The sequence below is a fragment of the Zonotrichia leucophrys genome, chromosome 1 (genome assembly GCF_028769735.1).
Source record: "Zonotrichia leucophrys gambelii isolate GWCS_2022_RI chromosome 1, RI_Zleu_2.0, whole genome shotgun sequence".
Lineage (NCBI taxonomy): Eukaryota > Metazoa > Chordata > Aves > Passeriformes > Passerellidae > Zonotrichia > Zonotrichia leucophrys.
Window position 1 is genome coordinate 35,713,180 of NC_088169.1, and position 60,919 is coordinate 35,774,098.

Consider the following 60,919-nt stretch of genomic DNA (forward strand, 5'->3'; position numbering starts at 1 on the left):
ATACAGTGACTGGGGTTGGGAAGTAAGGTGTGGTGGGTTTTTGTTTGGAGAAAGCATCTTTCCATGGAAAAAGAACAGCAACCTTTCCTGCACAGTTTGGAGGAGATCAGGTATCAGTTCATGGCTACTCCTCTTGACTTTTCCAGCAAGAGTGGGCATTTCTCAGACATTCCCCAAACAGTGTTTGAGGATGACAGCATAAATGAATGATATTTTCTCCTTGAAAACAAGCTCAAAACCACAATCAGTAAAGCACTCATGGCAACATAAAACTGCATCCCCTTCTCAGCAAAAAGAAAAAAAAAAAGTTCAACTTAAGCTTCTGAAAGAGCATACTTCTGAGGATGCATAGTTAATTATTTTCTTTCATTCTTCCATTCTCTACTAAGGAATGTTTCTGAGCTCTAAAATAGCTCCACACAAAATTAATATTGTTGAAATAATGAAGGGTCTGCAAGCCAGATGCCTGAGAATTTGATCAAGTGATCAAGTGTTGATTTTCACCTTCCCATATGATAGATTAGAACAGTTGAAAGAGGATGTAAAAACTTAAGTGATGTAAACTTAATCTAGTTAAACAATATTATATTTTGTTTATATAGCAAATTAGTTGTGTGTATCAACCTCATCTTTCATGCTTTAAAATCCTTTATATCGCTGTACAAATGATTCACTGAAGACATACTGAGAACGGAGCAGAAGACAATATATATTATACTGTAGATTCCACTGATAATTAAACATACTTGTAAATTCACAGAAAACTTAAAGAGTAGTATAAAAAAAATAAAGTTGTATAAATTATTATTTGTAAATAAAGGCTAACAGGCATGTGCAAGAACAGCATAAACTTGACATTCAACTGTTGCCAAAACTGATGTGCTGAGCTGATGTTTTTCTGAAATCCCATTGTGTTGAGTTTAAAAAGTTCACTGCAAAAGGGCTGGGTCAGAACAGAACTTGTTGGGTCAGATGCATGTTTGTCCATTGCTTCACCCTCTTAATGCATCCTCTCCTGCCCAGCATTACTTTTGAAGCAGAAAATTCACTACTCTAAGACAAACAAGCAAATCTTAATTTTCCTTCTCATTAGCCAATCTTAATATGTGAAGACTAAGGCCAATGAGTAGAGGTAATGCAGCAGAGAAAAATGCTGTGAAACCTGAAGGTGTTTCAAAATATTCTCAGATGTGCATAAGACAGTAAAGAAGAGATTCTTCTACCTCTGTCTCAGTGTTGTCTTCAGAAAGTGGGCTGGGAAGGTAATGTAGAAGATGGCAGGCAGAGCAGGGAGGAGACCTTGTACTAAGTTAAGCCTCTGGAAATCAATGGGTTGTTGCTGCTATGTCAAAGACTGTAAACATCTGCTTTTTCTGGCAGTGTCGGTTTCGTGATGCCAAGTTCCCCCACTACCAGAACGTAACACAGCTGAGGCTCAGTGTGCTGCATGCTCCTACTCACACAGCCTCTGCAGAAATGTTGCAATAAAGCTTTGGTCAGTTTTTCAGCTGTGCTAATTTCAACTGTGCAGCCTGAAACATATCCTTCCTGGTTCTGTATCCAGGAAGACATAAATTATGTTTATGCTACCTGTGGTTTGTTCAAGTCATCCAATGAATCTGCATTAGCTGTATCCAAGGTCAGCACCAGGCACATTTTTATCTTGTTAAAAAAATCTGAGCTAAATTTTGGATGTTTTAAGGGTGTCAGTCCACAAGTAGAGATATGGAAAGAAATTAGAAACAGAGATTCTGGGGTTTCAAGATCACAAACCAGGAATAGAAACCTCAGTTTGTAACCTCCCTATTTGCATCACTAAACAATCACTGCCTTTGCTCAAAATATGGAAAGTCCTCTTTGAACCTTTACACAAACCAAAAATAATTTTGTACATTCTGTACCCTAATGTAGCAGTGGAGGTCTGTAGGACTGGGCTACTTTAATTATAAAGAGGCAATTAATTACCCATAATCACATTGCCCCACAGAATACTCACCAAAAGAGGCTAAGGGCACCTTTCTGCAATGTTCATCTAAACCACAGGCTGCAGCTGTCCCCAGTGTGCCATCACATAGCAGTCTCCTATAGGAACCCATGCTAACAGGATGCATATGGAGGGGAAGGTAAAATATATATATTTAGCATACAAAGCACAGATGTGAACACACAATTAGTTCTTACTAATAAGCAGGAAGAAAGTAATTACAGACTTCTGTAGTGTTTTTTACCTTTAAAAAGATTCTCACTAACACATATATCAGCAAATACTAACTAGAACTGGGGACCACCTATAATAAAATATATAATTAAGGTAGAAATGCCCTTTGCAGATCTATAAACATTACTGCCCTTCTGAGATGTAAGATATGATCAACTGATGTGTTCCACTTTCTTATCTGGTTTTGAAGTACTGAAGTCTGTCACTGCATTTAACACAGTGCAGGCAGAAGCATAACAAACCATCCCAGTCATTAGGGCTTGGCAACAAATGAGATGCAACGTAGTCAGTAGCAATGCAAGAACTCATCAATACACATTTGTGCTTTTGATCCCTACTCAACATCTGATATCACTATGTAGTTTTAGCTTCTTTTAAATCTTGGCAAGCAGATTTTACACCAGAAGGCTGCAGGGGAAGGGTCTGCAGTTAATCTCTCTCTCAACATGTTCTCCTCTCTGACTTCATAGCACCGGACATAGCTGGGGGTGCTTAACATTAAAGCTGTGGTGAATTCCTTTGCTGGCTCCTGTCTAGTGCTTTCTGCTGACAGCAAGGGCAAGTCTAATTGACTTTTCCTATTACCCAGATGCAGAAGAAGGAGACAAGGCAACAAAAAGAAACCGCATCTGGGGAAAATAAGGCAAAGCAATGATAAGAATAGCAAAGAATAATAATTGAGATTTTTAAACCTGGCAATAACAAGCCCCATAAGTGAAAATCCCGCTCTCTAAGGACAAATAAGACATCACTCCAATTCCCCACTCCACTCCTGAAAAAAAAAGGCAAGAGGATTTGCTGTCATTTGTTTAAGCTTTCTGATAGCACTCCAGGCACTTAGGAAAACAGCAGCATAAAAATAAATGAGTCACAAAAATGGATGTGGGAATGACAAATGCATGAGCTATTTTTCTCAAGTGACGCTTGCTTTCCACATTTCCTACATTCTGTGGAGAAGTTATTCACAGCTAGTGTTCCCAAGGCAGGAAGAGTTATGCTAGCTTGTTTTACGAACTCAAATTTTATGAGTTCAAATGGAAAATGCTGTATTGTTTGACTGAATGGCTTTTCATAAATTACACAGGCAGGAAAAGGGGGTGTTCTAGCTGGGTGGTTTGTATTTCACATACATAATGGTTTGCCATTTTGCCTTGTATTTATCATTTGTTTTGTTTTTGTTTTTTTTTTTTAATTTTGCAATGTATTAAAATTTAGACTATCAAGAACATTATAATTTTACTTTAGAAAGCTGCACTTTCTTTTTTGCTTTAGATAATAAGAGGAGAATATTCTAAAAATACAGTTGTGAATGTTCTTGATAAGAATTAAGTGCAGATCTGCCTCCCCAGATCCCAGCATTAGCAACAAAACCACATATAAATATGTATATTTTTATTCATAAGATATCCTTTAAGGGAAAAAATAAAAGAGAACTTGAATTATTTAGTCATACTAAGTGCCTTTCTGTTGTATATGCTTTTATTTTGCATGCAAACGGAGAAAGGCAGAAGTGAAAAGGAAGCAAATAATTAGTAGAGAATAGGAGGAAAAACTATTGTCGTCGTAGTATGGAGAAAACTCCCAACCTGCAGTTTTACTCTTGACCTTCAACTAAATTTAAATCACTAGTTTAAAAAAAATTTAGAAAAAAAGTCCAAATATGAATCAACTGATTAATTTGTGAAACAAATTATCACTCCTTGCAAGTTGAATCATGTAATAATTTTAACTGCTTTTGTTTTCTTTTCAGCTGGACCACAATGTCAAAATCAGCAACTCCTCAACTCTCTGTTTTCTCCACCCAGAGAAATATCTAAACTTCCCTATCATTACACTGTTCTTTCCACCACTGCAGTACACACTGCAAGGGAAATGATACTAACAGCCCTCCTCTGGGAGCCAAACTCAGGAAACCAACTTCTTTTCACCAATGAAATGCACAAGAACAGCCATGTATTTCTGTGTCATGATCTGAAAAAAAGCTCTCTGGGCTGGGGAGGGAACCTCGTGAGCTGGCTCATCAGTATCATGGAGCACAAAGATATAGAGTGTCATGCGCTCCTAAACAGATGAAGTGATGAACCACAAGAAAGATGCTAAAGCAGAAAATACAGTGCAATGCTGAAAACTATTTTTTAAAGAAGAATGTTAAAGTTTTCAAAGGGAAATAAGAACTATGGCTTCCTACACATCTTTTCAAACACCACCCCCACTGAGGGGACATTTGAGTGGATTCTTTTGTTCCTCAGACCATCCATGACTAGCAATGTGTTCAGTTCTCTTGTTCATGACAACAGATATAGTCTGGGTATTCCCATATTTAAAGCACTGTAAGTTTCTCACAGCCATGATTTTGCATTCATGTTAATAACTATGTTTTTTTTCTAGATCAGTGTCTTCCTGTCTTCATGAACAGGCACCAAATTGAGCATCTTTCCCAACACATACATGACTTGAGTTTATTTTGGTCTCTTAGTCCATAGCCAGGCTACGCTCTGACAAAGACCATTTTCTTTCAAACTGTGCTAGGGCTTGCAGCATAAATTTAAAAGCTTTAATCACAAAATGGTTTAGATGGGAAGGAATCTTAAAGATCATCCAGTTTTAACCTCTTGCAATGGCCAGGGACACCTCCTGCTACATCAGGTTCTCCTAGGCTACCCCTTGTCATCTCACTACACTCCCTGAGGAAGAGTTCCTCCCCCTCTTTCCCATAGCCCCTTTAAGGCCAAGGGCAACAACAGTACACTTCATAACATACTGGAGCAGCTGCAACACAGGACTAAAATAGTTTATTCCTGTCAGACTGTAGATGGCTGAAGTTGCCAACAGCATTTGCCACAGCATCTTAATGAAGGAGATCTAAGCAAGGAATACAGAGATGGTTTTGTTTCAGCAGTGGAGCTCAAAAGATTTTGCCCTGATGCGATGCATCTTGTGTGCATGTACAAAAATGATTATGAATAAAATGCCTTCACAGATGGCTGCTAAATTCTTGCCATGTTTGTCAGATCTGCTGGCCTCTTTCAAGAATCCAGCTACACCCTCACCGTGTTTACGAAACTGAGCAGTCACATAACTCATTCTACATAACAGAGGTGGAGATACAGAAGAACAAACCATAGAAGAATAATTAGCATTCATTAAACTTTAGTTTTCTTCCTTGTTCTAAATCAGGTTTTTTTAACCCAAGCCATCAACAGAGCACATAACCTGGGATTATCGCATTGGAAATTCCTAAATCCTGGTCATCTTAGAGTTCACGCAGTTGGTATCAAACTAAAAGCTCCTCAAAGGCCACTGATGCAGCTCATGTCCCTGGGCCAGGTGGCCTTGTGGCCCACTGCAGGAGGCTTTAGGTCCTTGGATCAGAGGCCATGCAGGAAAGAAAGCCCTGGTTACACAGAGCTGCATCCCATGCAGTGACATGTGTGACTGCTTCCTTCCATTCCTATGGGAAAGATGTTTTAGGCAACTTGATTCTGAAACAATGACACATGCAGACTTGAGCTTGAAAGGAAGATTTTCAAGAATAAGGGAACGTTTTTTACTGTCTAGACAATGTCAGTACAGGGAATACCACAAACATTGCTCTGTTACTGAATATGAAGGCATTCCAGCTCTGTTTTACTTCTTGTGAATATAACAGTTTATGACAATGAGCTATTTTTCCTTTGAGGAGAAAATGCAAATGGGGACAAAAGCCTTAAATAGGAAATGTTTAGATAATTTGACAAATGGCAGCAGTACTTGAACAACTAAAACATACTCACATGCTCCTGGTTTATCAAATAAAAGACCTCTAATATATGTCAGGAGTGCCAAAATCACATTCACTTAGACTTGGAAGGATGCAGCTCAATCAAACTGTATAAACTGAGTGTGACACCTGTTTAAGAACAGCTTCAGTCAGTTTTCTCTTTCCTTTCTCTCTGAAGAGCAGAGACAAACGGAACTTAGTATCAGGAGAGAAAACATACAAAACCTGCAATAAGTTATAATCTTAAAATTTGATTATTTTCTCCTTGAAACAAAGAGAAAGAAAAAAATGGACATCAGATGTTTCTCAAAAGGAACAAACATTTCATTACTAAAAATCTCATTTTGCCAAAAAGAGAGGAAAGGTATTCCAGATTTTTTTTCAGCAAGTCAAACATTTATAATAAATAAAAATGACTTTAAATACTTAAAACAAAATTTTCATGGTAAAATGAAGAGATAGAAGAAACAGGTTTGAAAAAGTATGTAGTAAGCCACTAAACCTGAATGTCAGCAGTTAAATACAAAGACAAGTTTATACAATTAGCATAATTTGAAATATTATTAGAAGAATCAAGAGCTCCTGTCAGCAAAAGGAAAAATTTTTCCTTGGAAAAATTTATACCATAGCCTGCTTTAAAAGGCTTTATCTTAAAAAAAAAGAAAACCCAAAATAATTTTTTCACTATAATTTATAGGCCTGTGTAGAGGTCTATACCATCTACTGCTACAACCAGACTACTTACAGCATTTATACTAAACTAGATATTTCTAGCTCACATCTTATGAAGAAAAACTGCCATAACTGTCTCTCTAGACACCAAAAAGCTTAACTTTCTAGAATTCAGTGAAGATACTGTAGTCTAATAAAACAAGAGTTAAAGAGAAAATATGTTAAGGGTTGTTTTTGAAAGGAGTGCATAAAAGACAATATCTGTTTTAGATAAAATACAACATTACTAAGAAAATTATTTTAAGAGATACAAATTATTTCATTAATCAATAAATTGCATTTTCTCTTATGGAACTAATCTTTGATGGCATCCATGTCATAAAATAACAGTTACTTTATAAACAACGTTTTTGCCTGATATCTCTTCCAATGCAGATCAGTATGCAGAAAGCTGATCTAAAAATCATATTTCCTTTTATGAACTGTTATGAAAAAAAGGTGTAATAGACTTTGGACATAGAAAGGTATTTGGATAATTACTGAAAGATAAAAACCAACAAAACAAAGTACAAAAATGCGTGTGGAAAAATCTGAAAAGGAAGTAATAGCCAGCTGGTATTTATAGTGGGAGAAGTGGGCTGAGCTTTAAAGGAGATGGGCTTTCAGTTGCCATAGATCTTGGTACTACAGCACAAAAGCCAGTGCTGAAAGCCATGTAAGCACACTGCAATTATTGCTGCTACTGGAGGGAGCAAGAGGTACCAACAGAAAGAGGACATTTACTGCAGGAAAAGCTCAGGGTGGCAAAGATCAGGTAATTTGCAGAAGTTGTTCAGAACCACCTGCAGAAACTCCTTTCTGAAGCACTATTTGTTATCAACCAGCTCGTTTTAGAGGAATATAGTTTGCTTCCTTGGGAAGAAACACTTAGGCTACAACTCCCTGAAAGGTGGCTGTAGTCCGGTCGAGTTGGTCTCTTTCTCCAGGCAACAGCTGACAGAACCAGAGGACACAGTCTTAAGCTGCACCAAGGGAAATACAGGCTGGATATTAGGAAAACATTTTTTACGGAAAGAGTGATAAGTACTGAATGGTCTGCCCAGGGAGGTAGTGTAGCATCCCTGGATGTGTTTCAAAAAAGACTGGATGTGGCACTTGGGTGCTGTGGTTTAGTTGAAGTGTTAGGGCTGGGTTGGACTCGATGATCTTGAAGATCTCTTCCAACCTAGTCATTCTGTATCTTAATGTCTGCTCTCTTGCAAGACAGACAGCATCAGAAAATAGCATCCAAGGGGGAGTCAGCAGAGATTCTGGAGCCTCTTTGGACTCTTGCTTATTCTGAATATATTTTTAGAATTGGGAATCATACCGTCACTTTAAAAAAAAAAAAAAAAAAAAAAAAACCAAACAAAACCCAAACAGAACTGATAAAGTTTTTATCATTTCTGACCAAAGATTAAATAGGGCTTAACAAATTCTTTAAAAAAAGTCATTATTGTACTGACTGACTGCCCAATTGTTTGTGGCCCTAAAACTTCCCTTACTGATAAAATATTACAGGAAACTTTGCTGGTGGAACTACCCTCTTGTCACAGCTCAAGATGAAAACACTGGGAGAAAATAAGGTGCTACATGTCTGACTTTAAGTTAAAAATACATACAAATCTAAACACTTTTATCCTCACAGTGAGAAGAAACCTAAAGATCAGAGAACATACTTTAGAAAATGCCATGACAGAACCCAGAGAGGAAACCCTGCCCTTCAGTTTGATCTCCAAATGAGTAAAAAACATGAGACACTTATGGCAAGTATTCTTCTAATACATGCTGTTAGATGGAGCCAGAGCATCAACACACCCAAATCCACTCCTTAAATGTGTGGTTTTAGCCTCAGAAGAATTGTATCTGAAATATAGTCTGTACAGAGTATTGCCAGATTTTGGTGAATTGTGAAAGCAAAAAAGACAACATAATTTCTAGGGTTATTTTCGTGCTCATACCAATTTTATAGCATGTAACAGAACACAAGGGTGAATCAAAGCTTAGTTTGCCAATCCTGCCCATCTCCTTTATTTTTTCCTTAGTGCTGTCTTTGTCCATCTGCTTCACCATCCAGGGACAGTGACCCTCTGATTGCAAAGGGTGTTCCTGGGGGACAGAGCAGTAAGGTTTTAACTGCGCCATGAAGATCTGGTTTTTAGCAAATAAAAACCTATGTGTCTTTGCTTCTTTGGAAAAGAAGGAGAGCTGGAGAGCTATGATGTTTCCGGCAAGGTTGAAAACTCATAAGTAAAAGCAGAAAAAATTAGAGTGAGACAGTAAAAGAGCTACAAGGATCTTATTTCAGAAGAGAAACTGGGGGAATCTGAGAAGAAAGAACATTTACCTTCATAGCTCAGAGACAGCTCTTCAGTTGTGCACACCACAGATTTTATTCAAGCTTGAACAGTTTCAGCTAGGTTTACAACTTCCAGCCTTCATTGTGATGCTCTAGAAGTCACATTTTTATTCAGGTCAAACCACAGACCACGCATGCCTTTTAAAGTTCCTGTTCATTAGAAATAAGCCATAAGGCAACCTCTTCTCCTACTACAGCTTCTTCAGAGCAGAACAATGCCCACGCTTTCTCCAGAGACTTCCTGTCAGAGGCTATGGACAGTACAGAGAGAGTAAAAGACCTGCTAGGACAACCATTGCAGGCTGGGCAAGACAGACGTGGGTGCTACTGGAAGAAGTGGGTCTCAGATTATAACTATTACTCACACAATAGGAAAAACAGCCTTATTACTAAATGATTTTGATTTTTTACAGATAAGTTTGCTTTATGTGTGAAACAACAAAGCCTGGATTTTTTTAAAATCAAGTCCACACATAGAAGACCTGGTAACAACAAATCAGGAACCCCATTTTCACAAAATATCAGTGAAAACTTCAGATCATGAGATTATCATATATCATTATATATAATAAAATTGAAAAAAATTACCAGATATCTATAAATTTGGAAAATGTATTAGCCACAAAGTGGCTAGTGCCAGCTAACTGTGCTCCTGCCTCAAGGACTGAACCAAGTGGAAAACACAAGCTGTGGTACAAAGTCTAGTTATCTCATGTCTGTTCAACAGGAAGTTGCTTTTACTTCATCTGAAGAAGGTAGCTTAGATGAAGAGTAATTTTGGCTACAGGAAGCTACAGGAAGCTACAGGAAGCTACCGTTCTGATACGGTAATATCCGAGAGATAACTAGGTTTTCTCTGTTAGCTCTGCAGCTCTTAAGCAGGAGGTATGTTTTGGTATGATGTGATTAAAGAAGTGTGCAGTAGTCTAAGGAGTCAGGTTCTTTTTGGCAAGGCACCAACTTCTTAGGCAATTCTTAACAACCACCATAAACACTCTGTTAAAGGATATCCTTTGAGCAACACTAATAATTTCCTGTATATAAGCACATAGCATTAATGGCAAGATACACACTGATGGATTACACAATGCATATATTCAATCTTACCTTCTAGGCTTGGAGTCTGGCAAAAATGGGAGCTGCTAACCACTACATAATGTTGACTTCAATACTACTCCTGCAAAACTCAGATATTTAATGAAAAAGCTTATCCTTAAATTAAAACACAGCATAATTTTAAGTGTTTTTATTAGTACAGTTAAACTCTTTTCTGCCTTAATCTAGGCACTGTCAAAAAAGAAAAAAATAAACATTCATCAATTTATGAACTGGTGACAATGATTTGACATTCCACCTTTCCAGCTGGCAAGATCCTACAAATGTTAAATAACAGATATGGACCTCTCTGAGGAAAGTATAGGTCTGTGACTATGAATCCAAGTCAGCTACCTTCTAAATCACACTGTGTCACTATATTGTTTATTATCCAGTCAATAAACAGTGCATACCTGGGAACTGAAGAACCACATTTGGTGGCAGTGTATTTTTGATACACGCCCCTCAACACAGCTCAGCACAAGTGTCAAGTACAAAACTCAAAACTATTTTCTTCTGACTAAAGTAAAAGCAAGCCTGCCATGGGCAGCATTATTAGGTGTCCTGGTGTGTTTTGCGATGGGTGACTTTTCCTGAGGAAAAACAATGAACGGGAGTGCCTGGTTTAAGAAAGGGCAGCGGTACTTGAGCACCTGAGCATTCATCTCTGCTATTAAAACCTGAGACCAGAATTAAGCCCCGTAGCCTCCTTTCGGAGCTCCCTTCGGTTCGCAGGCAGGCTGCAAGGACAGCGGTCCGGGCTGAGCAGCACGGCAAAATTCCACTCCTTTATCTCTGCCGGCAGTGAAAACCCGAAGTTCCACTCCTTTATCTCAGCCGGCAGTGAAAACCCGGTTCCCGCCCCAGCCAGCGGCTCCCGGAGCTATCGCCCTCCCAGCTGGAAGGAGGGCCCTGGGGCGCGGCGGCCCGAGCGCGCTGGGGCGGTGGCCCGGCCCCGGGGCGGTGCCGCCCTCGCCGCCACTGGAGCGGCTGAGGCGGTGCGAGGAGCGGCGGGGTGGGCAGCGCCTGGTGTGCGTCTGTCTGTCTGTCTGCGAGTTTGTGAGGCGGGCAGCCATGTGGCGCTGGAGGCTCCTTCTCTTGCCGGTGCTTCTCGCCGTCTTGGTCTCCGTCAGAGGTGAGGAGGGGTGGGAGGTGCGGAGGGCCCTGCCGCGGCTCCGGGAGGCAGCGCTGCCCTGCCCTGAGCCCCTGGGGCGGGCGCGGAGCGCTGCCGCTCGCAGCAGTGCGGCTCGGCCAGGCAGTCCCGGGAGCGAGCCGGGCGGGTCCCTGGCTGGCCGTGACACATAGACTGGGGAAACAGCGCTCTCCCCCTCCAGGCTTTTATTTTTCCTTCTTTTTTTCCCATTTTACTGGCTGGAAAAGTATTCCTGAGCTTTCTGCCCGCCTTCCGCACTGGAAACTGACTAGTTTATCATGAATACATGGTCCTCGCCCCACAAGGGCCCTTGGGTGCAGGGTGGTCCTGAAGGGGGGTTCGGCTCCTGGGGAGCTCGGCCGGAGCGCAGCTTCCATTTTAGGAGAGAAAGCGGAGTCACGGCAGTCCCAGGGCATCGGATGGTTACTCACCAGAAAGTCTGCCGTCACACGACCGCCTTTAAAAAATAATTATGGCAAAACGGCACGGTGAAACACACTGGTATGTTTTCTGAGAAGCTTCTCGTTGCTTCAGTATGTATCAGGGAGAATTTTCCTGAACCCTGATCAAAAAAGTCTGTATGTAATAGCACGTTGGTATTTGGTAAAAAGAAACATTTGGGGGTGGAGAAAGTAGTAAAGTCCCCAGCAGGAAGGCGTTTTTTCCAGGCAGAGGACTGCTGAACTGGAATATGCAGTCCAAACTGTCATTTCCCATTCATATGACTTGTTTTTAAGACATTTCTTTCATCTTTTTACTATGTCAATAAGCCTACTTGTTGCTATACCTGGGTTGTTGGTTTTTTTTTCAGGTACTTCATAAAAGCAACACCTCAAATCTTAAATATCTACCTCTTCATTGTGAAAGAGGAGAAATGCATGCTCTTAATGTTGATTGGAAGCCGTAGGTAGAGCACACGTGATGCCAGATAAGCAGTTTGACAGCAAGGCTGCCTGAATTCAGTTCTGCTGGGGCCCTATTGTGGTCTTGATTTGCAGGTTGAAAAAGCTGAACTCTTGGAAAAAACAGTACAATTTTATAGAAGCCAGCTTTAAAACTGACAGATGACTCAGGCTGCTTACATTTATTATCTTACTACTTGTGTGGAAAATTTCCTCCTCTACTTCTGCAAGCAGTTCCTCATGGTTGTAAACAGCAAGATCTTTGCTGTGATGCTCTTAACACGTGGAAGTACTTGAGGCCACTAAGAAACAGTGTCTTCCTATACTTTTTGCCAAGAAGTGTGGAGATGAAAAGAGATGTCAGGATTGTGTTTTACTGGAGGCAAGGTGCACAACAACTGCCTCTAAGGTTTTTGTTTTGAATTCTGAGGAAAATTATACTACCACTAAAAGCAATCACAAAAGATTGCTTTTAGAAAGCTAATTAATTTATATGAGTGCTGGTTAATGCCAATAATGCAAACTGAGTAGGTAGGTTATAATTAGTTTGGACACTTTTTCTTTAAACAAAATGTGTAAGAATTTGAGAACTGCAGAGAATGTCAGCCTGGAGAGGGTGGGGCTCTCCAGGGGAATTTCAGATTTGTGCTCATGCTGTCTTAAATGACAAAAGCAAAACCTGAATTACATGCATTTGAAAAACTTAATTTCACTGTTGGTGGACTGTCTGTAGTCTGAATTTACAGAACTACTATAGAAAGTTAAGGCTCTTGCTTTATCAGCAGTTCAGCTGTTTTGAAACTGTGTGGAGTTGACTATTTTCACTGGGGGACTGCCTGCTTTCCTGATTCAAGCAGAAGAATCTGTGCTCTGGACTGATAGCTTCTTACAGGATCATTCATTGTAGGCATAGCAAAGTTGTTAATGTTAAATCAATGTTCAACATATCAACAAGGGTTTGAATGTATTATTAAGCAAGGTTTTACTGTGTTATTTGAGCTTGCTTAGAGAAAGAGCTCTCAGTTTTAACCTTAAAGCTGCGATTTAAGTTTTGTCTCATCTGCCAAGTATGAACTCTGCCAGTCTGGCAGAACTGGAATTTAGATACCGTTGGGGCTGTATCCATAGGAAGGTAAAATGTGAGTTTTTGTATCACGTTTCTATAGGCAGTCTGACAACTTGCCCCTCCTGAGGAGCGGGATCTCTGTTTCTCTTCCTTTTTTTTTTTTTTTGGTTTGGTGCCCATCGAGGCGTGCACTGAGATGATTCAGCAGATGACTAATGTGCACTGAGTTAGCTCTGCGGAGTGTTTGATGGGTGTTCCTGCCGGCGCAAGGGAGTGGCAGGGCCGTGCACGGGAGAGTGGAAATGAGCAGGGGACAGGGAAGAAAGGGCAAGAGGTTTCGTGCTGTGGCTGGCTGCGAGGTGTGAGACCAACTCAGCCACCTTATGCCTGCAAAATCATCAGGTTAGATCTGTATCTAATTTGAGGCATGTGGTTTTCAAAATACAATGCAAAAAAAAAAAGGATTAGGCAGCATGACTTCTGTACAATGTGTATGAAGACCACAGCAGATGAAGAGTCAAACAAAAAAAAAGCCTTGCATGATACTCTACACGTGAACTTCATGATCTTAGAGGTCCAAACCAAGCTCAGTGATTCTCTGATTCTCTGATGAGCAGCAAGAAACCGCTATATTCAGACACAAGGCTCAAAAAAAGTCTCCCTTATCTACTGCAGAAAGATCAAAGCATGAAAAGCTGTCTGCTTACTGTGGGCCTGGAGTTTGGACTGGGATATATGGTTTATGTATCTGTTGCAAGTACTGGGGAGACCTTGTTGATTGAAACTCAACTGCCAAAAGGAGGTGAGCAAAATACAGGCTGTAAAATGAGGTACCCATGTTGTAAGATCAGTAGCCTGGGGTGAAGTGTGGGTGGAGATCCCTTCTTTCTAAGACCTCTGTCATTACAGGGCCTTGAATAAGGGAAGGAAGCACTTGAGCTCCTGAATTCTTGCTGAGGCAGTTCAGTGTTGAGAGAGATGACTAGTTGGGTGGAAGATGGTGAAATGATCCTGCCTATAATCCAGTAGATGGAGCTTTCAGCTGGGACAGGGAGGTGCTGTAGGGACTCCTGGAGACTGAGCTCTGTTTTCTGGGCTCTGGAGTTGTTTGCCTTTTAAATCTGATTTTAAAAACCTCAACAAAACCGATAATAAGCCAACAAGCCACCCCGTAGTTTTCATTGGAAACATTTCAGTAGCAGTGCTAGAATGCATACATGGCAGCATCAAACATGAAAAACAAAGTGCGTGTTTCTCCATCTTTCTGTTTTCTCTAATGTGAAACAGCTAATAATTTTTTCATGTGGTGTTATATAAAATGGCCACTGCACTGTTATATCAAAGTGATGTCACTGCAACAATCCATAAGCTTTCCTTAAGCCATAACTGTTAGTTACCGTCATTTAACTTGGCAAGAGCTCAGTGTGACTCAGCCTACTGCCATCTAGCCAAGACCAATTTCAATATTTTCCTGACGTTACTCTGGTTCATATGATTGGTTCGTCTGTGCTTGAGACTCTTGCCTACTTTAACTCTTGCTGTCTTGAATTTTCCACTGAAATGACTTTGTTTTTCATCAGGTGTCAGCTGTGTCAGAAAATGCAATGATAGTAGTATTCATTGGTTAAGATCATTTTGACAGGAGCTTTCCACTTTCTTCTAGCCTTCTGCAAACTGCTTTTGACACAGGAACCTGCTCTTTGGAGTCTAGTAAAAATGTTTTGAGAGAATATTATGAGCAAAACAGTCTCAACTCATAGGACTTAACTTACTGTCAGTTAATGCAAACTTCTAATCATGGGTTTGAGAATTAAGAGAAAAAAGTTGATCCGTCAAACCCTAAAGGTTTTAATTTTAAACCCAAACAGCCCTATCTACTCTATATCAGCTTCCCTGGTTTTCAGTGCAGGTTGTGCGCAGCCCATCTTCTGCTCCTTTGCTGGGGTAACGTGCAGAGCAAGGAGGTTGTAATGGGCTTAGTGGTGTCTTTCTGCTTCTCCTTCATGCTTCATGCTGATCTTCTTTTGCACCCCTTTGCTTTTTAGTGTTCCAGCCACTATGAGGGTCACTTATGGTCCCTCAGGGCTGTCGCTGTTCCATTGTGGGTGGTCCTGGTGTGAGTGGCCACACTCCCTCAGGGGTGCCTTTGCCATAGTACCTCCAGGAGGTCTCCTGTTGGCATGGACCCTCTACTATCCAGAGCACATTTACAGCCACTCGTTCCCTCTCCAGTCTCCCTCTGTGAGTCTTTCAAACCATGTCTTCCCGTGTCTCCTGTCCCTGCTGGCTGATTCTGTGTGTGCTCCAGCAGGAATACTCTGTGCTTCTGAGACCAATGAAGGCTTGGTGTTGTTGGAGTTAAGGATCTTTTCTATTGCTTCTTTCTCTCATGGAATTTTGTCCCATCTGTCACTTAGAAACCATGACTAATACTTAGGAGATAGGAAAAAAGTTTCCACAGGAAGGGTGTAGCTGGCCACTCTCTTAGCTGGGGGATTTCTCTTGGGGGGGCAGAGATACCACAAAACTGGGCTGGGGAAAAATGGGGCTAGGGCAGCTCCTAGCTTTCTTGCTCTCTTGACTTTGGAGGAGGATGGTTGAGCTGCTGCTTGGTGGGGGAATTCGCTGCCAGAGCCCAGCCCTGCTCTATTTTCTCCTGCCATTGCTCATGAGAGCAGCCATTGAACTGGGACCTTACTGGCACCCTGCCTCACTGGAATGGACCCTTGCCATCTGCTTGGGTGCCTCAGGGGAAAAAACCGATGGCCCAGCCGTGTCCTCTTTCCTGGAGGGTGTGTCTGCCTGCCTGCATGCAGCAGCTGCTGAGGAGGAGCCCGGCATCTGCCCAGCCCTGCTGCTTTCTGCTGCTGCCCCGGGCTTTTTCACTGCACTCTAACCCACGCCCCTGCTGCTGGGACACCCCATGGCCCTTGCACCAGCTGTGGAGTTTCTGCTACCTCTCCTGCTCCCCGGGCTGAGCCCACCTTGGTGTCCCAGCCACCTCTCAAAGGTTCCTGCTGCAGCCCATTTTTGCCAACCCCTCCATCCACCATTACTGAGGGTGACATGGCTGAGCTTTCACACATCGCCCCCTGCAGGCGCGGGGAGATCATGGCACTGCCCTGCCCGGCCCGGAGCCAGCAGCGCCCCCGCTGGTTGCGACCAGAACTGCAGCGAAGGGGAAAGTGCCTGTGGCCAAGATCCCGGGATTGGATTCCTCCTGGTGCTGTCTGCTGTGGCTGCCGCTGTGCTTGTGTCCTTGTCTTCTTATCCACACACATACAGTAAAGAACTGTTATTCCTTTTCCCATATCTTCGCCTGAAATCCCTGCAATTTCCAAGATGTAATAATTCAGCGGGAAGGGGGTCATGGTCTCTTTTCCAAGGGAGTTTCCTCCTTTTCAGACCAAGACAGGTGGCATAGCAGTGTCAGTGACACTGTGACATTTAACTATAAGTGACACTGGGCAGTTCATGGCCTCTTCCCAGACAGGCTGCTGAAGCCCTGCCAAGTTCATGTCCTGTACCTTCACTGAACAATGGAATAGAATCGTAGGATGGTTTGGGTTGGAAGAAACCTTAAAGATGATTTGGTTCAAATCACCTGGACACTTTTCATGAGACCAGGTTGCTCAAAGCCCCATGCAACCTGAACGTTTCCAGGAATGGATCATCCATGCAGCACATTCTTGAGCAGCCTGTACCCAGGAATTGTTTGGACATAAATCTTCCGATACCTACATCTTCTGTCTCCAAAACACATGGTATGCTTTTGAAGTAAATTAAGACTATTTATGGTACGTAACAACACATATCTAATTTCCTTATCATTTTTCCAAAGGCCTCTTAATAGGTAATTCCTGGTCCTCAAGTGATAAGGACTTCTTCCTTTGGGATTTCAATTGCTGCAGGAGGATAAGTTGTGTTCTAATTCTGGCACCCCAGGGGCTGGCTGGTACTTTTTCACCCAGTTGAAATTGGGATAAATGGCTGTCTGTGAGACTGCTATGATGTATTCCTACATTTGTGTTAACTGGCTCCCCCCTGCTTCAAAGAGTTGAGGTTTGCTCTTCCTGGAGTGCAGTTTGACTGAGACATTGTAGAGTTCTACCTTTCTAGATGCCAGGGGATTAGAAGGAATATGATACACCATCTCTGCTCCATGATCTTCCCCTCATTCTTCAATAGCTGTGGTTTTGATTACTGTTAAGCCTAGCCAAGGCTGCATTCCATCATGCCAACATACACATGTGTTCGTTGTATCTAGGGTGCCACCTGCATTATCTTGCCATGTAGAAAATCTTCTGTCAACTCCTGTCTGACTTTGCTGCTGCATGGATTGGTGTTGTGAACATAAAGGGGGCTGCTCTACTTGCCAGGCTTCTTCAAACTTCCCTTTCTCCCATCACATTTACTGTTTCAACAACTTTCCATGCATGTCCTGTTATTCCACTGATTTCACACCGCCTGATGCTTGCACTGTGGCTTCTGAGACTAGTCTAAGCTGTGTTTTTTCCCTCAGTACATAAGCAGAAATTTCATGGACCTACCTGGCTAAAAATAGCTTTCTTTTGTGCCCACACCATAATCCTGTACTGGCAAGTCTGGTTAACTGATCAGCCTGGTTACTATGTTTCTTAAACTGCCTCTGAATTTCAGATGTTCTTATTTACAACATATATTCAAGTTATTTCTCTGATTAGCTGTTGTATTACTTTGCATTCTTGTGATGTTGGAAATGGTTTTCCTCATTGCTGATGATTAACATGACTCCAGTCTTTGAGCTGTTTCTGGACTGCATTAGTGATCACTCAGGAGGCTGTGTATCTGTATTCTCAGGGCCACTGGGGCTCCCAAGTGTGTTCTAAGGCTAACAGGGGCCATTACTTCTGCAAATTCATGGCAGCCTCTTCAGCAAATAACTTGTCATATTTTACAGCCTTCATGTTCATTTGCTGGCCTCAGATTAATCAGTTCAGGCTGGGGAAAGGCAAAGATTACATGGTGCCCATTCCTTAGTACTGTTTTGAAGGTTTTTCCTTCAATCAATATAGCATCAACACCATGGAAAAATTCTCCAGAGATGTTGAACCTTTGTGGATGGTGCCATGGAAGATGGTAAGGTTGCATTCCTACCCCTTGTAACAGCCAGTTACAGATATATTGCACACCATTCCAGGTGAAGGCAGACCCAAAGCTAGTGTTTGGAAGGTTGCTTGGTATCATACAAGGTAGTTTTAGTTTGTTTTTCATTTTAAAAGAATAATTTCTCTATATGTTTATAAATTCTAGTCTGGGCAAGATTTCCCAGCTTGCTGCCGAAAATTGGTTGCTCCTTCCACAGGTACAGTTTTCACCTGTTGAAAATAAATGCAGTGATAGTCATCACAAATTCCTTTTAAACTGGTTTAGCCTCTGCATTTGATGTTACAGTGAAGCCCAGAATAATAAGATCCAGAAGATATTTTTACAAAGAATTCCAGAAAGTCATAAGGCAAAATCCTGTGAAAGTACAAGAACTTACATCCTTGTGGTGTAAAGCCTATTTACAATAGTGTTTCTAAATCCTAAATGGGTTTTTAAAATGTAGAACAGTGCCTTTAAAATATATAGTTGACGTACCAAATGCAGGAGTAATTCAAACATGTTTTGGGAAAAAGATTATTTTAACAGGAAGCATTTACATTTTAAGTCAGCTCTGATCACACAGCATCACTGGTTGTGTAACAAATGCATTTGTTTTACTCCATGCACATTTCAGTCACTTGTGAAGTGTCCACATGCTATAAACATCTAAAATTGGCATCCTTAACAGTACTTGTAAAAGAAAAGGAAGGCCTCTTGACTGGAGCAATGGTTAGTTAAATGCAGATGTTAATTCTGCTCTACTTTTCTCATAGCTTGCATCCTGTAAAACTCCATTGGATTTCTTCTTCCTTCCAAATTTTTCAAAAGAAATCGTATCCATTTCACTCTGAGCCCAAGAGTTTTAATCATGGTAAAATCAAACTTTTTTTTAGGGTAACAGTCATTCTTTCATTGTTTAAAAGTTAAACTCAGTGTACAAGTTAATCTTTCAATGAAATATAAGTTCTTTTTAATTAAACACCCACCAATTTAATTGGTAAAAATCTGATTTTAATTATCAAACTGTCTTTGTATGCTTTTTTGCTTAACCACAGAAAAATATTTCTTGTGTATTTTCTGTGTGTGAAGAAATCTGACATTCTGAGGCTAGCATAAAGTGAAAATTTTTGAAACTCCGCTATTTCCAGGAAAGCAAATTAAAGTGATATTGGTAGGATTACTGTTTTTATGAGTGATGCAAAAATATTACACTCTAAACCTTCTCTTTCTGGAAAAAGTGCAGTTAGAGTGTTTAGACGTATGTTTTACCACTAATTTTTTTGTTCCCTGTGATTTGGAAGAGAAGAGAAGAGTAAACTATGTGAAGATGAAAGGAACTTGAGTGATAGTAGCAGTGGTAGAAGTGAGATGTGAATAAGTGAGGCTGTTGTGATGGGTAGTGTACAGTGTTTATTAGAGCTGATGCTACTGTTGGACAAACCAGGCAGCTCTAGAGTCACACAAGTCCTTATTAAATTTAGAAATGAGATTTTGGGATACGCTTTGGGGGAGGGGCTTGGGGAATTCTTTGCAGAAAGTTTTTAGATAAGTCTGTCTTTTTCTGCATTTTATATAATTATCTTTCAATCTACGGATTCTTCCCTCACCTTCAGCTACCCATACCTGTCTGTGTTTTTTCAACACCAGAAATGCCTTCCTGCCTACTCTGTGGTTCTCAGTCCACCCTGGATGCCAGGCCTCTTGCAATTGGATCCCAAATTCAGTGGTTACTTCACCATCTATTCCCTGCTCTCTCCCTCCCCAAATGTTGCAAATGGTTATTGAGACATCTCTTCTTCACCTCAGAGCTGTCCGTGCTTGTCTTAGCCAACAAGTTTGCAATCTGATGTACAATATTCTTCTCCACTGTTCTCACAAAAACTTTCAGTTTTCCTTTTTTCTAATTTGGCCTTCTGTGAAGGTCTTTGTATACTAAGCAGAGATGTGGACCTTTTCCCCCCAAACTTCAGGCAAGACTTGTGATTCTGAAGCTTGTGGCTGTAGTGAGCTGACAACGCCTCTGCATCCAGATTTCTCCTCTCTCTCCCTTCCCTGTCACTGTTGCTTCTATCCTATGGCTCCACTGCAGTTCTATATCCTGGCACAGCTCCTTCAGCTTGCAGTTCTTACCTGTCCTGCATCCATTCTTATTGCTTTCCTTTGATGTTCTATTAAATTAATACATTTTTAAAAAATAAGTAAATTTATAGTGCAAATTTAAGTCTGGCATGTGAAATAGCAGGCTGCATGTAATTAACATTGGAGCATAAAATCTAATTTGATTTTAGGAGGTGATACAGAATCAAAGTGAAGATGATGCAAATAATTCTTAGAGTGGACATGGAGAATTCTTGTTAAAGGTTTTGTCTAAATATAGCAGTAGTACTTTCACAAGATGCAGTTGAACTGGAAATGCTTACAGTTCCACTGTGAATGCATTCCAGCTGTTTTTCTGGGCTCATGAACACACTGAAACTACTAAGAATATAATAAGCCTTGGTACAAAAGGGAAAACTTGCCTTTTCCCTCAAGTACTAAAGGATAGGAAGTGGAAAGGAAAACTTCTCCACCTTATTTTAAATGAGAAACAAAACTTACACCATGTTTCTGGCTTGCCATGTATTTGTGCCGACTCCTGTGATTCAAATCATTGCAAACACTGTACTGAGTCTGGTTTCCTCAACCCACACCTTCCCCACAGGAAACCCTCATCATAAAACCCAAAGTCTTTCTCTTTCTATTAGCACAGGAGGTTGTAGCTCATTTCAAGTATGCAGATTAAAAAGCCTGAAGAGTCTTTTTAGCCATGACTGAACAAGCCACAGTTAAAATGAAGAGCCTGGAAAACCAAAGTCAGATTTACTGTTCAGTTAATGTTTCTGGTTAGATTACAGATTTTGTTTGGACTTTACTATTAGCACACAAACTGTATTGAATTGTTAAGAATTGTGGTCAGGAAGGTAAAAGAAACAAGCTGTGAAATTGTCATTTTACAAGTATCAGCAGACATAGAAATTCTGCTTACTGTGAATCTTCATTTCAGTGTGCTGCTATAAAAATAACAGTGTTGATCTGGCTCTGTAAGCATTGCAAATGTATATTTCAAATACATTTTATTTTAAAGAAGGAATTTGCAAATAAAAATCCAAGTTCCATTAATTTGTTCAACAGAAATTATAATTTAACTTATAAATTAAGTCCAACAGTTGAGGTTTTGGGACCAGTGCCTATACCAATTATTACCCAGTGTCTGCCAGATCACAAATTTTGGTTCTTGCTACTTCATCATTTCTTATGCCAGAACTTCACTATACTTCATCTAATGCAGATTGCCCCAATCTTTTGCTCCCTGAACCTTGCTGCTAGACTTTCTTTTTTTCCTCTGAGCCCCCCACCACACTGGGATTCCTCTTTCTTCCATTCCTTCCTGCCCCAATCCGAGAGGCCACCACAGATGCAGAGTATGAGGATGCAGACCAAACAAACTGCTGATTGATTGCAAACAAATTCCTGACTGTGAAACCTTGTTGTGGAGTGAAACCTTTAATCTATCATCTTACACACTTTATTGCTGTATGAAGTGTTTTACTGATTTGGGATGAGCAGAAGAAGCACACAGCCCTTGAAGTCATGCCCCAGACATCACACAGTTGCCCCGAAGACACTTCTCCCTTTCTCTGCCCTTGACTGGGCAGGGTACTGAGCTCTAGAAATGCATGAAGAGGTTTGGCTGCTTGTGATGTGGCTGCTGTTTTGGGGTACACACTTCAGGCCCAGAGGTTGCCTGGATGTCAGTCAGAAAGGTTCTTCTCAAGAACTGCTGAAGCTATTGCTAGATCTAAGTGCAGAAAACCTCGAGGAGTAACAAGAGTCTTCAACACTGGAAGAGGGAGAGATGCTGCCAGGCTTTGACCTTTGGAGGATATTATGAAAATTTGCAAGGATTGCAGTCCTCAATCCTTGAGGATTGAGATGCAAAATGCAGAATTACAAGAGTAAATATTTGTGTGCATGAGGTATCCCAGCCAAATTGGGCCATCCTGAATGTGGTTTTACACAGGGTTCTTGTAGCTTTCAAATGTTGAATATAACACAATTTGACTAGTCACTGACATCCAAAGTCCTGAATACTAATAATGGTAAAACTTTGGAAAGCACCTGTGTTTCTTACTGCTTTTCAACTAATCCAGGCATTCTTGGAATCAGATTCACTTTAATTATTTGTGATGCCAGCCAATACTGGGAAGATTTCTTAAAGGTGTTAGAGGGGTTAGGATGCTGATATTATGTTGGTTGCCCAGGCAAATATTTTATTACCTCTGAGCTTCTAAGAAATAAATTCAGTATTTAGAGGGCCAAGCTGTCCTTTGGTTTCTTTTACTGTAGCATGATCAGTACCAAAGTGCCCTGTAAAATTCCACTACCACATTACATTGCAATGTAAAATGTGAACTAATATACATTAACAAAGTTAATATATTTTTGTGCTACAAAAACTGATTGATATAATAGTGAGGGAAAGAATCTTACATTACGAGTAAATGTGAGCCTTGTGGTCAGAATGCACCTGGTTATGGAAATTCAGGGTATGTGAGTAGTAGCTGCAAGGCTTGTCAGCTTTGTGAAAGCTTAAAATCCTGTCTGTTGAACAGCTTCAACTTTGAAGCTGTAGACTGTGAGCAACATGTAATTAAAGAATTTTGGTGTCTTAGGCTTATAAAAAATGAACTACTGACATTTCTTATGCCAAGACAGAACTTCAGAAGTGTCTGAATGCAAAGCAGCTGCACAGTCCTTATTGATCTTGGTGAGATTTGGGAACAGGTTTCTTAAGACTGCTGCTGAGCTCTTGATCCAACCCCATGATCACAGAGGCAGTGGTGGAGATCAGAGAGGTCTTGGCCCATTGTGAGCCTCCCTCGGAAGAGGAACAGTGATTACACTGAGACCTGGGAAGAGGGGCACAGGGGCTCCTTGCCTGCTCCACTGAAGGACAGGGCTGGCTTTGCTCTGTTGGTGCAAGAGAAGGCAGTGGCAGCAGTGGCTCTGGGGCTGACTTTGATGACATCAAGGAACTTCATGCGTAATGCACAGAGCGGCCTCAGCATGGTTTAGGGTTGCTGTGAGGAAGCTGCCATGAACTGCTGCACACAGATGCTGACAAGCCCATGTTTCTGTCTGCCAGTTGTGTGTTGCTTTAGTCCGTGAACTGACACAAAAGGTAACTTGGTAATAATTGAAATGCTCACTAATTTTAGTAATGCATTTATGTTTGGTAAGGGCAGGTACATAGGTGAAATAGCATTAAGCATAGTATATGATACTTGCAGTCTTCGACTGCGGTCAGGCCCTCCTGAAATTACCGGTAAGAAGAATGGAACAAAAAATTGAAGTAAATACATCCAATGACTTTTGATTGCTTGCCATGTGGATTCAATACCTTTGCTACATTTTGCAAAACACTTTTCCTCTCCTTCTACTTCACATCCCAGTGTTCCCAGAACTTGTCATTTCTTGGTGAAAGTTTCATGCTTCCATCACCCAAATGTTCTTTTAGCAGCTCTTGTTAGTGTAGGTTGGGTTTCTGCTTACAAACTTCAGGAAACAGAGCAATGTATTTCAGTTTTCATTTATAAAAAGAATTGCAGACAGAGTGATTTACTTTATTTTTAGTTCTGTGACTTTGCAGCACAAGGAGTATAGTCCAGTGGCTAGGACTGGCCCATGTCACAGAACCATAGGCTGCTGAAGCTGGTGCCCTTTCAGTCCCACCCTCTGCTTCAGAAGCATCAGCCTCTGCAGGTTGCCCAGGACTGTGGTCAGCTGGGTTTTACTTATTTTGAGTGTGTGGTGGTGGTGCTTCTCTGCTTTCTGCAGTGGAATGTGAATATGACCAATCTAATACTGTAGCAGAAGTATCTGAGAGCAGTGACAGGTCTTTGCAAAGGTCTTGGCACTCTTATTTGCTTACTTGGATCTCTTGGATACCGTGTAGTTCATCAGCTGTTCAAAGCCTGTGTTTGCACTGTTTCTTTTACCTCCTGTTTCCCCCCCAGCTAACGCAAACTGTGTTGGTTACTAGCAATGGCCTGGTGAAGATCTGTGGGGGAAATTCAGGACTCCTGGACAAGTAACCAGTATGATTAAGCAGAAGCTGTCTATTGTTTACATTATGCATTTATTTATAAATTCTAACTCTACTCCCCATGCTGATCATGCATTTCTTATTGGTGTCTTTGCTTGTCCATGCATTTTGCATGCACTTCTCAGAATATGTGATTGGTTACTGTCCAGGTGACTCACAGCTCTCTGGTATCTCCTTCTTGTGGTCTTGGAATTCTGTTTCTTAGCTTTTTTCTTATTTTAACACAGTTTATGTCTTAGAAACCTTGATGGATTCCAGAGAGCCCTGAGAAGATTCTGATAAGAACAGTTACAAGTGAAATGGCTGGTGCACACTAGTCTGAGTGGTTCAGGTACTTTGCTACAGATCTGTCTCTTGAGATCCAGGTATTTGAGATACAGAGGTGAAAGGAAAATCGTGTAGACACTTCTAAAGTATTCTTGAATCTACTCATGGTCCTAGGAGCTAGAAATACCTGCTATATTGTTCTTCATATGCAATACAATATCTGCTTTATTTGTAAGTATTCTTGTTTAGACTAAGAAAATGCTCAGAAGCCCAACTGCTCTGGGTGTTCCTTAATCTGTAGGGAGTGCAGCAAATTCTTGCTGGCTTTTCCTTCTTGGACCCTGATAGTACCTTTTGTTCTTTAGCTTTATCTCTTGTTTTATAATTTCTTTTTTCCTGGAACCAGCTGAATCATACTGAGCTTTTCTCCTTTTAGACTAAGTCAGTGAACTTCTACTTTAGTTGGACCCACCCATACCAAAAGTGGAGTGAGTACATTTATAAAAGCATCTGCTTTAAAGACATAGGAAGGTTTGTCATGAACAGTGGAGAAATACCTCTGTTTGCTGGGAAAGCTCACTTCCAGCACATTAGAGGGCAGATTTTTATTGTAATGAGTTCCATAACCTAAGTTTTGACATTTTTTGCTACCTTTTCTCAAAAAAAAAAGAAAAGCCTGATATGCTTGCTGCATGCTTGGAAAGCAGAATTTTGGTTTCAGAATAGTAATTCCAGTCAGTAAAGCATGATTATATTTTTCTTTTATTGACTTTCAATTTTATTTATTCCTCTGTCAGAGCATTTTTTTATGTGGGCTTGGCAGTGAGCAATCTCATCCTAAATTATTTCTCTGTGAAGTTCATTTGCAAAATCCCTTAAAATAGCAATGTCACTGAGCATACCCATTTTACAAAGGTTTCCTCCTCTTGAGGGAAACCACTGCAGCTGAAGCCATTCTGAGTTCCTGGTCTGAGTTTTATGCTGGCAGTGGGAACTCTTCATGGAACTCTTCTTTTCTGCTCCAGGTAAAATTTCAGCTGCACCAGCTTTCTGTAAAGTAGAGTGAATGTGCTTGTTTTTCCATCTGCCTGGAAAGAAACAGGGTTCTTGAAATATACACAAACGAGTGTGATGTTCATTGTGTTAGTGCTTTACCTTTGACTTTGAGACAGATGGTGTTATCAATTCCTGATGGTCCCTCCTCTGGGTGCTGCTCTGGTGGAGTGTTTTGGGGAGTGTATGTTTTCAAAAAATTCCTCTGCCTGTCCTCTTGGAGTTACACTACCAAATTATGATCAGGTCCTTCCAGCTTTATGGGGCTGAAGCAGTATATTTAGATGTCTTTTTCTTGAATGGCTGATAGCTACTTTCAGGCCTTTTTCCATACTTCAGTGAAAGTAGGGATGGTGAAAAATCAGAAACACCCCAAACATTTGCTTTAGATATCCACTTATCTTACAAGGCTCTGCTGTTGATCACACCACCACATTTGTGATGTGAAATCAGTTTGTGTCATCTATGTCTTGAGTTGGTGTGTTTGCAGTTGGCTGGGTAAGCAGCAGTAACTCTAGCACCTGATTTAATACAACAAGAGACAGTGTTCTTTTCCTAATGACTGAAAGTAGAATCTAATCTCCCTGTAGTGGAAACCCCATGGTGGTGCCAGCTGCATTTTGCAGTGTTTTAGGAAGTTGAAAAAGTGCTCAAGGTCATACATGCTAATATCTTAACCACCTCCATACTGCTAATCCTAGTTAGGCGGAAAGGTAAGTCATACAAACCCATAAAAACTAATTTTTAATGCCAAGGTATTAACTTCATTACATAACTTCCATAATGGCCTTTGTGCTCTGAAGCTTTTCTTCACACTTGAATCTTGTATGCTTTCATGCATTGGAGCTGTCCCCCAGCTTATTTTGTGGTTCAGTGGAAAGAAGGGTGGGAAAGAATATGCTGTGGGTGGCACTAAGGAAACATGCAGTAGCAGTGGCAAGAGTAAAGTGCATTATTGGCTGCAGGAATGCATGTTCCAACCCTTCAGGTCATTTCTATAGAGCCAATTTTTAGTGTGGTTCCCTTTTTTTTTCTGAAAAGACACATGGATAGTGACCTGGAGAAATAGAGAAGAATGTCTGTCTTCAACCCTGACTCAGAATATTCTTCTAGATTGACTCAGGAAGCAGAAAGCATACTTCAAGATTGATCACAGACATGTTTTTTATTAAATGTTGGGTTTGAGTAAGAAAAAGCAGCGTCCTTACTGTTTCTTTTATCGTCCACAGGCCAAGGTGACTTTTCCTTAGAAGATGCAATTTTTGGAGGTAAAAAAGTTTCTTTCACCTGTTGGTTTCTTAATATTACTGCATGACCAAGCATGACAACTTTGCCCCATATGGTTTGTTTAAACCTCAGTGGAACAATTCAGCCATGTGTTTGTCAAGGTGTTGACCACACAGAACTCAAATTTGTCTTTTGAAGACTTAAAGATTTCTCTTTGAGGTGAAATTGTCTTGCTGTGTAATTTTATCTTGTGCATTTTGATGTATAGGCATGTACTTAGATTTGTCCTTCATGTAGCTTCTGAACTGTGTGTTAAATAGTATTTATTTTTTCCCTAACCATACCTGACAGAAAGTACAAAGAAGCCTCTTGTAACTCAGAAGACACCATCATCAAATAAAGGTGAGATCTAATTGGCTTGTAATGTCTTTTACTGTAAAATCAAGTGTAGTATATGTTCCAGTTTGAGATCCTGAATTTTTCAATTTAGTGGCACGCAGGGTTGTGATATTTCTATAAAAGAAAGCAGTCCCCTAACAGCAAAAGGATTTCTTCATTTTGGAATCTGCTCTCAGAAATATGTTTTGTGATTTCACAAAAAAAACCCTGTGAAAATTACTTCTGTGGGCTTTCAATCTACATGTTTGGAGCTTGCTCATCTTGAGCTGGCCCTTGGCAGGTCCCATCATCTCCAAAAGCAGCAAGTTGCTTGGCAGGTAATGCTGGTAACTTTGTAGGGCTTTTCTGTGAGTCACTGATGAATGAGCACATCTTTCATTTGTGGAGAAAACGTGAGGTCCATTTTGTTTATAAAGTAGTCTAAGAGTACATGTTTTATATTACATTTAAAACTTCCCTTCTTTCTTTGTAGATGATTTTGACTTGTCTGATGCTTTTGATTTTGGTGAGTATTTTGTTTTCCTGGATACTGCTCAAATGTGCCTGGTGCAATGTCTATCTATCCTTTATGACCTAAGTATAATAAGGCACTGAGTTTATTAGGGTAGCAGACTGTTGATAAGAGTAACTGCAGCTTAGTTTTGTTTGTTAATCTTAAGGTTCTGGATCACCAAAACTGTAGGAATTTCAATAATTTCTTAGCCAGCTTCTACTTGTTTCATTGCTGTTTTTTCACTAGATGGCACTGACTCCATGAACTATTACTTATGGAAGTAAATGTTAATTCCAAAGTAATCTCTCCCATTTCAGGAAGTATTTTTAGTAGCCCAAGGAACATTAATCTATTATAAATAATTTAAAGGAAAACACTTTTTCTAATGTGAAGGTTGTGACAGAATTGTACAGAGATAATTTCTAAGATCTCTTATTTCTTATTTTGTGGCAAGCCAAATGAAATGCCATTGTGGGGACCTATATTCCCTGTTCTTTGTCTATTTTACAAGTGAGATACTAGACTTTATTTTTGATTAAAACCTGGTAATTTTAAAAAAGAAAACAGCCAAGTAACCTGTACCTGCTAGAATAATTAAAAGAAACTCAGCCTTTGAAATCAGATGTGCAAACTAAAATGCTGCATAAGACTTACTGAGTTTTTCTGTGTATGTTCCATCCTAGCAAGGATCTGACATGCTGCTTAATGTAGGAAGAAAACCCTTATTGGCATTAAAACACAGTATTTAGCTAAAATAGCCAAAGTAATACAGCATTAGCTAATGAAAAGAAAATTACATGGGGAAGTTTTGATACAATATTTTAGGTCAGATCATCTTTCAAGGTCACTCCATGCTCTGCTTTTGGTTTCTTCACACTAGTAATTTTGCTCAATTTATTCTAACTCTTATTTGTCTACAGGTGATCCCAAGCCACAACCTCCTGCAAATCCTAGAGAGACTGGTAAGACTGATCTAACAGGAATTTCTGAACAGTAAAAGAGTATTTGTTAATCTCTCCTAGTCCCTTTGAACATAACTGTGTTATAGTCTGGTTTTGTTCTTTTAACATTTTCTTTTTTTTTTCTCCTAAATCTCTCTTCTGTTTTAAGATAACCCCAAGAAAGATCAACCTAAAGAATCTGGTAAGGCTTCTAGCACAAACTCTTGGTTTTACTGTCGCAGTTACACTTCCAGTAATTGATCCTTGTTAATTAGCTGCTATGAATGTCAGGTGTGGCATACATCAAACACTGAAGATTGAGAAAAAGTTGTCTTGCAAATAAGCTTTGCACCAGTCTTGAAATTCCAAAACAAACCTGTTGAGTCACTTTCACTTAAAAACAGGATGATGTGGGGAAGAGGCAGGATAGGAGTGTGTGTGTGTGTGCGCTTGGGGCAATGCTGTACTTGGCTGCCTGTGGTTAAGCATTCATGTATTGCATTGAGTTCTTTCTTCTCTACAAACTGAATCCCTTCTAGTCATGCTCAAAATTAAGTAGCAGCTGCCTGTGATCTTTATTCTTAAAGGATCTAAATTAAAGGGAAAGCTCTAAGTTAAAGGGTTGCCTTTTTTTTTGTTTGTTTTGTTTTATTTAAAGACCCCATTAAGAAATACAACTCTTTGTGTTTGAAAGACAGGCTTTAAATACATGTCCTTTCCTGCATGTTCTGCTTTAGAGGTCCTCCCTATCTTTGCCTAACCCAGAAAAAAAAAAAAAAAACCAGATGCAGAAGGATGCAGGTGTGATGATGCCATTATTCACACACATGGTGGTAAAGAGCCCTGGAATGCAAGCCTCAGTTCTTGTTCTTTCACCTGATGTGCAGTAGATAACTTGGATTTGATTCTTGCATGCCTCAGTACAGTGCTTTTGGCACCCAACTAGTTTTAGTTTTTCTGCCTGAAAAAACTGATTTGCACTGTGTAAACTAAATATTCATTTGGCAGCATTGGGAAGGAGGAGAAGGTGCCATGAGGGAGACAGGAAGGCTCCATGAGGTAGGGTTCATAGGGAAATGAAGAGGGACTACTCCAATGTCCTGCAGTAAATCAGAGAAGGGAATTACACTTGGACTGTTTGAGACTTAGAGACTCAGCTCTGAAGAATCATTCACAGTTGCAACCTTGAAAGTTAATGGCCTTTTTCTGTCCACATTGTTTCTTTGCTTTCACAGGACAGTGAGATTTGGGCTTTTAGAGTTAAGCACCTTATGAGGCTCCATGCCTGCTTAACCTGATTGGTGCAGTACTACCTGCTCTTGGACAATGACTTCTCTCAGTTGTTCAGGAAGTCCAGAGAGAGGAGTGCTGCTGTCAGACTCTGTAGTGCTGGGCTGAAGGGACTTGACATAGTGAGGTCTTTTTAAAAGGTTAAATGCTCTGACTCTAGTGCTGAGCCTAAAGCCACCACAATTTCAGTTGAATGGTCTTGAGAAAATTTCCATGTTATTATATGCCTTGATGTATCTTATTCACTGAACTTAAAACATGGTAATGTTATCTGCATTATTTTATAGACAAATTTGATGATTTAGATCTATTGGATGGCGGTTTACCAAGAGAAGGAGGAAGTGATGGCAGTGGCAGCAATGGTAAGATAGCAGGTTGTGCTTCCTGTTGTTTCTGTGCCTACCTGAGCTTTTGACTAAAGCCTGCTCACAAGCTGGTTAGACAATTAGAGACCTGGTTAGAGCTGGTTAGCTCTAATTTGTAATGCATTTGGTTCTGGTATCTGAAACTGAAGAGCATATTTTTGAGTTCAAAAGTAATGTGTTCTGTCTGTGCCAGAAAAAAAAGCCCCAAATACTTCAGGGGTAAAACTTATCTAGAGCAAACATTTTCAGTGATTTTTTACTGTTATGCTAAGAAATACGGCTTCTAAAACTGAAATGTGAATGCACTGCTTACTTCAAAATTGACCATTAATGTAGTTTTTAAGGTCATCCAAATGCTATTTTTGATCTTTTATGACATACTCTTAGTTTCTTTTAGTTATTGTAGGTAGGAAGCCTAGGAATGGGCCAGAAGAGGGTCCACCTTATGTTCTCAAAGATTTCCTTTGTCCCACAGGATGGACTGACATTTGCACTTCCAAGTGATGCTTAGCCTTCACTTCTTTGCTGTGGTGGTAGTGAGGCAGGTGAGAAAGTGAGAAGTTGTAGATGCTCCATCCCTGGAAGTGTTCAAGACTAGACTGGATGGAGCTCTGAGCAGCCTGGTTTAGTGGAAGGTGTCCCTGCCCATGGCAGAGGAGTTGAAGCTTGGTGATCACTAAGGTCCCTTCACCACCACATGATTCTATACTCTGAACAGTATAAAACCATTTCATAGCTTGCCACACTTTTTTTGGTCATTTGCTATGCCTAAAATTACTGCTTTACTGCAATTTTAGTATTTCCAAGTCAGAATTGGTTTTAAGTATCTTGATGGGGGTTTGGGATATGCTAGTGGTTACTCGACTTCTCTGACAGCTATCCTAGGTGGAGACTACTGATGCCACTGTTTCGGGTAGCTTCCTACTTCCAAGGTGCCTTTGGGGCAGTACTTGAAAATTGGAAGGGGCAAGAAACATCTGTGGAGACTTGTGTGGTGGTTTCATCTGCACAGGTTCCTGCCTCAGTGGTACAAGTTGCACAGTGACAAATTTAGAGTTAGCATTTATAGAACTTCTGGCTTGCTTGTGAAGAGAATTGCAAAGGTTGATGAGGCTGGGATTTTAGGAAAAGATGGTTCTGTGGAAATACAGCTGAATGTTGCTCTGAAATTATATGAGTTCTCTGTGGTGGTGCACAGGCTTATTAAACTAGATTTCACAAATGTTATTAGCTCATTTTGTAGAAGTGCTGAGCACTCAGGGCTGGAGTTGGCACTGCTCTGAGCCATGCTTTGAAAACAGAAAGTTTCAGTGCCAGTTTAACACTGTATGGATATAATAGATGGCTTGTATTTTTGGATAATTAATTGACAAAATGTTTGTCAATTATGATATAAGTGTTTTTTAGACATATAAAATGTAAACTCTCCATTTATTTTTACAGAACGGAAGGGTCCAACTCCAAATAGTGACCAAGAAAGCGAAGGTAAATGCATGAGTGTGTGTGTATGATGTGTTTAGATGTATGAAGCTTGTTTTCTTGGGGTTTCTGATTGCTAATCTTCTGCTAGAATGGTCAATGCTGGGAGTGGGTTACAATTAAAAAGCTTTTGTGCAATCTGTAATTCTTTTAAGCTCTGCTTCCATAGTCCTTTAACATTTCTATGTTACAAAGGATTCCCAAGTGTTAAGGTCTCCAAGATGCTGGTGCAGTGACTGCATGCATACAGAGTAGATGCGGAAATGAAAGGGTTGCTTTTTTAATTAGTGGAACTTAAAACAGGCATGCTTAAGTTCTTTAACAATAGGCATTGCTAAGAAATCAATGGTTATAAAATGAGAGGATTCACTTTTCATTGTGCACAGAGTTGATTATTACAATTTTATGTAATTTCAGTTTAACGTTTTTTGGAAGTGTTTACTTTGAGGCAATATTCTGATGTGGCTTTCAGCTCTGAAAAATGTTTATAAACATCTCTGTTTTTTTCAGGTTCTCAGGGAGTATTAGCTGGAATTATAAGTGCTGTGGGTGCTACTGTAGTTGCATCAGTAGGTAGTTTCATTGCTTACCAGAAGAAGAAACTCTGTTTCAAGCAAAGTGGTAAGAGTTCCAAATTAGTTTGGGTTCCTACTGTCTAGAGAGAGGCATTTTTGTATTTATATATGAACTATGAATTGATCCTATGCATAAAGTAGTTGTAATACCCAAGTGAATTTATGTTCACAGGGAGTAACCTTTCCTACTAGTCATCTAAGACTGACAAATTCTTTGCCCAAAACCTAGGAAGACTCAAAGCTTTACATTTCCTAACTAAAAGCACTTCTGGCTAAAATTGAGCAGAAGAGACTGCAAAAAATACTTTTTAAGGAGAATCAAGTGAAGGTTAGGATTAGAGATTTTTCATGTTGAAAAATACTTGGTACTTTCTAATTTTGTAAATTTTGGCTTTGTGTCTTCACAAGATGCTTGCCCACTTATTAGTTTTATGACAGCTTACCCCAGTATTCATCCCCAGATTAATCTGCAGTGATATACTGCTTGCTTCCTTTCTACCTAAATAAGATATAATTTGGATAAGAAAACTTTGGGAGTACTGTGGGTGATAGGATGGGCAGAAGCTTTGGTTTTGTCTGTTTCAGTCTTTCTGACTGTTTAGTGAAGGGATAGAGCAGTCATTCAGCCAGGCACTGCTGTTTTGTAGCTTGGTAAATTTGGAAACCAAAATAGATCTCTACCATGTATGTTAAAATTAATGTGTTGACAAAACAGGGCAACTCAACTACTGTCAGCCCTTTTTGTTCACTGCTGCTTCTTCTCTCAAGTTATCTCTATTTATCAAGAACCTCAAATATAAGGGAATTTGAATGCTAAATATCTGGTTTTTTTCCCAGCAGATGAAGAGAATGTGAATATGGATAGCCACAGGGGAGCACAATCTGAGCCACCTGGTAAGACAAGAATCTAGATGGAAGATCAGCTCTTTGCTGGGGATCCCATAAAATGCACTTTATTGACCATACTGGAGAAGATGAATTATGCTGTTCTGTTAAAAAAGAAACAATTAACAATTTTGGCAGAATATGAGCTGACAGTGTGCCTAGGTAGCCAGGAAGGCCAGTGCCATGCTGGGCTGTATCAGCAATAGTGTGGCCACCAGGACCAGGGCTGTGATTGTCCCCTCGTACTTGGCTCTGGTGAGGCCACAGCTTGAGTGCTGTGTCCAGTTCTGAGCCCTTCACTTCAGGAAGGACACTGAGGTGCTGCAGCAAGTCCAGAGAAGGGCAGTGGATCTGGGGAAGGGCTGTGTGGAGTAACTGGGGGAGTTAGAGATGTTTAGCCTGGAGAAAAGGCGGCTCGGGGGTCATCTTTTCACTCTCTAGAACCACCTGAAAGGAGGTTGTAGCTGGGTGTGTCTCAGTCACTTCTCCCAGGTAACAAGTGATAGGACAAGAGGAAATGGCCTCAAACTTTGCCAGAGGAAGCTTAGATTGGATATCTGGAAAAATTTCTTCATGGAGAGGTTTGTCAAGCATTGGAACAGGCTGCTCAGAAACTCTTCAGGAAAGCACAAGAGTTGTCATCCATGGAGGTATTTAAATGATATATAGATGTGGCACATAGGGACAAGGTTTAGTGGTGGACTTGGCAGTCTTGGGGTAGGAGTTAAAGTGGATGATCTAAAAGGTCTTTTCCAATATAAATGATTCTCTGATTCTATGGTTTTACCATGATGACAAACTTAAAACTGAATCAAGCATTCATTGCCACTTTTTTCGAGTTTTTCATTTAACAGATGTGTTTATTGCCTTGAGAGTGCATTGAAATGGAGCAGCTTAGAGAAAGTGAAGAATTGAGTTTTCTCTGCAAAAGTATCATTAGAGGCAATTGTGAAAACACAAGCTTGCTCCATCAGTGTGATGTATAACTGCAGTTGGAAGCTTATTAGTGCATATTTTTTCTGATTAGAATCTGAAATGTTTTCTAATTATAAACTGACACAGAACACTGCAAGAATGTATAGTAAAAACTTTATGATATTTGGACAATGATGAAACTACACTGGAAACAAGGAGGACTGAACTCACTAGCATGTTATGAAGCAGTCCAGCTGGAGAAGGATGGTCCTTCTCGTACGTCCCAGCTAGCTATCCAGCACCGCTAGCAGTAGGGGAACACTATCCCGATCTCCATGGTTCGGGACAGCACCTAAGGCAAACACTCTGTGCTATGACAGCAGCGTTACCTTGTGGTAGGACGTGGCTGGGTTTATGGCTACAGTCAGCAGAAATAAGAGCACACTCTCCAGCTGTGGTGAATGGAGGCTTATTGATCCTAGGAGAACCGACAGCCAAAGAGAAAGATGGGGAGGTTGCAACAGCTTATAAGGAGGGAGGGAAACAGGGGAGGAGTCAGTCCTTGGACAAATAGGGTTTCAGAGGGGAGTGGGATACAACAGATTGATTTAGGGAGAACACCAATTGGGATAACTTGAGGGTGGGGCCTGGCCCCTGAGCCAGTCACTTGACACTCTAGCTGGAAGATTCTAGAGAGTTCTAGAGAGAAGGGTGGGAGCACTGAGTGATGGACAGGACACTGGGGAGGGATTTGAGAAGGGATACATTAATCTCCAAGGCATCTGGGGAGGAGTTGGGATAACTGGCAGCACAAGGGAGAGAAGGGAGAACCAGGGCAGAACCATTACATGATAGGGGGAAACAGAACAGTCCAACTTATACAGACACAACACAACAGGTGAGAGCTGTGGAAGGATCTCATTTAAAGCAGCAAACACTGAGAACCTCACCCTTCCACATATGGTAGTTTAGAAAATTTGGATGATGGAGCAGGTGATAAGCTCCAGGAATCCATGGACAGAGCTGGAGGAAATGGTATAGGGGAAAACTTGGCCTTGTGCCTGGTCAACGAAGGAAGAAGCACCATAACTTCAGCAGCTCATGCTGAAGTTCATTGGTTTTGAAGTACTGAGTATTAAAATCTCAAAGCAAGATATATATTTGCAGTATATTCTTCTGTGAGTTTAATCTTAAACCTGCAGAACTGTTTCTGGGTTTTTTTATAATTGAAAAATAATTATGCCTTATTTCTCTTGGGTATTTCATGAGTTTGTTATAAACTTCCACCTGGTTCATTATCTTCTTTATAAACACTTTAAGCTGTTAAATATATAAAACTCTCAAGTACAAAACATTTTCTTGTGACTGGCTGTAAGCACTGAAGAGACTCAGGTATCCTCAATTCAGCTATGCATTAGGGAAGCAAGTAGCATCATTCAAACTCCTCTACCAAAGGCAGTTAAAATATGAGCTGTAGTTGGGTTATGCTAAATTTGTGGCCAAGATTCACCAGAACTCAAAAGTGAAATGCATCAGATGATGCATCTCTTATTTTAACCAGCAAAGTCACACTTGGGATGTTGTCAAATAAGGTTGCTTCTACCTAATCTAATCTAATACTGATGTCATATTATGTCCCATATTTCATACCTCTGTTATATTTTGCAGACAAGCATGGTCATGTGTTGAGCTAAGGGACTGGGCAGCAATGGTCATCAGGGTGCTGCTCCTGACCTGAGTTCTGGGAGTCAGCACATGTTAGGTCTGGTTCTGGTAATAGATGTGCCTCCATGGCTTCCAGTTAGAAGCAGTCTCTCATTAAGCCAGGTCAAATGGCATAGCAGAATAGATCTGCTCTCTGTGTTTTTAAAATCTTGTGTAAACCTATCTTTGACTTCCTGAACCTAGGAGCTTACTTTCAGTAGCTTACTTTTTGTATGAGCAGCCTGTTTGCATCTGCAGGACCTGCCAGCCTGACCTGAATGCTGGGTTACAATGCAAGTGTAGATAGCTTCCCGGTATGTAGTAGGATGTGATTATTTGTGTAAGAAATCTGGGTGTAATATTCCTTGCTATGCAGCCTGTTGGCTTCATAGAATCAAGGCTCTGCTTTCCTAAATTTATCACAGGGTATCAAACATCTGTTGAGTGTTGTTGACTGCATAAACTGTTACATAATAATATATAACTTACATTGCATGCTAACTCGGTGCACTAATCTTGAATTGGTTTTCACTTTTCAGTTCAGCGCACACTTCTGGAGAACTAAGTTAAGGGAAGAGTGGTGAAGAACAGATCTTTGGAACTGGATAAACAACCTGTATTCTGTCAAAAAAAGAAAAGAAAAAAGAAAAGGAAACAAAAAAAGCATAGCAAACAGCAGAGCCTGAAGTTTCATGAGAAAACATGAAACTTGTGTGAAACACCTCTGGGACTGTGACTTAGACCTGAGTACTTTTGTGTGGTTAGCCCTGTGAAGCATCGTTGCACACCAATACATGGCCTTAATGACAGGAGTGTAGAAGTATGTTGTGCCTTTACATTCTTTCCTTGACTCCTCTGACAAATAGGTGTGTCTTAAGTGCATTCAGTGTATTTAACTTTTCCTTACCTCTCCAAAACCAATATGCAATTACGGTTTCTGTTATGTTATTGCTCTCAGGCAATACAAACATTTTTTTAAATAACCTGAACTCAGTGAGTGGACCAACAAACCAGCTTGGTGTATGTTGTGGGCACCTGAAAGCAAACAGCTCACTGTGGATGGATGGTGGATCTGGGTGTGGGTGCTGCTGATCCAATCTGTGTGGCTGCCTGGGCCAGCTGCCAGGGAAGAGCTGCTTGCGCTTGAGCATTCAGGAGACAAAAATTCTGTTTTGTTTTGTTAGATTTTTTTTCGTTGCATCTGTCTGGTACAGATTGAGAAAACCCAAAGTTAATGCACTCCAAGCCTTCATCCTTTCTGGCTCTTGCTGCTTGGCAAATACTGAGCTGGTCAGTTGTGGAAAAGCCTGTTTTGCAGATTAGAAACATAATTGGACTTTGTATTTCTGGTGACATTGATGTTTGGCATGGTCTAAAAAGTTGTGGATGAAGAAATTGGGAGTGGAGATTAACATTTTCAGACTCCTATAGCCAAAAGCTTAAGTAAAGGTAGTGTTGAATTCAGAAGGCTTATCATACATGTATAAAGGACAGAATCAGTGCCACAGTTCCAAACTACAAACAGCAAGAGTGACCAGAACAACCCAGTCTCACTCCACAGGCATCCACTGAACAGTAGAAATAGCAAACATGTGAGAAGTGCTTTTGGACTCAGGAAGGATTCCCCTAGGGTGATCACATGTGGTTGCATCCTCCTCTGAAAGCACTTGTGACCAGTGCTGTGGCTCTTGAAAGCAACAGGAAGGTTTCAAGGATCTGTGGAAACACAGAAAACTACAACTCATAGCAGATAAAGGACTAAATTTGGAATAATAACTAGTTCTGTCAGGAAGGAGTGGTCTGACCAGTTGTGTTGGCTTTCATTCTAGTTGCTTTAAATTTTCATGCAGTTTTACCATTTGTGTCTTATTATTGGGCTTCAGCCACCTGACAAAGTTCTACAGGAAGATGGCATTTCTTGGAATATTTTAGAACTTAGAAATTAATGAATTTGGATATTAAACCTGTAAATATATCTGTACATTCAGACGTGAATGTATGCCAAGGATAATTCATTTGAGAATTTCTTGTACATGTTTCTTAGCTTGCAACAAAGCTTTACAAAAATTTTAGTATTTTCTTATGGAATTAATTTGTAAGTCTCTTTTTGCCCTATGTCTGCTTTTACTATAAAAGTGCTAAAGCTTTTAAGTGTGTTTGAGTGTGCAAAAGTGATTCCTACATTAGCATTTGATTTATGTAAATACAAAGAAATGTACTGCTTGCCTACATGAATAAACAGATATATCTATGCCAAGTGTTGAATAAACAAAAATAACTGTTTGTTAGGGATAAAATGACAGGAGGAGCTCAGACTAGCTTTTAGCTAACCAAGACTGTTGAATCTGTTTTCAGCTTTTGTGAACCCAAAAGTTACTTACTAAGTCCTATCAACATTGTGATTTTTCTAAAAATAAATTTAAAAAAAAAGGTTTGTGTGTTCTTCTCCTCAGTACTTCTGAAAATAAAAAAACTTGGTGCTCACTCACCTAGGGAAGGACCCTTTAAATAGTTTGTTTACCATCAGCAGCTCAGGTTTATTTCCTAGAGATGTTTTAATTATTTTGGAATGAAGTTGGCCAGAAGCAGCAAAGCTTTATGCTGCTTACCTGTGTGAAGTGTAGAGAAGACATCTGTGTGTGAAGGACAGGCATGGCTTTTGAAGAAAAATATTTGGAAACTCAGAAAAGATGCTGAAAAGATGCACTTAGTTGTCTTAGTATGGACAAACTTAACAGCGTTCACTTTTCCTCATCCAATTATCAGATCCTGAAGCAATAGACACTTTTGCAGGTCCGTGTGTTTTCTCACCTGCTGATGTGAGAGGATCATGAGAATGAAAAGGCAAAGCAGGGATTGCCAAGTGCCTAAAAAGTAACAAATTTACTGATTTTTCCAACTTACTGATTTGTCCAGTTGTGGTTCCACAGTCTGGAGTTGTGGAAGAAAGAAGAAAGACTAGCTGCTGCCACCTGGATATAAAGGTTAAACAGAAGACTTGTAATTTCAGTCTGCTGTCTTGTGAGAATGTGCCAGTTTATGGGTTTCTGTTACTTACCTGTGGATAAAACAGCAGTTCACTTGCAGTTACTGGGGTATTAATTGTTGCATTGCTGTTTGCCTCACTACCCACAGAAAATTTGATCTTGTTTCTTGCTTAACTTCCATTACATTTCAGAGCTAAATATTCCAATTCATTATTTCTCCCACACATTGGGAAAGGAATCATCAGATAACCATTATTGACCACTCTACTGAAGTGGTTTTGCAGTCACATCCCACAGATCAGCTGATGCCCATCATGGCCTAACGAGCTCCCACTGACTTTCAGATGTAGGAATTAACGTAGTTTCTACACAGGTTTCAGTCAGACTGTACAAAGGAATGAAAAAAATACTGCCCTTTCTGAGTCCAAACTGCAGCTTGATGCCTGTAAGGTACCTCCGTGATCAAGCTGAGTTAAAATGGCTGGCAGCAAAGAGCCCTGTCCCAGTCCTGTGGTACACCCTCTTGCCTTCCATTTCTTACTCTAGTCCACCTCCTTTGAGGATGAGGAGGGGTTACCATCAGTAGTAGGAGAAAAAATAATCCAAGCAGGTTCTTATTGTAGAATAATATATCACTGTAGCTTCTACAAGGTAGCTGCAGTGGCAGATTATTCATCCTATTGGTGGAAAAGACTGATTGAAAAGTGGTTTTCAAATGCAATGTTTTTGATGGTTTTCAAATGCAATGTTCATTTCAAATACTTATTCAAAGTTATCCAAATGAATTCACTGGATTGTGCAAATGAAAACAAGCAAATCTTAATCATAACATTTGGCAGCTTTTTGCTGTAGCTCTTATTGGTGCATATTTCAGTATCTATGCCAAACTTTGAATGCCAAGGAAAACATTTTAGTGCACAGTTTTCAGTATATCTTGGGCTGAATTACACTTTCAATGCTGCTTTTCTGTGTTGGATTTTTTTTTTCACTTTAGGCCACAATCTCAACCACGTGTTCTATGTGTGTTTTTCACTTGAGAGGGAACTTGAAAATGTTCCTTTTTGCTCTTTTCTGTTACACAGATACAAAGACACATTTAAAAGGAAGTGAACAGATTATTAGGAATGGGAAGAGGACTTAAATGGAGAAAACCCACAGTTTTCCTAAATCTCTGTATTTGGAGTAAATTTAATAACCACAAGAATAAAATACATGTTCCTCCATCTGCTTGTGAAAAGTCATTGAAGCTTTAGCTAGTACATAGTAATTTTAATCTTCTGTTGCCAAGAAATTGTATCACCAATTCACTTGTGTGTTTGGCTTACATTTACATTAATGGCTTATATTACTGGATGCTTCAGTATTTTAATTAAAGCACTTCTGTTTTTATTAAAAAAGATGAGTAGTGTAGGATATTAGTGGCATTCCCAAGTAGTTCTAGTGTGTAATTCAGTTGTTTCATCTCCAGTAGACACATGCAGCAGGTTACCCACACCAAAGAGCATTGTCTGACCTCTGCCCATAGGAAGATGGGGCTGCCCCTGTGATGAGTTGTGACTGAACTCTTGTTCCCTTTTAGCTTGTCTCATCTGAAAAAGGCCCGGTGGGGTAAAAGTATGTGGTGTAAAAAATAGACACACTTTTCTACCTCCATTTAAGTTTCTGTAATATTGGAGTTTTCCTTAAAAGACGAGTAAAAAAGTAAAAAAATGTAGGCAACTCATCCACCTTGTCAGGTGAATAATAGACAGAACTTTGTTTTCCTTTATGCTGAAAAAGATGGGTCAATGATTTTTCAAGTGCTAAAACTGCTATTTATCATCAGGTATTAGCTCATATATTTCTTTTCAATATACGGTATTTTTTACTTGCTATCTTGGGCAAGCTGTTGTATGTTTTTGACAGCACTGGGATTAGGAAGTTCCTGTAATGCTCCCAAGAGCAGGAGAGAGATAAGCATTCAAGACATCCTGACTCCTACACTAGATCCACTCCTTCCAGTGCTGCCCACTTTCACATTGTTATTTAGCTAGACAGGGCAATAAAAGAACTGTACAAGATGTGCATCATCTCCAAACTTCATTTGAGAATGTTCCATATCACAGTGAAGTTGTATCAGCAGGCAGGTAAGACAGTGCATTTTGGGAAGATTTCACTTGCAGGAGCAACTGTTTTGAAGTAAAGATACTGGACATGTGTAACCTGTTCAGACCTGCCTGGGACTATTCCCTAACCTTGCCAACATTCCTGTTCCCTTCAGGCAAATTCATCACTTGTATGAAGATCAGCACATGTGGCCCTGCTTTTGGCATTCTGGGGAAAAAAAAAAAAAACACAAGAAAAAAACAAAAACAAACAACCAGTGGATTTATGGGATTGCTCAATTCATGGTATAGTTCTTGTTTTTAACTGACTGAAAAAGTCACCTCTTCAGCCTAAGTGTCCTTAGCTGTTCTGAGACTGACCAATTGACCCTGACATGGAGAATGATGATTCTGAAATCAAACTGTAGAGCTTCTATTAGTAGCTTTAAGCCAGACATTTATAAACTATTCTGCTGTTTCAAATTTGGGCAGGGCAGAGGGAGGCAGTTCACTTACTTGAACATCAAGCTTCTTGAGGACCCAGAACCACCAAGTTCTATCAGTCCATCTTATGCTGCTGCACCTGGTTTTTGTAGTTTCCATAAAAGCATGAGAGCTGTTTTATGTTCTGGGTAACTCAACAGAAATGCAGCTGGGGGCAGCCTGTGCCCCACACCAGACTGAATAACCCTGCAACACCACAAGTGCTCAGACTGGCCACTCAGGGTAGCAGAGTCTGAGCTATTTGCTGCCCTAGACAAAACAGCTCCGACAAAACCCCCTGCTGCTCGTCCCCCAGCACAAGGGAGGATGCACAGCAGTCACCCTGCTGGGGCTGGGCACCAGGGTGATGGCTGCAATCCAGTTCAAAGGACAAGGCTGGGTTTGCTAGAGAGATGCATGAGATAGCTATGATGCTATGACAAAACTGGATTTAAACCACATCGGTAATTTTAAATTAAGTCCATGTACAGACAGATGCATGAATTTTTTGGTTTTTCATTTTCCAAAGCTTTGTATCATCACAGTCAGCACTATCTGACGTCTCTCCCCATGAAGGATATGCATGGATATTTGTATTTAAAAAAAGGCAAAACCAAAAAAAACCAAATGAGATCAATAGAAACAGTCATGATGGGCGATGTTTACTTCTGAAGATAAGCATCTACCGGGGAGCGGAGCATGCTTCAGTTCAGTAATGCAACATCACATTTTAAATTTATGAAACTAGTTTTATTTGTCATCCCTCTGTAGCCAATTCCAAGCTGCTGCAAAGTGGATTCCTAATCTCCATCCTCTTCCTTTATTTAGTGGCCTGAGTGAGGGGTTAAGTTTGACATGATTTTATCAGCTATTATTGCTGAGCCAAGAAACAAGCAGGACAGTGCTGCTTTGAGGACAGAGTATGTCTGAGTGATCCTTTCAAGCACGCTTCAGAGAAAGACAGTCTCCTCTTACAAGCTACCTGAGCTCCCACAGCACCACACCCTACTTGGAAGGCAAGGATGTCAAACAGGTTGGCTTTCCCCTCTGGGAAGGAGGTGGATCCAGAGTGTTCAGGCACCCTCCTCATTGGGCGCTGCCGCTGCTTCCCAAGCTCTCTGTGCTTCCTGCCTGGACGATAAATAACTTTCTTGGAGCACAGGTGGCACCTAATGTGCTGCTCACAGCTTGGCTCTAGCAGGGTTGCTTGTTTTCGTTACTTGCCTTGTAAGCAAGAAGGTTTCTCTCTCTCTTGCAGAGCTTGGGTGTAGGGGTAGGAAACTTCTTTGAATAGAGGTGAATCCAAGTGTCTCCCTCAAACCTTGGCACTGCAGTTGCAACATCTACCATCACTGCTTGGAAAAAAACATCTGGTGCAATCAAGGCACTGCACAGAAGAGCATGGAGAAATTCAGAAGTATTTTTCTTTTGTGCCTTGGCTTCCTCCTAGTCCATGTGAGAGGTAAGTGACCTTTACTTGGCTTATTTCAAAGGCTAGATTATTAAAAAAGAAGAAAAAAAACACCCCAAACCAAAAAACCTAAGCTCCCAAGCCTTAAAAGGGATGTTTGTTTATTTGGAAATGCTTGCTAGCTTTTTTGGGGGTTTTTTTTGAGCTACTCTTTAATGAGAAGCATTCAAAATTGTTTATATGTGCTTCACTAGTTTCTAAAAGATACATGTCTCCTGACTGATTGTTCATAATAGCTGTGCTAGTTGAAGTTTACTTATTATAATTTATTTTCTTGCTAGTGTTGCTTCCCTAAAATAATTCACAAGCTTAGGCTTGAGTATAAACTTTTTAAAATGGAAGCTGTAAAATGAGAGCTTCCAGGGAAACTTAAGTTTCCACAGAGATCTGTGGTCAAATAATGATTTAATGTCTTAAAGCTTTTCTTGGTTATTGGTATTTTGAAATCTATGAGTTTTATTGTAAAAACAAATTCTGATGCTGTCTAAAGGTGTTCATGCTTTTATATTGGTGCATATGCTTTAATAATTATAAACTAATAGTTCAGTTACCTTAGTAAATGTATTCCACAAGCATACTTTTTCATGCAGGACTAATTAAGAATTTAATAAATTTTGCACATATTTTTTGGTGAATGAATAGCAACAGAGAAAATGTAGCCTTTTCATACTGAGTCACTTTACCATATTCAAACATAATTTCTTTCAGCAAAATATTCTTTAAAACTTTTGTTGAGGTAAAACCAAATAGAATTATCTTTGTGTGCATCTGCCATGTGGTGTAACCTTTTCTTTTTTGTATATTAGCAATACTGCAGAAACTTTTTGTACAGTGTTGGCTGCAGGAATCATTCATTAATCACTAGTTCATTAATCACAAATACATCATTAATCACTAGTTCCAGAACAGCAGTTGCTGCTGATCCTCCCACCTCCCCTGATTTAAATGAAGTCCCTAGGAGATCTTGCAGTGGTGGGCAGTGAAAAACACCTTGTCTTAATTTAGTTTAATAGTTCGATTTTAACAAATGAGGAATTATTTAGAGGTCTTCAGCAATTAGCGTGGCATAGAAAGAGCAGAGCAGAGACTGGGCTGGCCTGCATGTTGTGTTGTGAGCAGTGATGATTCATGCAGTCTCTCACCTCTTGGCATGCAGACTTTCTTGTTCTGTAGCTGTCATATGTTGAATAGTTCTCTTCAGACAACCTGAGCATGAGCAAGCCAATTTGCATATACTCTGCTATTTTAATTACAAGGGTAGTTAGCCTAATCATTCTTCATTATACATGCATTAATTTAGAGCCAGTTCAGGCTCTGCTTTGGGGGAGAAGTCACTGCTGAAAGTTGCTGAGGGCTTTGGGCACAGTCTTATGACTCTGGAAACTATTTAATCCACTTTAATTAAGCAAACTTAATTATTTTAAGTCTGTGGCAACAGCCACTGAATTTTATCATCAAAGTATTCACCATGTTTCAGGGATATTTACAAGAACCTCCTCTCAGTCCCAAACAAGACATGATGTGAGAAATGCTTGGCCACATTGGTAAAAAGCTGGTCTAAGTACTTATGAAGGGAATGTCTATGGCATGATTCAGCCTTTTATAGGCAGCTTAATTCTCTTCTAAATTGTAATCCTCTGTGATAGCATCTATAAACTACTGGAAAACCACAGCCAGACCAGATGACATCATTACCCTCTTACCATCCAGCATTTCCTTTATGTTCAATTAACTTGAGTTACTTAGCTAGACTACCTTTATGGACACATCTTGACAGAAGCATAACAGAGCCAAGAACCATATTGCACAAGGAAAGTGAAATCTGATACAGTTCAGAAACATATATGCTCATTGCAGTATTCGATTTTTAGCTACATTCTAGATTTTGGAATTTCCAGACTTAGGTAGGTTACATGAAGACTCCTATGTATTTGAGCTTCAACAACTAATTGTGAGGCTTTTAGCCCAATCTAAATGAAATAAACTTCATAGAAACTTCTTTCACTGAATTTCATGGGAATATCCCTCATGAGTTCCTACAGCTTGGCTGATCTCTGGTAATTCAGGTTTGGCTGTGTGTACACTGCCCATTTAAGGGCTCAGACACAATTCAGGCTGCTCCCCTGTAACTGAGATCATGAAACTTTGAAACATATGTCCCACCTGGGCCACAAACCTGTGTGCACTCCTGCAGTGGGGAAGCTGTGCAACCTGGGGTCTCTCCCCTTTATGGACCTGGAAGGCAACTGAGACTCCACTCAAACCTGACTGCTCAGAATGCTCCTCAGGCTCCCAGAGTAGATATAATCCATATATCCATGGTCTTTAAGGTTGACTGATGGATCACATGTTTAGCCAGTAACAAAGACAGCGCAAAGACTGATATGTCTGAGATGGATTACATTTACTCCATCAGGTATTGAAAGCTACACAGGTAAAGGGAACAGCATTTGCTAGTCAGTAAACCAAGGACCTCTGTTCAGCTAAGGCTTACAAAGCTTTTGACTCAGTTGTAGTCTCAGTTAAGCAGTTGTAGTGTCACCTAATCAACTGTGCCCTTTATGGGGAGAAAATTGTAGACCAGTTTGAATTTGAGACCCTGTGTGACTTAGAGCTGTGAATAATGTAGTTTTCACTGGAGTTAAAAGACAGGAGAGATTACAAACACAGTCCTGTTTTTCTTATACAGCTCCATGTATCAGCAGCCCTCGCTGTTCTGTGTGAGGTCCCTGTGGACGTGCTGAAACACTTACAGATTCAGCAGGCAACAAATTCTCTTCTGCTGGCTGCCAAAACTATTTCACTCCCAAGACCTGGACTGCAATAATCCGCAGGCACATCAGTGCTATCGGCTAAGGGTGGAATTGCAGTTTGAAAAATCCCCATACCTGAGCTGGTTGAAACACTAACAACGGCAGAACTGTTGCAACATCAGAGCTTGGGAAGAGAAAACAACTGGTGCAGTTACTCAGCTTCTCAGGTTCACTTTTCAAACATTGCTGCAATGCTGCAAGCCTGGCAGCAGTGACCAACCTGCCTGAGTATGTATTATTAACTTAGTTGCACCATCAATTGTCAAACCCTTTCCATCTCATTGCGGGTAATAAAAAACAAATAAATGTCAGAATTCTTTCAAGATTAGAAATCAATATAAATAGATCTTTCTATGGCATTTTTGCCTCATAGTAGGAGGAGATAGATTCAATTTGTTTTGATTAGAGTCTCCCTTTCCACAGGCTGATATCTATAAACATTATGGGAAAATACTAAAAATACTTAAATCTGACCTACATTATGGGAAAATACCAAAAATACTTAAATCTTACCTGTAGTCAGATTTACCTGAAGGCAAACACAACATCCCAGCTGAAAGAATTGGCTTGGATGAATTATGAAAATATAACAGTCCCACTTACATTGAATAAGCATTGCCTGTTATCAATTAATTTTTAATTTTTTAAGAATTCATGCAAAAGTAAAATCACAGCAATATATTTTCAAAGGGCAACAATGCTACAGAAAAAAAGTGAATGCAAAGGCATTAAGTAGGCACTAAGATTAGCAGACAAGTTGAAGTCCTTCCTTACATCTCTGTCTAATTACACCAGTGGTGAATGAACCAAGGGCTGTTGAAGGTCAAGAGCTCTTTTGCATGCATTTTACCAATGTACCTGGTGTGAAAGTGGGAAGGGGAACATTAAAACACATTCTGAGAGCAAGAGAAACAGCAAAGCCTGGCATCCCTCTGACCACCTGTATTCCATTCAGTTCTCTCTGTTGTCTCCAAACTACTCACTGGAGAAAGTGGGGATTAGCCAGCTGGTGCTTAGGCAGCAAGTGGTCACTCTGAGAGCCCAACCCAGCTGTTGTCTGTGCCACACTAAGGATTTCAGTAAGAATGCTCATACAGGTCTCTTGCTTGAGTACAGTTCTCATGTAATGTGACCATCATTAAGCCTGAGACTCTCAGACCAAATGGCTAGTGGCTTCATGAACCTGTAGTGACAGAGACAGGCTTTGGATGAAGAGCCCACACTGTGGGCTAAGCTCTTCTGCCTCAGGACACAAAGCTGAAAGTCTGAGTAAGGTGCACAGGAACACGTATGTTGTCCTTCATGGGAGACCTCGATTCTTTTGCTTTGCCTGCAATTTTACAGCACACACCATCTCTTCTTCTCTTAATCTCTAGGAAAATACAGAAAATCATATCTGTTTTATTTTATGTATGCAGGGCATAAGAGATCATAAAAACATCAGTTATCTTTGAACAGAAAGGCAAATGTAATAGATCTAAAAGGTTTTTGTTTGTGTTTGGTGAGACGATGTTGCACAGAGCTAAAGCAATACTGCCACTCCTACTTTATTAGTGCATCTTAGTTGCTGGTAATTATTTAAATGTGTTCTTGTATGAATAAGCAAAAGAGTCCTTTTCATTTCCCCTGCATTTAAACTAAAACCAGAAATGGCCTAGCAAAAAATAAGAAGCCAATAATCAGGTCCATATGTTGTGGTCTATATGCTGGGTCTTGGATCTTAATTATAGATTTTAAGGCATACTCATTTTCCACCCCAGCATCAAGGGGTTGTAATGGCAATCCTTGTTTATGAAACTAAAGGTCCTTGAAGGAAAAACAAGCTACTGTAACATCATCAGGAAATATGGATCATGGGGCTATGACATGAAAGAAATAGTACCTGCTCGTTGAGATTTTGTCCAGAGTGCCCACTCTGGGGTGTAAACCTGTGTGTTCTCCCAGAAATGACTAATTTCCTTTAAACAAACATAATTGCTTCCTGAACAAAGTTGGACCAGTACATGGGTATGTTCGAAGTTCCATGCATGGGAAAATACGTACTATTTTCTCATTATGGAGTAAATAGGTTTCTTGATTTTATTATAATGAGAAATGGTCTGTGCAAAGAATTGCTTACAATTTCAGCTAGAAAAAAGCCATAAAATGAGTTTCATGAGTGATTTTGGTAACATATTGTTCCCTTTTATAAAATTTTTGTTCTCATTTTTAAGTCACAGACTTCTTTCTCAGTCTCTTTCTGCTTCATAATGTTTTAAGCACATTGTATTCACAGAACAATTCCTATTTAATTACACTGAAGAAATCATACTTGTTCAAGTCTTTAAATACTGTAAAATCAACTTATTCTCCCTTTCTCAAAATTAGAAATTAGTTGCTTCTAATTTATTTGTCACACACATAAACTCATCCCAAACCTATGACTACTAGCAATGCATCAAAAACCAATTAATTTAATCATCTTAATGAAAAAATTATTAATCTAACACAATGCACATAAATGCAGTTTAGTTGTGTGTCCAGGAACATATACAAACACATTCAAACACATTTTCTCATGGATTTTAGCTTCCTTTTTAATACTAGACTATGAACATTAAAAATCTGAGAAGTTCATTTCATTTGTCGCATAACCTGATCCTCACTTAGAATTATTCATTTCTGCCTTATTTAAATCTGCGTCATTTTAAGTGCCACAAGCTGTGTTCAATTGGAGATTGAAAATTGCAGAGATGTCGTGGTTGCCTTTTGTCAGAAAACTTGGCTGCGTTGTCATGACAAACTGGTAACATTCACCTGCAGAATCCAGCCTTGTTCCTCATCAATTCAACTCAAAAGCTGTGGGACCTCAGACCCTTGTGATCAAACAGATACGTGGTTAAAGGGTGGTGAATCCACTCAACATTTAAATAACAAATTAAACCATAGACAAAAATGCTACTGTCTGCATTTTAGTGACTGGATATTTGGGTTGCATTTTCAGAAAACTAATATTCAAAATTTGTGAACACTAAATGCAGATGTGCCTGAGGACATGAGTTTGCAAGCATTTTCTGAAATTCTCTGTTATAAGTCATTGAGGACCACCCACAAAAAACATTATTACCGTAATTTTATTTCTTTGTCAAAACAGGGATACTCCCAGAAGAAAGGTTAGAAGTAATGCCAAGAAATAGCATACTAGCCAAAGAAGCAGCAATAGCAGAGATAACTCTGAGATAATACCACAGCTGCACAGCTAAATCTCTTCACAACTTTATCCAGATTAAAATAAGCAACAAAGACAACAGCAACAAACACAAAACTCCCAACCAAATAAAAAAACACAGTGGAACAAAGCTCTTTCTGCCTCACTAAAATTTCTTTCATTCTTGTTATCATCAGTATATTTCCAAGTCTTTCTATTATGGAAGCTTATAAAAAAAAATATGGAAAATTAATTTATTTCGGTCTGTTTTTTCTGTGGAGAGTTTCACTAATTTATTTCTTTTGTCATTTATCTTCAGAGTTCTCTGAAGTGACTGCAGCTCCTATTGAGCTAAATATTTTCTGAGACTCTAATGTGGTTTTGTTTTTAGACTGACCATGGTATGTATAAAGTGTGAGCTGCTCAGCTATTTAACCAACTATCCTCCTTAAATTAGGCTCTTAAAAATGTCTAGGTACAGTCTCAGAAATGGTAATTAACATTTAAAATTCTGCTTCACAGAATCTTACTCCTTGTGGTCATTTTTTGATGTTACTATCAGAGGAAGCTGGAATTGAAATCCAAGCAGTGTTTAGGTTTATTGCAGTATAATTTACCATACTGCACAGATGTCCTCATCCAACTGCCCATCTGCCAAGATTTATGTTTACATAGTCAAAGAGATTTCACTGTGGACTCCTGTTTTACTCTCAGGCAGCCACTCTGTGCTGATGTCCTTTTCTTTTTATTGTTTGTTTAATAATTAGAAATAATTTTTTTAAAAAATCAATCTGAATGATTTTTGAAGATTTTCAGTCCTCTTTTTTCTCCTAGAATTTCTATAGCTTTCTTCTATTTCTCACTTGAAGTCTCAAAACAGCACCTTTTGTCTTTTCACACCATTTCCATAAGAGAACAGACATAACAATAGGAGAGGGAAGTGTTGGTATTGTCCAGAAGAAGGGCAGGTATCAGTAAATGTTTCAGTCTGTTGCTTTAGTTCTCATGCAATTGAAAACATCTGCTTCATCGTGCTTGAATTTCATAATCTGATTAGATGCCACCTTCTATTTTTTTTTCCCTAACTTCAAAGAAATATTCTACCTGAAAGTTTTCCACAGTTTTCCTTCACAAAATTATTTTGTCACATTCTCTTTACAGCATTAGGACCTCAGTAGTTGCTTTCCATATTGTTAATTCCTGCTTGTCATGACCTGTAAAAAGAAGCTGGTTTGGCCAGCTTTGTTATTACAAAATTATTTCTCCTGACTCTTGTTCTGATTATGGTTACAAAATTATTCCTGATAACTCACTCCAACAAGAAAAGGTTTTAGCCATTGATTGTGGTACCCTGAGGCAATGGGGTTTGGGTCAGACAGCCTCCTCCAATACTCAGGATGCTGATCAAAAATGAGGATTTTGCCAGAGGTCAAAATCAAAGGACTGTCAACCTTATGTTGCTTGTACTGCTGGCACTGAAGAAATGCTTCAGAAAAATATAATTTGACCATGTAAGTCAATGCCGGGATGTCTGCCTGTGCATAGCGTGTCTGCATCAAGATCAAAGGGTTCCATGGCTGGGGTGACAGCCCTTGGAAAGAAGCTCAGGGCCAGTAAGGGCTGGTGGTACTCAGGGCTCAAACAGAAAATATCTTCTGATGAAGCAGCTTGTTTATTTCATAGATTTATGTATTTAATGGATTCGTATTTAAAAATCTGTCAGAGTCTTAGATTATGGCTTTAATAATGGCTTTAAATTTAAAGAGTAGTTTTAAATTAGATATGAGGAAGACTTGTTTTTTACTGTGAGTGTGGTGAGGCACAGGAACATGTTGTCCAGAGAAGTTGTGCATACCCCACCTTCAGAAGTGTTCAGGGTTGAATATGTCAGTGAACAATCTGGTCTGGTGGAAGGTGTCCCTGCCCATGGCAGTGAGAGTGGGAAACAGATGGTCTTTAAGGTTCTTTCCAACACAAACAACTCTATGGTTCTATGATTCCATGAATATTATCCATCTGAAGACCCAATCCAAAAGTTATTCAACTTGGCAATGTTGTCTGAGGGGCCAAGGCAGAGAAGGGAGAGGTGGCCAGATGAGGCAGCACTCCAAGAACAAATCAAATAGTAAAGAGATAACCTACCACTCTGCTGGCATTACTGGGAAAGTCTTATGCTGTTACATGTTTTTACTTACCAAACATATTCTTCTTCATATTTTATTGGGACAGTTTTGCTTTAGAAGCCATTCCTACTTTGCATTCCAACCTTGTTTTATCTCTTCCATCAGACCCCGTCTATAATTAAGTCCAAAGACTTACATTGAAATCCTCGTGGGAATCAAAACATTTCCACTTTATATTCCTGCACTGACTATTATTTGAGGATCACACAGTGTTTCACCACTGATAATTAATCTTTCTGGAAGCTCTTTGACACAGACAAGAGCTATTATTCAGGAACAGTGATTAATGAGAAGAAAGCCATGAAGATGTACAGGACCTGTCAAGATGAAGAAGCTGAGCTGAACCCTGAGCACTGCTGTGCTGACAAACCTCTGGCAGCCTCTCTCTTCCTCAGTTTCTTCACTTGAACAGTGATGTCTTTCTTGCTGTGAAGTGTTCAAGACTTGCCAAGAAAAACTCCTTAATGAACAGTTAGGTATTAAGCCTTTTAGAAGGGATAATAAACATATGCAGATCAAGAGCAGCTTGAGGCTTACTCGATGGAGCTCAGTAATGCATTTCTGTTTAGGGAAGTCATAGCATGTCATGACTTCTTGTGGGTTTGTGTAGGCTGATCTTATGCTTGGAATGCAAACACAAGGATGATGCACCACCCTGGATGAAAACCAGTGGATACATGTTCACCAAGCATGTGCTTCATGAAGCCTGTACATTACAAGGAAAGTGGCAGATTGCAGAGTTAAAAGCAAAACTCACATGAATAATTGTGTGTTTTCAGTTCAAAGTCATCTATTTCAGTTTATACATTTAAAATATTTCCCAGTTTTCTTTGCTTGCTAGCTTCAAAAGTACAGATGCTAATTACTCTGCTGTGGCATTCAAAGATATTGTGTTCAACTAACAGAGAACAGGAAGAAATTGTTTTTCCCTTTTCAGCTTTTTTCATTTACAGAGGAAAATAAGTTAGATAAACACATCTTAATATATTTTACTTATGGCCCATGTTACAGTGATAATTTAAAAAAAATTTGATTTGTGTTGCAACTGATCACAATGCAGGGTTTACAGTAAAGCTGCTTGCTAAGCTGAGACAGGAAAATAATAATGAAGATATTAAAAAATATTAATATATATCTTATATATTAATGAAGATATATAATATATATATTTATATATGTATATTATATATACATATAAAAATGCATATATACATACATATATATTATACATTTATATATTATATATGTAATATATATTATATAGTATATATTTATATATATAACATATATGAAGTTATATATGTTATATATTAATGAAGATATTAAAAAATTCTCACCTAATGATTTTGTATCACAGGTACTATGCTGAATGCTGCTTTCAGCTGTCTCCTGGCAATAGTCCTGTGCCCTCTAGCTGGCAACCTGTGTTCTTCAAAGGGCTGTTTGTACAGCAGCTGAATACGATAACCGGAGAGAGCAGCTTCTCTTTGGCCTACCTGAACAAATAACTTCCTTGGATTAAATGAGCCTACCTCTCACAGTCATTCAGGACTGTGCTGTATAGGAATGACAGCTGACAACTTGGATGGGTGTTTCTTTTGCCTCTTACTGGTGTTCTGCTTCTGTACTGAGCCCTCAAGTGTGGAGGTGATGGAAATCTGCCTGCTGACTTTGTGTCTTCTGTCACATTCCTTCCAGGTCAAGATGATTTTGATTTAGCTGATGCCCTTGATCACCCTGGTATGTAAATTTTCTATCCTTATTTTACTATGGCATTTACATCTAATAGTAAATCTTACGTCATTTTCCTTGAGGAATGGAATATGAAGTGGCTACTACTTCTGTTAAAGATACACAGAACTGAAGAATGCTAGGTTTCAATGTGTCTATCATGAAATGAAAATCTTATTTAAAACAAACCAACAAAAAACATGTCATTGGCATGTCATTGTGTCCAACAGATGACATCATCACCAGGAAACCCACAGTGATCAGAAGACCGACAAGACCTGTGTACAGTGAGTAATAAATAATGGGTCATAAAACTGATTTTGTACATGTAGGAAACTTTCACGTGAGGCTCTTTATCATATTTGCTGCTGTGCTTTAGCTGAGATAATGTGTGATTAACAGCTGTCTTCTTAAAGTAAAAGAAGTGCTCTTTTTACAATTACCAGTTACATGTCTTTACTGCTTCCAGTGAGACAATCAAGCATGTGAGAGTATTTTATTTCCTAAAGCCCTTCTTCACCCTTTTCTAGATGGTTCTGAATCCCTGGGGAGTATAACAATGGGTAGCTGTTGCTAAAATTGGCTGTTTCTCTACTTTTTTTCCTTATTAGCTTTATTTTTTGTATATTTATTCATGATGCTTGATAACAGAATTGGAAAAGAGTCAGAACAAAGACAGGGCTCAACTAGCCACCCCACTCTTTTATAGCACTCTTCTTCTCATTGGTTACAGCTGTGGCCTGTAAAGTCAGGCCTCTTCCTAATCTTTGATAATTGGCCCAGCTGTAACTCCTTAGGGGTAAGATTACTTTCTACACTATCTTTATTTTCTTATAGTCTACCCCCCTACACAGCTGAGGCCAATTACAGCCAGTGTCCTCTGGCATCCCGTGCACCTCTGCCTGAGTTAAAGCTCTCCTGTAGGCACCTCCCTAGTGTAGCAAAATTCATCACAACTGTTAGTGGAAGGTAATGCTTATTTACAAAATCTCAATTTGTAAGTTGATATTTACCCACTGACATTGTTCCTGCATTCTGTTTAATTCAGCCATGCCCTCACATCCACCTGCTCATGAGCACCAAGATGTGTGTGCTTAGGTGGCCTGGTGAGCATTGTGGGCAACATGAGACAAAGCTTGCCAGCTACTGAGCTCTTATCCTGTCTCTGTGCTTCTTCTTGATCAGAAATGACAAGCAGAATCCACAGATCTTTTATGTCCTTTAGCAGTAATCAGGTATTATAGAGAGGTCCTTTGCCTCATAATATTTCTCACTCCAGTGCCTCTGAACCCTTGGTCAGGTTGCTGCCTGACCAAGTAATGCCCACTATATTTTTTTTCACTTGTTTGGAGTTCACAGGCTGTGTGCACAGACTTATTTTTTGGGTGGATGATCAGAAAAGTAGTGATATGCTGCAACCTTTGGTGTTAGAATGCCTTTCTGCTTTTCCTCTGCTGACAAGTCATCTGTGCTGTCATCAGAGCACAGGCCTGCTGGTTTTGACAGAAACAACAATTCCTCAGTTTTACTGCTAGGAACAGTGACCTTTAGTCTGTTGTTTTAACATTTTGCTGTTATTTTTGGTCCTGACAGACACACACATTTCCATTTTTATTTAATTCATATCAACCTTAGCATTTCTGCAACAAATCTCTTCATTAACCCTTCAGAGCACAACTTGCATTTTACCTGAATTCATGTCAATAATAAATTGAATCCAGTATTCAATTTATTGCTTCTTACAAATTTAACATTTGACAGGTAATGGTATTTTTGAAATGCAACTCTCTGCCGAGCAGACACAGGGAGGACCTACACCTAACAAGTACAAAACAAGTCATGTATTATGAATTTATTTATTTTCCTGCCAGATTTCCTGGTGACATCAAAGCATTTCTGAGTTGTTACTCAAATGAGACTAGATACTGTGCAAAAGCAGCTTTCCAGTCCTCCTAGGTATAAAGAACAGATGAAAACAGATTTCTGCATGGTGATTTTCCTGTGTTTCAGGAATTCTGACACATCTATAATTTAAAAAAAAAATTGTTTAATTGAGAGTCTATCTAATTGTCTGTGGCAACAAACACTGTTACAAAAATTTTGATAGGTTTTGCTATCCCCTTTGTTCTGATTCATTGTACCACTCCACGCATATAAGCATCAAGAAAGGGATTCCTGGAGTTAAAACATCCATCTAATGTATTTCTTTCAGAGCTCACCATCATTCCATACACACCTTAAAATACCACCCACTCACTCATATCCACACCTGCATGTTAGAAACAGAGTTCCTCTTTATGCATCTACAGCTCATGGACACATTGTTTATTGCACGGGAAGATTCCATCCCAGGTACAGCGAGACACGTGTATGGTGCTGGGCAATGGTCACAGCCTGGTGATTTACTGGGAAACTTTTGCATACAGACATTTAATTCTATCTAAAAACCTTCATGGCTCAGGCAAATAAAAACAGGCTGTCACTCAGCCTCAGACAGATGCATATGATTGCCTGAAGCAAGGGGTCATCATGACCCTTACGTGGATATGTGATTCAATATCTCCCCAAGTAGGTTTATTGCTCCCCAGTATTTGCTCTCAAAATGGATATTCAGTTTTCCTAGTTCAATAAATTACATTTAAGCCAAACATACATACAAAATTTAACCACAGACATAAATGTTAATAATTAAGTATATTTTAAAAATTAGTGCAGTTACATATTATAACATAGCTAATTTTATTTTTGTATTTGCAGGTATATTAAAGAGGTATTGATCTTGATTCAGCTGTAAGATTTATTTTGACATCATTTAAAACTGGAAAAAAAACTTTCTATTTTGAGTAGAAAATACTGTGCTATTTGTCAATTAGTGTGTGGGAAAATGTTACTGTAAGAGTTTTCAAGAAAAGTGTGATAGGATATTTGAATTTGTGGCACTGATTTGAAAAAGTGCTTGTCAAACGTAGTTGTACACATTTTAATGAAAATAATATTACATTTCCCTCAAGAATTGTGTGTAACTCACTTTTCTACATCTTCCTCCTATTAATTTTTAGACAACGATCTGCATTTAGGAGATGCTCTTGGTGGGGGTGAGTACTCCCTTGTTTCCTTGAATACAAGGGGATTTTTTTCTTTCATAGTTTTTTCCTGAACTCTGCTTAATTTGTAAAAAGATATTTCAGTACTGCAGGAGGTGCAATGGTCATGAGAGTTATTACAGCTCATGTACATGCAGCCCTTCTGCCTGAGGCCGTCACACAGAGTGGGGACAGCACCTGGTCACCAGCAACCTTTGAGAGCCTCCAGCTGCCGTGCCTTGCATGAACTGAAGTTAGCTGGGGCTTGCTGTACCATGGCAGAGCACCCCAGGAATTGCTGGGGAGAGCAAACGTCACCCATTCAGCTGGGATGGCTCAGGGTGGAGTCCTCTGACACAAGCTTGAAGAAGGTGATGGCTGTAGTTTTTTCAGCGACCAAAAATGAGCCTATTTCAGAGATCAGCACTGGTGAATACAGCTTAAGCTTGAAGCAGTCAAGCTGTTGTAACATGCTGTTGACTTCCAGATATTCCCATAACACCCAGACCTGACCTCAGAAGTATTCTGAGTACAGTACTGTACTGAGCTGTGCAGACATATGAAATCCTTGAGGCTTGGAATTTGTACACCAAATTTCATTTAGTGTGTTTAGAGATATACCAACGATGTGAAGTTCTCTAGAAAGGTTCTTGAATACTGCAGTTACTCAAAATGCAATTAGTATTCAATCAAAGCCTAAAATTCCACTTTAATCACAGCCACACAAAAGAAAAATTGCACAGAACCTCTGAATCAGATGCAGTGGTTTGCTCACGTTTCAGTCTTAGAAACTTTGACAGTCTTTGATGTTGTTTTTTTTTTTTTTCCATTTCTAATTTCCCCTGTGGCACTTCATGCCTTTGTATGAATGATATATTAGTCCAGATTTAACAAAACCGGATCTAATTTTGTTAATAATTCCCATGTTTATATTTTCATTTATTTTTCCCTGTAATAATTCTTCCATTCCTGCAAGCTTTTATTGAGTACTGTTATGAGAGGATAGGTTAAATGTGTTGGCTGAAGTATTAATTAATAGCTTAAGTATCTTAACGAAACCACATCTATTCATTCCAAGGATGGAAAATTGTATTTCCATTGTTTTTGATGTCTTTGTTCCATTTTCTGTTCACGTTCTTAACTGACCTTCATACATGGTATAATAAGGTTAAAGTTATGTTTCTCATTATCAGTATTTCTATAGACATTATGTTTTCACCAGCTGTGCCACACAGTATGTCTTCTTATGCTTAGAGAAGACTAAGTGCAGCATCATGATAGAAATTAAATGTGGAATTGGTGGTTTTCTGCTTTTGTGCCACAGTGAGTCTTAGTTCATTACACAGAGCCAGAACAGAGCAAGTCCTTCCTCTGCTGAATATAATTTATTGGGAAAAGTCAGATTCAGCAAAGCTTTATGACTCTACCTAAAATCTGTAGGCTGTAGGCTAAACTCACTTGAGGTTAAGCATATACCTAAATAATTTTCTGGATCAGAACCTAAATGGTGTTCAGAAACAGAAGAATTGTATTTAGCAGCTAGGCAAGAAGAAAACATAAAAAAGGGCATCTGGCATGGTTGGAAGGTGAAAGATTTAAAGAGGGGGAGGGAAATTGCTATTTATTTCTGTGACCTAATTTTGATTTATGCGGAGAAAAATGCACTGTCTGGCATTTTTAAGAATAGTTGAATACCTGGTTGAATTGGTTGAGTAAAGGGTGGCAAGAGAAAACCGGCTCTATAGACACAGAGCAGCAAGCCTAGATATTAAATTTGGCAGGCTTTGACCTGGATGAGCCCTTCAGCATTGTATATGCAGTTTGGAAACTGCTTTTAAGGATCAGATCTCCTGCTCTATCCAATGCATCTCTTTCTAATGCTTTGGCAAAAAAAATTAAAGTTAAATGCTAGCACAAAGTTCTAAACAACAGCAAAGCTGAAGTCTGAGATCATTTTGCACTGTTCAAGAGCAGAAAATTCATTATACATTAGATAAATTCAGCATCTGCTAGATGAAACTAATCTGCAGGCCTTATTAAAACCTGCTGATGGCAATGAGATAACCTGCTGCTTCCTGCCCAGCCTAGAACACAGCTTCTCTGTTGGCTCTGAATAACTGCACCACTGACACCCAGAGTGACTGACACATTGTGCCCCCCAGCTGTCAGCTTTAATCAATACTAGCACTTGCCAGATATATGTAAAATATTTTCCATCAATGTTTTTTGTGAATTCTTCTCTTCTTTCGAAAATATTCCCTATTCACTTTCAAGTCAATTTTTATAGCTAGCTATTTGTTGATACAGTGCTTAAATCTTCTTAACTACTGAAAAAGCCATTTTATTAATTCATGGGAGGGAAAATTAGAAATAGGTATAAAATGCTTTTATTTAAAGTTCCCAGTTTTGCCTGTTCAATCATCTAACAATATTAATTATCAATAGGTGACATCTCAAGAAAACCTTTATACCCACCTCTTCCACCACGCCCAGGAAGCTATGGCAATTCTGGTAAGGCTACTTGCTCACAAGAAATGTAGTGCTATCAGCTGTTCAGAGTAGACATTTTGAATACTTTATTCTCTTATTTCTCTAGTAAGAGCATTCATCATCTTTTTCCCACGTCTTCCTTTTGTAGTCACTGTTTCTGACCCAGGGGTGAGAAAGCTTCTCTCTGAATGTTAGTGTTGATACTATAAAGTTTTTCTGTTTGTTCAAAATGTGGACACTGCATATTAAGTGGCACGAGACTAACATTTAATCTAGTTCATGTTTTCATTTTGGGTGTGTATACACTGAACTATGCAAAGGCTCAAATTTGACATCTAGCCACAGGGCAGGGGTAAACCTGTGCTCAAATCAATTTGAGATGTGCATCTGAGATGGCCCTGGGGCATACACCAGATGGGGCTGGGCAGCCTGCATTGCTTTTGAGTTTGGTTCCAGACACTTCCTTAAATAAAGTAAATGTGGTATATCTATTCTGGCTTTCACCCTGTACCTGTACTTACTTTGGGTATGGCTGTAGTGGTGAGCTGTGGACAGGTCCTTCTGGAGTCCTTCCTGGAAAGGATTCACTGATTCTCTGCTTCAGGGGTCACTGGCACTCAAGATGCCCATATTGTACAAGGATTTGTGTTACTGGGAGCCCAAGCCCACATATCCCACAAGTGCCCAAAACAGACACAGAATGCATGGACACCAATGTGTCTATGTATTCTGTGTCAGTACTTCAGCTTTCAGGTGAATTTTGGTAGGTGACTGTTCAGTGTAAGACATATTACCCATCCACCATGTCCAGGCTGGGATTTCAAAGGTCCCTCACCTCTCCCTAGAACACTACAAAAGGAGTGGACAAGTGAAGGGGTTACCATTGTATATAATTTTGAAACTGGAATCTTTATCTTGCAGGAGGTTTTGATGACTCAGATCTGATTGGCGGAAAGCCTTTACCACCAGGTAACATTTGCCTATTTCCTTTCCAACATGTTCCTAACACCTGTAAATTGGAGCTGGTTGGTTTTGTTTTTGTGGTAATCTGTCTCTGGAGGTATAGGGCCACACTGGACTGTTTTTATTTAGGTTAGTTATCCTTCATGAAAAAACATGGGTTTAAGCCTGAAGCTAGAACTTGAAACATATTCCAAAACATTTTTTAGATGTCAGAAGCCTGCAGGTTTTATCCCTTTGAATTTAGCAAGAAAAGTCCAAAAACAAGAGGTATGCTGAAATATATGGACCAAGACTAAGATCTTGATGTAAACTACTAATAAATGAGCTGATTGTCTGGGAGTAGAGAAGAGATAGAGTATTCTGTCCTCCCTGTGAAATCAGCTTGATGTAGCCTGTTACAGGTGGTCCTTCTATTACATTATAACATTCTTCCCCAAAAAGGAAGTTTCAAGAGGATGAGCAGTTATTCCTCTGGCCAGCACAGCCATCAGTGGGGAGTGGAAGGGGAGTTCCTCTATTGTAGTGTTGTTGGGCCACTCCTTTTGCACTTTGTACATCATGCTTTGCTGAGTAAAGACTTAGTTCTCAAAACAGGATGACAAACATTTCTTTGATGAAGCTTCACCCTCTATTCCAGGAGATCAGGAGCATCATTTCAATCATGGAGCGAACACAGGTATAGTAAATAATTTATATTATTCTGGAATTGATTTCTGATCGTTATGAAATACTAAAACAATTATAGCCTTACAAAGTAGCAGATATAATAAATTAGGCTTTAAGACATAATTTTCACATCAGCTGTAATATAACACAATTTTTTATTCATCTGCCTAATTCTATAGTTTCACCAAACTATTTTCATAATTTGGTAAAGGCACACTTTAATAGACAATACACTTAAACCATTTAAATGCCTCTGAAAAACCCCCTTCTCTTTCTTTTTCCACAGATTCAGGTTTAATTGCTGGAGTTACATCTCCTGTAATTTCTGCTTTTGTGATACTGATTGTTGGATCCATAGCAGCCTACACTGCTTACAAGAACAAGAAACTCTGTTTCAAACCACGTGGTAAGGCCCAAAGATTTTTCCACTGATTTAGTGGTGAAGTTGATGGGAACTTGACAAACAATTGTCTCTGCCAGCACAGAGGTGCCTGGCAGTTGTGGCTCTGTGTGTAGAAACCAGCCAGGGTGGCCTAGATCAGCCTCAGAAAAGCTGGCCAAGAACACCCACAGTGGAAATACTCAATGTTCAATTTTCATTTTTCAGGTGGGGCTGCAGTGTAAAGCACTGCAAGAAGAGTTGCTGTCT

At 39.7% G+C, this 60,919-nt stretch overlaps 2 protein-coding genes across 2 annotated transcripts in view; both read left to right on the top strand.

The window, feature by feature from the left end:
- The first annotated feature begins 9,812 nt into the window (after positions 1-9,812).
- On the top strand, positions 9,813-38,561 carry CD99 (CD99 molecule (Xg blood group)). The gene is made up of 12 exons (XM_064735209.1): positions 9,813-9,875; positions 10,981-11,278; positions 27,086-27,124; positions 27,435-27,485; positions 27,955-27,987; positions 28,896-28,937; positions 29,086-29,118; positions 30,494-30,568; positions 32,015-32,056; positions 32,561-32,671; positions 33,463-33,519; positions 36,669-38,561. Exons 1-12 carry the CDS (start codon positions 9,813-9,815, stop codon positions 36,692-36,694), a joined length of 870 nt encoding a protein of 289 aa, XP_064591279.1. The 3' UTR covers positions 36,695-38,561.
- Positions 38,562-42,850: 4,289 nt separating this feature from the next.
- Positions 42,851-60,919, top strand: part of XG (Xg glycoprotein (Xg blood group)) — an 18,563-nt gene continuing 494 nt past the window's right edge. The window contains exons 1-9 of the mRNA XM_064716737.1: positions 42,851-43,145; positions 53,036-53,077; positions 53,299-53,355; positions 56,128-56,163; positions 58,597-58,662; positions 59,563-59,610; positions 60,242-60,280; positions 60,557-60,676; positions 60,878-60,919. The exon at positions 60,878-60,919 is cut by the window's right edge and continues 494 nt beyond it. Of these exons, the coding sequence (XP_064572807.1) occupies positions 43,085-43,145; positions 53,036-53,077; positions 53,299-53,355; positions 56,128-56,163; positions 58,597-58,662; positions 59,563-59,610; positions 60,242-60,280; positions 60,557-60,676; positions 60,878-60,894 (486 nt within the window). The 5' untranslated portion in view covers positions 42,851-43,084 and the 3' untranslated portion in view covers positions 60,895-60,919. The remainder of the gene's footprint in view (positions 43,146-53,035; positions 53,078-53,298; positions 53,356-56,127; positions 56,164-58,596; positions 58,663-59,562; positions 59,611-60,241; positions 60,281-60,556; positions 60,677-60,877) is intronic.

Excerpts from the sequence above, each read along its gene's own strand:
- CD99 (XM_064735209.1), top strand. The coding sequence starts at position 9,813 with ATGAAGAGTAATTTTGGCTACAGGAAGCTACAGGAAGCTACAGGAAGC. Across the intron at positions 11,279-27,085 it reads CGTCTTGGTCTCCGTCAGAG|GCCAAGGTGACTTTTCCTTA; the intron begins GTGAGGAGGGGT and ends TATCGTCCACAG. Across the intron at positions 29,119-30,493 it reads AGATCAACCTAAAGAATCTG|ACAAATTTGATGATTTAGAT; the intron begins GTAAGGCTTCTA and ends ATTATTTTATAG.